This window comes from Leiobunum rupestre, chromosome 9 (assembly GCF_980474605.1).
Source record: "Leiobunum rupestre chromosome 9, qqLeiRupe1.1.hap1, whole genome shotgun sequence".
In the NCBI taxonomy this organism is placed as follows: domain Eukaryota; kingdom Metazoa; phylum Arthropoda; class Arachnida; order Opiliones; family Sclerosomatidae; genus Leiobunum; species Leiobunum rupestre.
Window position 1 is genome coordinate 34940806 of NC_143392.1, and position 69991 is coordinate 35010796.

Consider the following 69991-nt stretch of genomic DNA (forward strand, 5'->3'; position numbering starts at 1 on the left):
CTTCGTAAAAAAATTAGTTGGTGAAATGCTCGGTTGGGGAAATGCATAGGGTTTGCGAGTTGGGGGAATGGGCAACTTATTTCCCCAACTGTTCATTAAGCCAACTTCGTAAAAAAAATTGGTTGGCGAAATGCTCGGTTGGGGAAATGCATAGGGTTTGCGAGTTGAGGAAATAGGCGACTCATTTCCCCAACTGTTCATTACGCCAACTTCGTAAAAAAATTGGTTGGTGAAATGCTCGGTTGGGGAAATGCAAAGGCTCTTGCGAGTTGGGGGAATGGGCGACTCATTTCCCCAACTGCTCATTACGCCAACTTCTTGAAAAAATTGGTTGGCGAAATGCTCGGTTGGGGAAATGACCGGTTGGGGAAATGCTTAGTTGGGGAAATGAGTAGTTGGGGAAATGAAAAATTGGTGAAATGGACGGTTGTAGATATGAGAAGTTGGGGAAATGTACCCCACCCGCGTAGACAACTTTTTTTCACTGAACGGTTTTTGTAATTTCCAGTTTTGACGTCACGTTGGCAACGTTAGCTAAACGAACTCACCGATTGAAAGAGCAGGTTTCTTCGTTGTTAAACGGAATCGTGACGTCACAGCACAATGGAAGGCTAGCTGCGGACGGAACAGCAGACGATATTTTATAAAAATTACAACAATCCTAAAAAAGCGTTCAGCAAAAGTTTAAACGGAATTAACGCAAACGTAAGACCGTTAAGCTTCACTGAACATAGCCATAATAGAATTGGAGTAAAATGACGTCATAGGGCTACACTGGGTGGTTTTTTTTTCGCCTGTTCTGGTTTTTTTTGAGCAGGTTCAAAAGTGTAGCCCTATGACGTCATTTTACTCCAATTCTATCTTGACGAAAAAAACGAGTTGGAGTAAGAAGGGAGTAGTTAGAGGTTAAAGGTTATATATTTGTTTTGTTTTTAAGATGGCGACCGGTGGTGAGATCATCAATATAGGACTCATTTTTCTTATTTCTTTAATAATAATAATAATCAGCTAGGCTAATACCCAAGACACCACCTTAGGTCTAAGTCATCAACCAACTTTTAAAGTCATTAAATAGCATTTAACAATTGGATATTCGTTATTAAAAACTTGCCACATGTGAAGATGTTCAAAACCCGTTATGTTTTCGTGAAATGAAATTTAAGCGGACGAATTTTCTATATAAGCTAGATTACTCCCTCTACACCTCCTTTCGAGGAGGAGCAAAAAGTGTAACCTTTGAGCTCTGGAACAAGCGAACAAAATTCGGGACAGGGTAAATCTTACCCCGAGAACAGGCGAATAAAACGTTTTAGGGTAAAAAGGTTACACTTTTTGTCCTGGGACAGGCGAAACAAAAACCACCTATTGACGGTTTTTAAAATTAATTTTGCGTGTGAAAATACCTTTACATGTTATGGTCAAAAAAGCACGCAAAGAAGGCTGTGTGCCCAAGACATGTACCTGTAGTGTCACGCGCTAAAAAGTCTTTTCAAAATCCGTCAATTATAGGAATTATTTTATACTAATCTCGGAATATAAAGGTTTTTAATTTTCAGCGAACTTTAAGACGATATGTTTGACTTTGAGCTGGCCATCATCGCGATAGTTTCATTAGAAAATTAATGATGTTATATCATTTATATGCCAAAGTTCTCCTACTCATAATTGCCAGAAACAAAAACCTGGAGATGGAAGGAGAAGCCATTAGACCCAAGCTTTCTAAGCTTATTTTATTTCAAGGCCAGTAAATTTCAAACGTTTACAAAACTGTAATTTATGGTAATGTACATTCTTGTGAACGTAATGATTTTCATATTTGTTTAAATAATTTATATTATTTCCTTGAAATAATAAATCTGTCTTTTCTACAACTCTACAATGTCGAAAACCGTCAAAAAAAAAACCAGACGACGTTATGCCACGTGATCAAATTTAGTTTCAATTTTTTTATTAGATGGCGTGGATATGCGCCATTCCACTGTAATGGCGACTTTCTAGCTGTTACATATCCCCTCAATCCGATCGTGGTTCTAGTCTCATTTCTATTTCTATGGTTAAAACCAGAGATCCTATACAGCTAGCGTGGGCTGAAGTGGGCTTTAGCCCCCCTGCATTTCTGAGAGGGGCCACATATTTATATTAAAAGGGCCACATGTTTATAATTAAGAGGCCACATATTTGAATTTATGAATTTTCTTTATCTCTAGAAATTTGTTTTATTGCCAAGAAACGTTTTTCTGGAAAAAAATCTTTCAAAATCAATTCGTTTACTCAAAAAGATAGTAGGGAGCGGAAATTGAGAGAAAGTTGAAAAGAAAAGGGCTTAAGGGAATTTAAGGAAATATCCCGGGCATGCACGTGTCCCCTCCAGGTCGGATACAAGGTCAGTAGGGGGTCCAGAAAACGCAATGAGAGCCGCAACAATAAAACGACCTTGCTCTTCTCGCTTCCTGGAAAATCTGGGGTTTTTTCGATTTCACCATTTTTGCGAAATATGGTCAATCCAAGGTTACTGGTAAGGGCCAAAAATTCTTAGGGGCCACAAAATAATTAGCCCACCTGTGAAAAAACCTTAGCGCCGCTACTGGCTATATAGGATCAAGGTTAGTAAATTTTAGACTATAAAAGGTTGCCTCGATACGCTGTGGTTGCTAAGGGCTAAGGTTGGTAACTTCGTTGCTAACGAACATCGTGACTTCACTGAGATGAGATCCTATTGAAAATCAATGGGATCTAATCTGGGTGACGTCAGCAACAGACGAATTTTTGGAGGCAATCCAAAAATTATTTCAAACCGTTTCTCGATCGAGAGTTCGAGACGAGACCCCGTTGATCTCTGGGAGTCTGGATAGCGTTTTCCAACATCAAAGTTTACATATTTTTATATATATTCGCACGTGATCGGGTAAATTAAAATGCTCGTAAATATTTTCACAACTAATTTAACTATTAAAGTCTTTATTTCAAACCCATCGGACTTAATTTTTTTCTACCTTTATTAATTTTAATAAAACTAAATTTTGGTATTCAATAGCACGGGCCACACCTGTTTAAGTTAAAAGAGGTTTTTCCGTGGTTGGCCCAAGTTTTCCAAATTTTTCATTGGTCATTGTCAATTTCTATAGGCCTCACAGATAGGGGTCAGGGCCCCAGGGGAGCTCTAGCTCCGTGGGGAGTTCGACTAATATTCGGAGGCTATTCTCTAATTTATCTCGATCTCACTCTCGATGTCGATTCGAAGTCGATCTCGAAGGCGATCACTTCGATCGAGAAGTCATTTCTCGATAAACGCTATTCTATACTTCATCGAAATCGACTTCGAAGTGATACATCTCGACTCTCGACAAGCGAGTAGACATATTTCCGGTTGTAATCGCGCATAGGCTCTCTATTTTCCGACCAATAAGAATACACCATCACAAAAACAGTTGTTTACAAACGCACACGTTTTATAGTTTAGAGAAAGGATATTTATTTTCATTGTAATACTGCAGTATATATTTAAAGTCCAAAGGATTTATTGTTTGGTAAAAAGGTTTGGTGTAAAGAATTGGTTGTGTTTTTTTTAGTGAAATTTCTTTTATTAGCTTAGAATTATCTTCTATAAAGAAATAAATTAATCGCTGAACTAATTTTTTCAATGTCGGAGAGACAAAGTCGTGTTTCAGTTTCCCAGCAAGAGGCAATAGTGGAATTTTTGTCTCATCATGAACAATTCAAGCCGAGCTATAACAAGCGACATTGCTTTTTTCCCTAAGAAAGTAAGAAAGACGGTTTGGGTAGTGGACTAGTGGTAGCTTTTTGGCAACACGGGAGAAGGGTGGGGGGAGGGAGTTAAAAAGAACTACCAGCTCGATGATTGGTTGAAACCTCTGTCGAAAGCGATCTCGTAAGCTTCGGACACGACGAGATCGACTTCGAGAAGTCCATCGAATTCGAGTAGCATTTTTCGACCAATATTTTATAGAATAGCGTTTTTCGACATCTCGTGAGAACCGTTCGAGATCGAGAGAGATCTAGATCGAGAACTGCTTACAGAATAGGGCCCCTGAAATAGTGGCGGTCAGTATACACTATACAGATATCTCAAAGAGAAAAATAATTCTACACAACGATATAATTTGAGGGAGTCCCGTGGACTCTTTACCCCCTTCTAAAGACATTTTTTTAGGAGTCCCGGGGTTTTTGACGCGTGGACTGCCGCTATTTACAAGTCCCGGCTACCCAACGTGGGCGCATTCAGAACTTACGCTGGGAAAATTCGCGTAAAGCTTTTCTACCGCGCCAGTGACATCATTGGGTTCCAGTAACTCGAGCAGAGGGGCGAGAAAGATGGCTTATATTTATTTTAGAGCTGTCTGTCTTAAGAGATTTTATAGACCCATAATATAAATGGGTTATTTCAAGATTACATATTTTTGAACTTTAATTAATAAAATATGAGATATATATTTTTTAAACAAAATAATATAGATAAATTTTATCGATTAATTAATTTTCTTAGATGATGTAGTTTATGTAAAATATAAACATGAATCTTGGCACAATATAGTTTAAATGTCAAGTTTTATTGATACTTAGAAAAAGTAACAAACATTTAAAAAGTCAGATCTTTGAGATCATTATTGGAAAAATATAACATTTTAAATCCGAACTCTTTGCACAATTATAAATTCCTGTGTTATAATAACAAGAGAAATGAAGTTAATTATTAAAAATTTTACCATTAGTTTTGATTTTGATATCACAATATCAAATTATACATTCAAAAAGCCTTTATACATTAAAATTATAAATTCCTAATCCACTTTAACAAAAGATATATCATATTAAGTTTAATACTATTAATGTTAGGTATAATCATTACTTTGAGATAAATTTGGACTGGAATAGGTACTACGAGAAGATCTAGTATCTGAGGAACTCTAGTTTTGACAGTCGTATAAGGAGATAACACCAGAATATTCCATATCATTTGACTGCGATTGGTTGTTTAATAGAACGTTACTGTTTTCTGCATTCGTTGAGCTGGTTTTTTTGGGTGGCTTCTTTAAAGGTGAAATACTTTTTGGAGACCGCGAGGCTCGTTTATCATTAATCTTGATTTTACTTTTAAACTTAATGGAGAAGTTATCTTTGGTTTGTCACTCAATTTTTTTCTTCAAAAGGCAAATTTTCACTATTCTTAGAAGTTTTTAGCGTACTTTGGAAATGGCACTCATGTAATTTTGACATAAATGAACTTTCGTTGTCCAAGGAAGAATTTATTGTTTTCTGAATTAGAACTTCTCTAATTTGTAAGCAATTAGATTTGATTGGAGTCAAAATATTTGGGTTTTTATCACAGATTATAATTTCCTAGCATTAGAGCTGGAATTGCATTTTTTTGAACATTTTTGGTTTTAAATTTAACAGTTCGGATTTTAAATCTGAAATAAAATCATCTACTTTAAAATGGCAATAACAAATTCTTGCATTTTAAGGTTAATCTTGTTCAGCTCTGACTTTATTTTTATCTGTCATAGGCTCATAGATCGCTTTCCACAGGAAACTTATGATATGTCCTTGATTTGGTTTTCTGGACGTGGTTTATAAATCCGGAAACTGCGCTTTAGTTAATGACCTTGAGCGACTTCCGTCAGCCTGATCGGTGAACGGGGCGTAAAATGCCTCGGGAATACCGGTCCTCTAAAATTTTTTTTTATTGTGACGGGTGGGACAATACAGTCCGCTCGTCCATTTGATTAAACAGGTGCGAGATATGTGTTACGGCCACGCCAACGGGGGGATACATGGGGATAGGGTTGGGACACCCGTGGCGGAAGTATGACAACCACCCGTTGGGGGATTAGTGGTCGTCCTCACACGGCCTTCCACAAACTCTGCCTCCCGGACGCCTGGGATTACAGGAGTGAGCCACTACTCCCGGCATCCTCTAAAATTTACAGTCCGTGGTATTACAATGAAAATAAATATCCTTTCTCTAAACTATAAAACAAGGGCGTTTGTAATCAGCTGTTTTTGTGATGGTGTATTCTTATTGGTCGGAAAATAGAGAGCCTATGCGCGATTACAACCGGAAATATGTAGAACCCACGTGGTCTACTCGCTTGCCGAGAGTCGAGATGTATCACTTCGAAGTCGATTTCGATAAAGTATAGAATAGCGTTTATCGAGAAATGACTTCTCGATCGAAGTGATCGCCTTCGAGTAGACATCGAGATAAATTAGAGAATAGCCTCCCTGGCATTTTGGAGAACTAGAACAAAAATATTTAATTCAAACATGATTCCAAATATAGAGCAATATATAAAAAAAATTTATTTTGTACTTACCAAAGATAAGCCTTGCCACTTTATATCTTGGTAACGTAGTCGCGGCATGGGCCAATTATCCCATGGCCGCGGCGACTCACGGAAGACGGGAAGAGAGAAAACACGGAGTGGGGCTCATTTCGCGGAACATCTTGGCTGGAACCCAATGACGTCAAAATGAGGGGGGGGGGGGCGCTGTCTCTACCCACCATACCGAAACCCGCGGATTTACGTTTTGAAAACCGGCTCCATCAGCCAACCTCTTAGAGTATGCACGATTTACGAATCTTGAGGGCTACCGACATCTAGTTAAAACGTAAAGTTTTAGTGAAATTGCGCCGTGGTTTTTGACTTGCGATTTTCAAGATACCAGATATTTTTGCGTTATATTGTTTTAAAGCAATAATGGATCATGCCTGTAGCTCTAAAAATGTTTTTAAACGAAAGAAAACTAAAGGCGATTAATATAATCTTCAGGGGCTTAGGAACCGGGAGGGGCAGGGGGGCAATGCCCCTCCCTAGAATTTTGCTGGGAGGGGCAACTAATGTTATTGCCCCCTCCAACATTTTGGTCAGTTGAAATTTTCAAAAGGCTCAAATTATCATTTTAAAAGCATATACAGTTTAAAGAACCTCAATTGTGTTTAAATTTTAGTCTTTTCCCGCCAATTTACATAGTAGTAAACAGTACACATGCATTCGGAGAAGCTACACCCCATTAAAAATTCAAAACCATTCTCCAGACCCCTTTTCGATTCTCTTTGCCCCCTCCAACTTCTAGAACGTTCCTACGCCCCTGATAATCTTTAATCTTGGGTTATCTATTGAAATTCCTTATTTCTCACCCTGCTATGGAGCCCGATTTTTCCGACTTCCGGCGCGAACTCAGTAAAAGCCTCACGAGAAAACGGGATATCGAGAAACGCCGAGATTTCGAATCTAGGGTACGTAATTATATTATCTTTGCCCTTGCCATGATTTTTTTTTCTATTGGTCCCATTGTAAATTATTTTTTATGGAATGTGAAATGTGAAAGGTTGCTGGTAGCTTCGTAAGCCCTTCATCTCTAGTGTGACGTTTATTGTGTTAGAAAGAAAAAAATCGGAGTAGAAATTGGAAGAAAGCTTGAATTTTTAAACTGGTCCCGCCTCAATGCCCATAAAAAAGTGAATTATTAAACTGGTCCTACGGACCAGTGACCCCCAGTATTTTAATTAAAAAACTGGTCCAAGCAATTAATAAACTGGTTTTGGACCAGTGGACGTGTGTTATTTTCAAGACTGGTACGTAGTTATATCTAGGAGCAACAAACACAAGGAGAACGCAGCTAGCCTTTAAACCCGCTAACGAAGTTTTGTTTACGAATTTCATTGGACGAGCGTCATGGGCCTTTACGCTGAACGTTTTACGGGCGGGTAGCAGACAATTTCCGAATTTTCCCCTAAAGCGTCTAGCCAATGAAAAATGTACACAAGAAAATCCACGACTTTTGACGGGTTGCGTTCTCCTTGTGTGGGGTGTTGTGTTTGTTGCTCCTAGGTTATATTATCTTTGGAATGTAAGGAAAAAGGAAGATTTTTACGGCCGTGATGAAGCTCGTAGAAATGGGCGTGTCTTAAAGCGGGAAAACTCACGAGAAAATCTCTCGCACCTCGCTACCCTAATTCAACGAAAACTCGTCCTTAAGCCTAGTCATGGTTATTATATTATTAGCTTATCTGATTATCTCTTATTATTATAACCATACAAATACCCGAAATTAGGTATCACTACGCTTCTTTCGCGAAGAACGTTATAATTACTTTAAAATATTAAGTACGATAACAAATTGAGGTTTTTAAATCCATTGTTTTATAAGCCTATTTTGCGCGGGAAGAAGGGAGCTAGCGATTGACGTGCAGCGCCTCTCATGGCGAGCTCGCGCATAACTTGGTTAAAAGTTTTTCTCCGCCCCCATTGAAATCAATGTAAAGTTGGCGATAATTAAACGTTAATTAACCTACCAAATGATATCATAAATATTCCACTGACAATTTTTCCCGTTAATATGAACCTAAATGTAATATAAAATCGTCTTGAAAAATCGTTTATCGCTTTAGGCCTATAACATTCAAAAATATTTTTCCCGCGTCATGTAGATAATCGAACATCTGCTCGTCTAGGTAAAGTTTGCGTGGTCAACCCGCATATTAGAAAGCAAATGAAAGGCAGTGAATCTTGCCCAGTACTAAGCCTCGGTTAAATCTGCCGCGTATTTTCAAACGGAAAAACCCAAACGCTCCTTGTAATAAGAAACAAATAACGAAATGCGTTCTAAGTCCATTAAACGCCAAAAATCCCGCGTTTTTCGTTATTTGTTTCGTATTACAATTAGCGTTCGCCATCATTTAAAGATAGTACTCGGGTTTTTGAGTTTCAAAATACGCGGTGGATTAAACCGAGGCTTAAGGCTGGGCAAGAGTCACCGCCTTCAAATTTTCGTTTACTTTAAAGATACATTTGTGAACGAACCAATGGATGAAAAGTTATGAAACTAGCTTTTAAATAAACCTGGAAACTTATTTCAAGTCATATTTATAATTCACTGATGACAAAATTCGCGAAAAGTATTAATATCGTTCCGAATTACAACCTACTTTCTAAAATCTCATTTTGCTTTCTAATACTCGCGTTGACAGCGCAAACTTTACCTAAACGAGCAGATGTTCGATTATCTACATGGCACGTTAAAAATATTATTTTTGAACGTTATAAACATAGAAATCTCATAGGTAACTAGAATGCTGCCGTGTAACTGGCAAATGGACCAAACGCCGTGGCAGACGATAGCCAGATCTCAGCCAATCAGAGCTCAAAGAGTGGTTCTGCCAAGAATTTAATGTCACCAGAGAGAATGACGTCACCCATCTCCCACTATAGTAGCAGAATCAAGAAGGATTATTATCCTCCTTGGCGGAACCACTCTACGGCCTCTCATTGGCTGAAGGTTCAAAATGAACTGGCGTCAAGCTCGGCGGTAGGCGGCAGCATTCTAGTTACCTATGAGATTTCTATGGTTATAAAGCGATAAACGATTTTTCAAGACGATTTTAGCGGGAGATAGGTAACGTCATTCTCTCTGGTGATATTAAATTCTTGGCAGAACCACTCTTTGAGCTCTGATTGGCTGAGATCTGGGTATTGTCTGCCACGGCGTTTGGCCCATTTGCCAGTTACACGGCAGCATTCTAGTTACCTATGAGATTACATTTAAGTTCATATAAACGGAAAAAATTGTCAGTGGAATATTTCATATACCATTTGGTAGGTTAATTAACGTTTAATTATCACCAACTTTACATTAATTTCAATGGGGGCGGGGAAAAACTTTTAACCAAGTTACGCGTGATCTCACCACGAGAGGCGCTGCGTGTCATTTTCGTTTGAAACCGACAAAGACTATGACGACGCATTCTTTCGCGTCAAACCTCCAGCCAATGAATTTGAAATGTCGTGTTACGTCTTACCCTTGACGTAGTTAAGCCCCGCCTTTTTTCTTGACGCGCTTTCGTATCATCGTCCCAAAACTCCCAATGGAACCTTAGACATTCCAAGTTTATACCTCTATAGTTTCCTGATGTATATGATAATACGCATACATAAACAAAAATAAGCGCGCGCTCTCTAACTTTAACTGCAAGATGAATCTAACGTAATTACGTGACCTCTCGTATTTTATATAGAGCTTAATTCGAAATTCCAGAACTAAAATTTTCGAGTGAATATTCTGTAGAACTTAGCGAATAAGTAGAATAGTCCATTATGAAAAGGGATAAAAAAGATAAATCCTCAACAAATTTGAAAACTTACAAATAGCTCGTCCCAATCGGTCTTCCATCAAACAAAATAACGCGAAACTCGGACCAAATAGATCTTCAAGTGAAAAACTAAATTAAACGTTACATTATGTAGAACTTGACATACACGATATGAAAACGCTATTGACCAAAAACTCGAAAAGCCACATTAGGAAGTAGAACTATTTTATTCTATCGACTTTTAGTACAATTTCTATTTTAGCTAAAAGTTTTATTTTTTATAAATCCCTTGTTTGTAAGTAAATGGAACAAAAAGTTTATGCATGGAGACAGCACCAATTTTTTTTGTTTCAAGAAGGAATGTGGCTGCCACGAAATATGGAAGCGCAAAGATACAATGTATTGCACAAAATTCTTGTTTGGGAGGAAAAAAATTAACACATTTATTATTAATAAGCCTAGCGAATTATAACAAGAATTTAAAATTTTACAAATTTCACTTTCTTTCTCAAGATACAACTGACTTAAAACATTTCTTCCCAGCTTTAATTTACCAAAAAAAAAATATAATCCTAAAAATAACCAAATACCTAAAAACAAAATTTTACATCGTACAACCACTTTTATATTTACATTTTTACTCTATGTCATGCGTTAAAAAATTCTCTTATTTGGAATGGTGTCTAATGTTAAGCAGGAACAAGTGCGTGATTTTATTTTGGCTATATTTATAAAACAATGTAAAATAAAGAGCAGTATTTTTGCAAAGGGAAAATACTGGCCCTAGTAATTTGCTCAATTTTAAACATGATTATTAAAAATTGGTACATGTAAATATATTCCAGTTAAATAGCAACAATATTATTCGGAATGCTTAGAAACAAAAAAAGAAGGAACATTAATAATTGTAGCCTTTTATACACGATAAAAAAGTTGGCACAGCTTATTTTCTCAAACATTTGCTTAATTCTAACGAATTAAAAATAATTCTCAATATGTCCTCCGAAGTGTTATTCTTCCGATTTAATTGTAGGTGGGGAAAAAACAGTTTTGCATTGAAAGTGGTGAAGCAAAATGGACATGTTTACGAGCTGAAATTGATTGTCTTCTCCCTAAGTTTTTATTTCAAAATGATATAAGTAGCTGGCGGAAGACTTTACTAATAACTTAATTGAAAGCGTAGGAAAAGCGAATTTTGGCAACAAGTCGCTGGAAAATTAGTTTATATCACTAGTTTTTCACGCAAAATGAATTAATGAAATTTCTCAGGTCATAAAGAACTAGACTTTCATCATACGTCCACCACATCAGCATTTTCCATTATTTCATCCTCTTCATTGGTAGTGACAGTGGCCTTTACCGTTTGCGACTTTGTATTGGTTTCACTAGACCATGACACACCCACAGTAGTAGACGAAGACCAACGTCCACTCGCAAAGTTATCATTTGGTTTTTCCGCTACAGTAGACATGACACTACCAGCTGTTGAGGAAACTTCGCTCGCGTAGAATGTAGAGCGAATTCGCGTTGTAGTTTCTATAAAACAATAACAATTTTAAACAAAAACACCCAACTACGATGGGGGAAAAGTTAACCTTACTTAGTTAAATCCTTATACTTAGCGTGTTTATGGTAAAACATTGTAAGTTTCTAATACAGACAATATTAATTAAAATTTTTACCTTTACTATTTGCTACAGACTCGATACAATCGGTACTTTTAACTTTAGCATCGGCATCTTCAATGTTCATAGCAAATTCACCTAATATTTAAAAAGTTAGGACCAAATATTTGCTCATTTAAATGATACCCTTATTTGTACCTGAGAGTCGAGAGTCAACCATTCCAACAACGGACCTAGGACGGGGCTTAGGAGGTACCAACGGAGGGGGTTTTACTTTCATACCACCAAAGAACTTGGCCATTTCCCCTAACCGTGGAGATCCACCTAAAAAATAAATGATACTGTTGACGTTTCATATTCTCCGAATGATTAATGTTTAAACATTCCTGGAGATATATTAGATGTTGCGGGATTGCCAGATAATCGTCCAGAAACAGATGATGGTGCAATTCCAGCTGAGGCTCTGAGGGGACTGTTCCTATCACCAATAAATGTAGGACTACTATCCGAAAAATTCTGTAAACTTGAAGGAGAGTCTTTCGTAGCACCCAAGGCATAGTCGGTGGGTGATTTTAGGGCTTCGGCCAAACCAGTTGGCTTCAAACGGACTCCTTTGAGCAAATTTGTTTCACTAGAGCCTTTTGAAATCAATTATCTTTAGTTTTTGAATCGTAGTAAAGGAAATTGATAGGAAGATTACTGGATTGGGTTTTTTCTTCAGTACGTATAGTCGTTGTCGTAGTACTAGTTTGCTGCACCGTAGTTCCACCAGACCGCCTTTCTTGTCGCGCTTTCATCTCGGCTAAAACATTCTCTGGTGCAACACCAACACCAACTTTCTCCAATTTGGGAGAAGAAACTGGCGTTTTATTCCCAATGTCATCTTCTTTGACCCCTTCCAAGACTTAGTAAAGAGAGGATAAAATGTTCCAACAGTTGAACAAAATTGAAAAAATCTACAAACACTTCGGCTTATTATTTTAAAACTCCAATACCTAGATGACCATTTTGTATTTCCAAATGAGGAGCTGATAGGAACTTATCCGCAGTATTGCTGGGCAACATGTATGAAGGATAAAAAACGCTATTTCCTCGCTCTGGTTTTTGTGGTGGAAGGGAATCTGGCTCAGAAACCAAAGCGGGATCCAATGGATTTACAACTTTCACAACAGGGTCACAAGATTGAGACTTTTGAATGGCACTTTCTTCTTTGGCAGCTGAAGAAGTTCTACTAAAAAAACTCGCGATACCACGGATTATTCTGAATAACAAAAAAGAAATAATACTATTAAAATCTTTTTTTTCAAAGGCAAGTCAATTGGTAACACAAACCCTTTTCGTTCAGTAACAGTTTCTGTAACTTTTTCAATAGAACTTGAAGTATGTTTCCCTCCTAAACTTGTGATAGATAATGTATCACTTGCTGTCGTGCTGTTACTGTTTGTCCTTCCCCTAAAATAATTTCGCGATCTTTGACTAATTACTGATTAGATATCCAAACATTGAAGACTTGTAGACTGGACGCTAGAGTTTATTTCAACCAATTACCTGATTTCTTCCGAATCAGGCGAAGCCGACGTACTATTTATGGGTTGTTTCTTGAAAAATTTTTCCAAACCCTCCCCTAGTTCTTGGAGATCCTCCCTTATTTCACGGCTTTGTAAACAAGGCCTCGTGGGAGCTCTGGTTTTGGGCCTTTTCGGCCGGTCTTTACCCAAATGCTCCAATTTGTCTGATGTAGGAGATAAGCTTGGTAAACTATCTGCAAAAACATTGAAACAAGTTATCTTGAGTTATATCACATGGTACTAAAATTAAAACACTTACCTTCAGATTCTTTTGGTAATAAATCTGGTATATCATCAGCCGCAATACCCTCTATACTATCTATAATTTTTATACGATATTATGAGTGCAAACAAAAAAAATACAGGATGATGTGGCGTACCAACAACAGATTGTGGTCTAAGTTTTCTCGTATGAACGCTTCTCCTTTTATGAGCTAATTTAGGAGTAGCCTAGTAAAAACATTTTATATATTGAATGAAATGGTAGAAAAAATCTATTATGTTTGAGACTTTTCTTTAAAAAAAAAAGCTTACACACAAAAAAAAGTTAGCAAAATGAATGATTGTTTTGAGATAAGCCACTTACTAGATTTAACCAAGCCAATTGCTGCAGCATAGTTATTATAGAAAAAACAGATTTAAGCCTCCATACACAATATTTTTAGCATTTCTTAAATTATTTAATTATCAAAGCGGAGGGACAAAGCTTAAAACTGCCGCCAGAAGCCATATTTAACTTATCTTCTACTTATAATATTGAGTATAAAGAACTTACAGAAGGTGAATCGGAGCCTTCGCTGAAACTATCTCTGTCCAGCTGGGAATCTCGGCTGCGACTGTTTCTGAGACCAGAATTAGTAACCATGTCACTGCCAATATTTCCGGGAGACATAAATATACGAGATCTACCGCGAAGTACATCAGGAGTGGCACTACGCTGTTGGTTCATGCCATCAGCCTTGGTAAAAGTACAAAAACAAAATTACAACAGCTAAATCTTTTTACAAGAATACTAAACAAATATACCAATTCACGATGACTCTTGGTTAGGCAATCTATGACTTCATCTAAAATTCTATCAGAGAGATGAGCTGCCACCGACAAGTTAGTTTCACTGTTAAAAACCATCATTACAATTATTATAAGCTGGAAAATGTCTGGACTATGCAAAACTAAAACCACTAACCTAACTTTGTTCATAATATCTGCTCCTGCTCTTTCCACTAAAGCCTGCTTAACAACGTCACTAGAAAAAACTTCACGCTGTCTACATAGCTGTTCAATATCTTGTTGTAACCGCTAGAAAAAAAAAAGATTTTATTATTAAAACACTCTGAGGAAACGGTTGAGGGTAGTTCCGTACTTCATCAGACATAATAGTGGGACAGTGGTCTTTTAAACATTCGACCATACAATTTGCCGTGACCTAAAACAAAAGAGGTATAAGATAAGATAAAAAATAATACTTTTCAATTAATAGAAACTCACCTTAATATAATTGGTAATAGTCACATTCAGGTCATCGGCATAATCTTGCAATTTTAATTCTACTGGATTGAGACCAGCAACTTCTTGTTGCAAAACCACATCATGAAGACGTGTTAAAAGCTGTAAAATTAAGAAATTTCAACTAAAGTACGTAAATTAGAGCCAGTAATAACAGACCTGCTTTGAGCTATTAGCATCTTTAAGGAAAGAATCGGCTTTCTCAACTTGATTTTTCAACCGGCTTCTTTTCTCTCCTTTATCATAGCTGTCTTTTTCTCTCTCCTCATCATCATCTTCATCGATGGATGCTCGCTTTACAAGCGCCACCGTATCTTGAAGGTGAACCATTCGACGATCCACCATCTAGGAAAATGAAATTATTACATTCACGCAAGTCAATCTGGAAATGAACTAATGAGTCTCAAAACAAACCTGCTGCATAGAAGAGAAAAGGAAACCCTGTTGTAGACGAAATGCTTGTCCATTGCTGAATTTTTGTGGATTTACATTTCGACACAATAGCTCCTCAATCTATTTTTAATCAAACTGATTAATAACGGACTTATTAAATGGTAAAAACAGCGTACTTTTTTAAGGGCAGTTTCAGTTTTCTCGGGATTAACTTTCATAGCAGCAGTTGCGTCAGTTATAGGACAGGGCATGTACCTCAATGTAAAATTCCTAAATGGCAAAATCATGTCAATAACGAATTTCAATGGATCCTTGTACGAAATATATTACTTGTCTAATGCATACGCGATATCCATAAACCCTTGGACAGTTATGTTGTTTCTATCCAAATAAATGGACCGTAACTTGGTATTAATTTGTAGAGCTTTGGCTAATGTCTTAGCACCAGCAGGACCCATTAAATTGCCAGTTATGTCCAAAGAGGTTAAACTTTGATTGCTGCCCAAAGCATTCAAAACTAAACAAGTTTCCGATCGTAATTTTGATTCCGCTAATGAGAGGGTTTCTAAAGAGGAATCTTCTTCGTGTATAAGCTGAATTATGGCATCTAAAACCCTTCCAAGATGTCTTAATTAAAAATAATAAAAATTAATTCACAATTAGTAGATATCAAACGATAACAATTTCCAGAATTTACTTTGGTTTTATAGTTGCGAAATTCCTTCCAATGTACAAATGTTTCAAGGACTTATTTTTACCAACCGCCGAGATCACATTTGCCAAATCCGCATCAAAATCTAAATTTTAAAACAAAAATTATTATTAATTCCAAAAAGACATTTGAGTTTGTGAAAAAATTACTATTTTCACTGATGTCCAATGAACACAAACAACGTATTCCAGGTAAACAAGATTCTAAGACTAAAGCACCTTGAGATCTCAAATCATTACAACTCAAATCTAGAGACACATCTATGGCAATCTCATTCGAAGCCAAACCAAGTAGCATGGCTCTGTGAGTAAAAATGGGGAAAGGATTATTGTTTCAATCTGGATACTAAAAACATCTAAAAATTACTTGAGAGCTTCTAAAGGTAGCCTATTGTTGGACACGTTGAGTTTTTTCAGTGCTAATGTACTGGAGAAGAAAGCCTTAAAGGATGGAGGTACAATAATATCTTTAGCTTTTTTCAGGCTGAAGAGATTACGGGACAATACTAATGTGCTTAAATTCTGTGTACAGCCCCGTAACAGAGCACCAAATACAGTATCTAGAGCGCATTCTGTGCCAGAGAGATCTAAACTTGTAAGTGCATTGGGCTGAGCTAAAAAATTGTACAAATTCTGCAGAAAAACGAATAAAATATTACATGATTTACGTTAATCAAAATAGTAATAAAAAACATTAAGTGAAATACGTTTATATCTTCCTTGAAAATGTTTTCACTCAGGTTAAGGTGTGTTAGAGTTGATGGCATGGCTTTATTCAGTGATAAGGCATGAGCTAAAGTGTTCACTCCTTTTGCTGAAAGACCGATTCTGGACAGATTTAAATTAATCAATCCTCGCTGAAGTTTGCCAACTGTTGTGCTCAAGTGACCAGCACCTGTTTGGATATTAAAAATAACATTACAGGAAGAAGAGAACAACAAATTTTTGTATTTAGTGATTAATGAAAAAACAGAAATTCAAAAAGCAGGGTAAGCAAATATAATACATGTCAAACTAGTTAAAACCCAACGCACAAAATATTTAAGTCTTTAATATTGTACTTGATGTTAGCAAAACAGGGTACAAGCTAAGACTCAAGACGGTTTAGTACAATAAGTTCAAAAACTGGGGAATTTAACTTGCAGAGCACACAATTAGTGTCAAAAACACAAATCCAGGCGGCTGAAATATAAAGTGAACAAAAAAAATAAAGACATTCAACATGCTTGAAAAAAAGCAAGCTATGATTTTAACAATAAACACGGAAGGTTTCAGCACTAATTGACCCTAACCTTGTGTGATTTTTGCAATAATTCCATTCAAAAAATTGATTCCTGAATTGTGGGAGAAAATTAAAAATAAAAGTGTACATCTTTAATTATATCATAAACTTGCTGGTGTCGGAATCTGTTCTAAATGCTTTTGGGTGGGGCAAAAATTAAGAAATAGGAGTCAATTGAATTCTTCGCTAAAAACATGCTTTAAAAAGGTACTATTATCAAAAACGAAATAAACAAAAATAATGGATACATCTTTATTACCTTTATCTTCAATTAAGTTGTTTGATAGATCCAATGTATGAAAAGGTACATTTTGATTACTGATCAAAGCCAACGCTAGTTTATGAGCAAAGTCCCTATAATAGAAACACAATTAAATTTTTATGAAAAAGTGTAAATATATTAGTGATTGTACAGGGACTTCGACCCGGTAAGTCGGCGATCCCCGGGTTTTCAAATTTTTTGGGCAGGTTTTTTTTAGTTTTTTTTCCAAATCCAAAAAAAAATAGAAAAAATAGCTGAGCGAGCGCTTAGCTACAAGGAGAGGGCAAGCCAGCCTATTCACTCATCGACTTATCTCTATCGAAGGTACAAAGGTCACGTCACACTTGCCAGCGATCACCGGTCAGATCGCGGGCCATAGAGGAAATATTTTGTATTAATGGGAAATGGGGCCTATGCGATTGCATAGCCGGTGGGCCCTGACCCTAACTCAAATGGCATCCCATGAGATCAATAAAATATATCAATGGCAAAATGTACCATTTCACTCCAATATTGTCCAGATAAAGTTCTTCTATCGCTACAGTCTTCTTCATAACTGATAAAATTTGTTCTAAAGCTTCTGGGACCTTAAAATAATTTTTATTATTTTCAGTTCTCTATCCAAATGAAGAAACCTACCAATTTCATATTAGAAGCTCGAAACTTTGTAAACCAAGCATTATGTGAAAGAGCTGATATAATCGGAACCAAATCCCTTGAAAGGAAATAACCATTTTAAAAAATATCAAAATTTGTGACCAATTAGTGCAAAAAAATGAAAAGCAAAAACCAACCTTCCATCTAAGTGATCAAAATCAAGTAGAGATAACTCTTTACTGTCATGTGATAAATAAATCGTATCAACATCCCAAGCAACTTCCTCTCTGTACGGTAAACTGTGATAGTCGCACATGCAAGCATATTGGGTTGAAAAACCACCACAAGGACCTGGATCTTTGGATTCTAGGCTTTGATTATATTCAAACATTCCCTGAAGACGACTTGCTGGCTCCACGTCAAATTTTCTTATTACATGACTATGTGCAAAAGTAATTTATGTCAAAAAAAAATAAAGAAAAGCTTGAAAAAAATATTTTAGTTCCGATTTACTCTAAAGGCACTTGAGGAAAGATAGTTTTGAGCGCAGTTCCCAATTGGATGATCATATGATTTATATCTTCAGCTTCAGGGTTAACCGAATTAAAGTTGAAAACTTTATTTTCAATGGTCAGGCACAGCTAGAATGTGTATACATAAAGAGTAATTAAATGAAACTCATTACAGCACCAATTTTATTGCAAAAAAAAATTACCTGATGCAATTTTTTACTTTCTACAGCTTGTATATCTAAATAGTGGAATGTGTGTTCAATCTAAATAAAAAGGACGAAATATAAAATAACCCTGGATATAACAAAAATTAAGGATAATAAATATACCTTAGTTGGAACCTTGGTAGTAAATATAAACATTCGACAAGAGGAAAATGCCTAAAACGAAAACATTATGTCTTGTACAGGATGTCACTCAGACTTAATGAATCTTAAGTTTTATTATCAAAAACCTACCAAAACTCTATTTTCGTATTTCTCTGGTTTGGTTTCCATTTTAACCCAACATTTGAAAGCAATCTTAATACTTCTACCCAATGCATTTCGAATGCTATCTATAATAATGATATTGAGATATAATGGGAGTATTAAAGAGGTACTAAGATTAAATCACTGCTGTATAATAAAGTTACTCTATTTGGTACATTATAAGTGGTATCAAAATATGTAACAATGTACATGAATAATTAACTATAATTAGTTTGATTTTATCGTTTTAGACAACAGTGTATTAGAGTAGCGTAAGAAATGTAAACAAAACAAACATACCATTTAATTCTTTAGTTATGACGTTTTTAGATGCCATTTCGAGAAGGCCTAAGCTGGTTATTTACAATTAAATTTTCTTCTATTGACTAATAATAATTAAATGCAAAAAAATCTTTAAAAACTCAGGCCTATTTTTTGACAGACGTCATTTCGCGTTACAGCACATTCATCATTCTTTCAAGAGGTTGTGCAATTTCATTATTACACATAATTTTGCAAATAACTTAACTTAAAATAAACGCAAATAATATGTACTTTTTCAAATTTACACAAAATTATATTATATGGGAAACTCTCGAAAAACCTTTAAGCAATTCATATAAAATTCCATTACACCTACTCGTTTCGACCACACTGACCCGAGTACCAAAGGGTCGTTCAAAAGTTGGACTTGCAAACGCAGGTTCAAACCATACTAATAAAATACAACAAGTTTTTCTTTCTTTCAAATGGGTATTCTCTACTTCCGGCCATGCAATCTAAAGGCGAAACGGAAGTTATATGCAGTAAATTTTGGTAAATTTCAACTTTTCAAGACAGACTACAATGTAAAACGTATTTATCCATAGCTAGTTTATTAGTTTTTGGTAATTCTTTGGAAGAGTTGCGGAATCATAAGGTCAAAGGTGAAATACAAAACGAAAGAAGCCTAACAAACTGAATTACTGATAGAGTTAATTTAAAATTTTGATGTGATCTATTAATTAAGATTCAAGGAGTAAAGTAAATGATCATAGTATAAGTTTCTTTATAGACTATAATTATGGTTAATAAGTAAAACGTCTTGTTTTTTACAATTTAAGTAAGTATCCTAGACTTTTAAGCCTTGGTCGATTTACGTTAATCTTTTAAGTATTAATTAAGCCTATTTTTGAATAGATTTCTTTGATCGAGTTGCTTTTAGTGGAATATTAATTATACGAGCCAACATAGTCTTTTGATTTAGAAACCCGTGTGTTGCAATTCAATGCATTTTTTCATGTCCAAGTCTTCCTTAAACATATTATTGCGGAGATGCCATCATAAATCATTAATTAATCAAACATCATGATGAAGAAAGTTAGTTTTTCTCAACTAAAATCAAATCTGGTTGGAAGACGTAACAGCTCAGATTTAGAAAGCAATAAAAAAAGCGCAATAAATAACCAATCTTTAGATTGCTCCAAAGCTGATAGTGAAAATAGTGTGGCCAAAGAAGTTTCATTATCAGGAAGGAAGGACATTCAGAGAAGCAACAATTTGTTTAGAGTTTTGAAATGCAAATGGAAAATCAAAAGAGGACCCAAGTTTAGCTCAGACACTCAAGAAGAGAGTATAGAAGGGGCTTCTGCTTTGCCCAGTGATGGACAAGACTTGTTTGTGCCTAAAAAATTACGCTCAAAAGTTTCCAAATCCAGCATTGCCAAAAGTGTTGTCTGCCCAATACCGTCCCAAATTCAATGTATTCCTTTAAACCAAGATTCCGATGATACCTATGAAAATGCAAATGATACGGTTAGTGGAGGCACTATCAGTTCTTCAAATAAGCTAGATGATATCTCCGATGAAAATTCGCATAACGTTCCCCCAAATGAAGCACCAGAGACTGTGGGAGAAGAAAGGAGAGTGATTTTGTCTAGTCAGCAAGATTTGCCAGAAAATGAATCCGAGGGAGGTGGTGATGAAGTAGAGACTATCAATAGCCTCTCCACATCTACAAGCCAAAGAGCTGGTAGTTTGACTAAAGAGTTATTTAAGTTGTCACGTTGCGGTTGGTATTGGGGACCCATAACGCGAAGCGAAGCTGAAGAAAAACTGACTGATCAACCAGATGGAGCCTTTTTAGTAAGGGATAGTTCCGACGATCGTTATTTGCTCAGTTTAAGTTTTAGATCATGTTCTAACACACTTCACACCCGAATTGAGCATTCTAATGGATTATTTAGTTTCTACGCGGTTCAACATCAACCCCATTTTTCAAATTCTGGAGCTGGTAGCTCTTCAAATCCTTCTCAAGACAGCGAAGGACATTCTTCAATCGTCGCTCTTATTGAAGAATCAATGAACTATTCTCAGTCTGGAGTCTTTTGCTACTCCAGAGGAAGAACTCCAGACTCTCCATCTTATCCCGTAAGGCTCACTAAACCCGTCTCTCGATTTAATCAAGTTCGGACACTTCAGTATCTCTGCCGTTTTGTCATAAGACAACACACTCGCGTTGATCATATTCAAAAGCTTCCTCTTCCTTTAAAAATCAAAGGCTATCTGGAAGAAAGCCATTACTAAAATGACAAAAAAACTACTAAAATAAATACTAATGTTAGAAAATGAATTTTTACCATTTATCAGATAACTTTTTAAAAGTTGTTGTAATTGTTATTACTTGTGAAGGAAAAAGTTAAAATTTTAATTTTTAAGTAAGAAATCCCTCTTTGGAAAGAAGTAGACTAGTAGAGTTTATAAGTATAGCTATTTTATAAATTTTGATTATGTGCCATTAAAATTGAGCAAGGCCACAAAATTTAATTCTGTCCACAATTTAAAAAAGAAACCTAAAGCCTGACTTAAAAAAGATCCTTGCTAAAAAGAAATATAGTTTTTAAAACTAAAAACCTAATTGTTAAAATAAGTGTTGTTTATGGTAAAGCAATAGGATGGAGGCCTTAAATCAGAGTACAGGTAGTTAAATCTCCAGTTTTATTCAGTTTTATGTTATAATAAATAAACCCCAAGGTATATTTGGTTTATAATTTATGTATAATCCCTCTGATAACCCGTACTTAAATGAGTACTAATTTAAGCTTGTTAGAGACTAATTTTTGCTACAGAACATTATCTGATATATTTTTAGGTAATGGCTTGGTTTTCCCATTTACTGGTACATGTATCTACAATTTGATCCTACTATATAATAGTTTTATAAATTTGAGACAAAGTTTTGGTTTACATAAAATAATGTACATAAACATTTTATTTTACTAAATGTAAAGAAAAATTAACTAATAAAAAGGCTTTGAAATTTAAATTTTACAGATTAATAAATCATTATACTACGGGTGATTTAGACCCATTATATTTTGAACCTAAAATTTTAACTTTGTTAAAATCAACAATATGAGCAACTATCAAATTAGAACTTACAGTAGTAAAAACTCCAGCAAAAATTTTGTCAGCATCTTGAAACTGAACACCAATAAAAAAGGTTAAGCTATTGATAGAAATGGGCACCCACTATATGATGGAAAGTTATGTTTACCTGGTTCATACCATCCTTTAGAACATCCATTCTCGATAAAGAGCGTTCCAAAAATGTCCACGTGCTTTCATTACTTTGAGATTTATCTTGCAGGAGGTATAGTTCCGTAGACTTATAAAGGGATGATATGCCTAGCCTTCTTAAATACCACAATGTCTAAGAAAAATGGGAATATAATTAAAATATGGAAAATAGTTTGACATTTAAGAAACTAACATTTAGTTCTTTATAATTAGCGTAGAAACTTATTATATCAATCATATTTCTATGATTGCGAAGAGCCTCAGGGCAGTGTTGAGGCAACATCATCAAAGTCATAGCCTATTTTTGATAAAATAATGATGTGACAATTTTCATAACTTAGCAAGATAGTATTAAAATTTGTGAGTTATTTACTTGAGGCCATTTATTAATGTAAGGAATTATCTTTTGAAGTCTGAATTCAATGGCAGTCCTGATAACTATTCTATCATTTATTTTATCACTATTTCTAAAATAAATTTAAATTTCAGACGGGTGGATTTTTAAAAATAAAATAAAACAAATACTAACGAGATGAAGTATTTTAGCTCTCCTTCAAGTTCATCATTGGAAGAAGCCATAAAATAATGCACAAGATCAGCACCACCATATATAAATAAACCACTAGCTACTCCCGGATACCCACATTCATTTGCTCCTAATTATTTAAAGACAATTTGTAAAAAACATAGTATATGTAATATATAATAAGAGTATATTCTAAAAATAAACTTGTACCTGCAGCGAGTGAATCTCTACTCCAACCATAAGTAGGAACGTAAGCTAACGAAGCCTTTAATATTCTTCGTTTTACAGGCACGTTGTCATTAGTTTGCTCATTTAACTTGGCACCCATTTGAAGGAACCTTCCAGGTGCATTCTGCGCTATTAATAATATAATTTTATCAGAAACTTCATGAAATAAGCTTTATTTTTAACGTGTTACAAATAACAAATTTTTAATTATTTAAGTCCACTAATATTTTCTTCGAGTCTAGCGAGGACAGACTGCATTAAATCAAGGTTTGTAAGGGCTGCCAAACAAACTTCACGTTGGTTTTCTTCCGTTAATGGTGGTAAAGTCTGACCTCCTACGGACACTGAGCGTTCCATCAGGGAAGTCCAATTTTTGTTCTCAAGATTCTTCAGTTCCAATTTGTAATGGGCTTTTGACAAATCCAGACCCATTTTAATAGGTTCTACAAACTCTGATTCAATGTAGCCAAGTAAGTCCCAAATTCTGGTTTTGTTTTCCACTTTCTTGTCGGTCAGAAACAAATATCTTAGGAAATTAACAGCTGTGAGGATAGTATCGTTGTTCTCCAGAAGGTCAGTCTTCTCTTTATCAGGTAAATAAATGGCTCTCTTCAAAAAACTACGTAATGATTTTCCTCCAAATATCATTTCTTGTGACTCTATATCTATTAATTCTTGATGAAGTTCTTTCCTGTATAAATTCATAATCAGCGATTTTGCCCCAGAATGAACTTCATTTTGGAGCAAAATAGAAAGAAGATTGCATCTACATATTTTATTCAACTTCAAAATGTATTTCTTGAAGACTTCCAATGCCATTTTACGGTGCTCTTGAGTTTGGCAAAATATCATAACTTGAAAGAGGCACTTTGGAAACTTGACCACTTCTGATAAGTCTAAAAAATCGTCTTGTAGTTGGTTATTTCCTAATTTTGAAATAATTCCAGCAGATAATAGTAACCCTTTGTGAATAAGCAGATCTTCTGTTCGACTTAAGAGTGGAATGGAATATTTCAGGTGCGCAGTGAAGATGTACTGAGGGGATAGCACCATTGGGATTGAAACTGGCAAAACTTCTCCAATTAGCAAATAAGAAAGTGTGGCTGGGGATAAATCATCACCAACATTATCTGGTTTAACAACATATCTTGTAGCTAAGGAAAGCAGGTCTCCTGTCATTAATGCTAAATAACGAATTAGTTTCTCAACAGACATTCTAATTTGGCTTTCAGCTTGTCCTTGCTCATGATGAGTGTCTAAAAATGATATTGGCATGCCCATCAATGACACGATAAAAGCAGACAAAATTTGTTTTTGTAGTGTCGATTTATCAGTTGGCATAACACCGTGCCCAATTGATTTTAAGGCCACTTCCTCAATGAATGGCTTCAAAAAATCACATATACTTTTGAGAACTTCTTTCCAGTTACTGACATCAGGATCTAAATCTAGTAATTTCCTCTCTTCTCCTTCATAGTTATGCGCCTTTGGTAGCTCAATGTACTTCAGAAGTGAAGCCAAGGAAGTCAAAACCCAATTTAAGGTGGAACCTCTTTTTTCTGGAAGCAGTAGCAGCGTCTTTTGAATTGGTGATAGCAATATCAATGAGTCAACAGGGTGCGATATATGCTCTTCCAAAGCTTCTAATAGATATAAGAGAATTTCTTTAGGAGATCCATTGTGTAGAAAAAAGTTAACCAAGGAATCCAATACATCATACTGGTAATCTGAAAGATTTTCTTTCTTCACTAAAATCAAACAAATAACTGGAATAATTTCTCCAGTTCCGTCAACCAAGATTGTTTTATTTCTTTTGCAGTCAAATAGCGATTTAGCATCATCATATTTATCTTCGTTTAGAAGATTTATAACATGTTGAACTGTGTTTTCCATGACTTTATTCTAAAACAATTATACTAAGCAGCCCTTGACTTATTATTATCTAATTTTACATTCTGCAAGCTTGCTACTTACTGAATAGCTTCGAACTTCTCAATAGACTTCGGTAAGGCGTCAAAAAATTCAACATTTCCGCGTTACGATCAAGCGGCCAAAGTACACCAAAACCAGAGTCAATTCGGCAAAATCTCCAATTGTCGGAAAAATAAAATATAGAGTACAGTAGGGTACTCGATGGGGCTAATAATACTTTTAGATCAAACTAAATCCAAATTAGTTTAAAATTGTCTTTACACAATAGAAACGAAATAGAAAATCACGTTTTCAATGAGAATTACCTTAACATAATTTAAAATATCAAAAAAAAATACTTTTAGACCAAAAAAGGGCGAAAAATCAATAATTTTCAAAAAACTTAAATAGATGGCAGTGTAGTTCCAGTCGGATTAAGAAAGGCGCGAACAAAATCATTTGAATTTTTTCGAATCCTGGAGCGAGTATATCAAATCTATTTGTAAATTACGAAAATAATACAAGGTCATCATGGGGCGCGATAAACATACCGAAAACGAGTTGAACGCGGAACGAGAAGAAGTGGTAGATTTTGTTATATCTGAGGATGTGTGGAGAACAGTGTCTAATCCGAATATATACAAAGATGAGATAGACACTATTATGGCGCAAAAAAGCCCTATCTGCCAATGGTGCGTACGCAGTAAGTACTAACCCAGGGATTCCGTCAAGGGACTTATTTTCTCATGCAACTTGTACTGTCGCGTTGACGCGTGTGGTACGCAAGGGCGACTTTTAATTTATAAAGATTTGAGTGGTAAAATTGAGCATGATAGACATGCCACATCACGGGATAGTCGGAAATATCAAAATAAACCGCGAAAATCTTTGAAAGAAATTTTAGATACGGGTTCAAAGAGGGGTAAGGGACGTAAAATGGACTCCTTCCAAAAAATTGACCACAAATAGAATTGCCGGTAGGAAACTTTTTTCAGATGTTGGGGCACTTTCAGATACCGAGGAGCACGCGTCCTCGGAGGTTTCAGATTTAACGTCGGTCAATAATATAAGTAAAATTGAAAAAATAATGTCACACCGTTCCGTTTCGGTAACCGCGAAACTAAAATCCTCGCCTCTAATAAGCCTTTTAATTGCCAAATGATTGACCGTTATTTTAAACTTCTAAAAACCAACTTTTCGAACATCCAAATTTTTAAGACTTCATTTTATCGATCGAGAAGATTTAATAAATGATACACAACAAATGGTTAATACTAACACTAGGGGACAAGAAAAAACTGGCAAGGACGATATCCACACCACTTCACAACCAGGTCCAGATATAGGAATCACATTCAGTAATTTTGCGGAAGTGACGGAAGAAGAAGTATTCAATATTCTTAAAAAAAATTAAAAATAGAGCTGAAGGAAATGACGAAATACCATCAGTCATAATAAGAAATACAGTGGCCATTACAGCGGAATATATCAAGAAAATAATAAATCAAAGTTTCAGAAGAGGACACTTCCCAAAACAATGGAAGGTGGCAAAAGTGGTCCCTGCTTATAAATCTGGAGACCCCCATAATCCAAAGAGTCACCACCCATTGTCAGTACTCCCTGCAGTGAGCACAGTGTGCGAAAAAACTGCGAATAAACAAACGTATGAATTCTTGAGTGCAAATAATTGTCTTTATAAGTATCGATCAGGATTTCGCCCTGGTTATTCGACTATCTGTATGAAGATATAATCAAACGAACACAGAAAGGAGAAACCGTAATAGTGATATTCATTGACCTGTCAAAGGCATTTGATACAGTAAGACAAGATGTGGTAATAAGAGAACTAGAAAGCTGTGGCATACAAGAGACCGCATTGGACTGGTTTAAGTCGTACCTCGGAAACCGCCAACAATTTGTAAAATATAAAGAAACAAAATCAACAACAAAGAAGATAAATTACGGAGTACCCCAAGGAAGTGTACTAGGCCCTCTACTGTTTAACGTCTATACGAGAAATATACAGTAGCGGCGCTAAGGGTGGGCTGAAGTGGGCTTTAGCCCCCCTGCATTTCAGAGAGGGGCCACTTATTTATATTAAAAGGGCCACATATTTATAATTAAGAGGCCACATATTTGCATTTATGAATTTTCTTTATCTCTAGAAATTGGATTTATTGCCAAGAAACGTTTTTCTGGACAAAAATCTTTCAAAATCAATTCGTTTACTCAAGAAGATAGTAGACCATAAAGAGATAGATTCGGGAGGAAGGGAGCAGAAATAGGGACTTGGCAGCATGACGTAGATAATACGTCACAAATGCTTTTTCCAATTGGAAAAAAGGTATACCAGCATTGCGGCCATGGCCAAAGGTACGGCGTGACGTCATGCTGCCAAGGTCCTATTGAGAGAAAGTTTAATGGACAATTGAAAGAAAAGAAAATCGGAACTTAGGGGAAAACCCCAGACATGCTCGTGTCCCCTCCAGATCGGATATAAGGTCAGTAGGGGGTCAAATAAAGGTGACGAGAGCTGCTTGCTCTTCTCGCTTCCTGGAAAATTTTCGTTTTTTTCGGTTACAGCACTTTTGCGAAATATGGTTAATCCAAGGTTCCCGCTAACGGCCACAAAATACTTAGCCCACCTGTAATATACCTGGAAATATACATGAAGGTTGTGGAAAATCAAAAGCAAACGATTATGCAGATGCTGGAGCCATCACAATCTCAAACAAAAAGATATTACCATTAATAGAAGACGCAAATGAAGAAATAAGAATACTAGGGAAAAATCTCCAAAGTGGGATACTGCGTCAAACCTGGAATGTTTTCAACCCAATATTTTCGAAACCGGGCCAACAATTTGTTTACAGGCTAAATGGGTGGACGCAATTTTGAGTCATTCTTCAACTTTAATTAAACATAAGTCGCTTTAAAGATGTAAAAAAAACCGCGTTAGCGTCGAGCTAAAGTCGGCCATTTAATCTTAGGCGAAATAGAGTGTTAGTTCACCAGTGTGGCGCAGATGGCGTAACTTTCGTTGCCAGCCAAACGAAAAGCATAGGCCAAAGGCAGGGTTTTTTAAAAGTTCTAATCGAACCACGCGACAAAATTTCAAAAATCGTTCTAGTTTGTTATCCGATTTCTATGGTGCTGCGCTCCTTCTAGGAGCCGCCCTGTTTCAAAGGGGTGTACGGTGTACCTCTGTACCGCAAAATAAACCAATAAACTCTACTACAAGCCTAGTTTTGGCTTTTTGAGCAGCTCTCTCTCTCTCTTGACTAAATAAATAAATGTAGAGTCCATGACTTCTTCACCATAGAAATCTCAACCCTATATTTTCGAATCCGGGCCCACAATTTGTTTACAGGCTAAATGGGTGGTAGTAAAATATAAGTGTAAGCGCGGAATGGGAAATCTATTAACGTACATGACTAATAGGCGCTTAAATAAAACATCTTCCCAGAAATTGCCAAGAAGTAATATTTCCGACAGCCAGGACTCATGAGTTACTATGTTACTATTTATATAGTGCTTGTTGAAATATTAGAAAGCTGGAAACTTTTCTCGAACATAACATTGGTTTTTTGCTAAGCCTTAACATGCCAAAAAAGTTACCTGGTTAAAAGGAAACACTTGTTGCATACCGTACTGCAAAAGTAATACGTTTAGTTCTAAAGGAATTAGTTTTCATCTTTTTCCGAAAGATAATTTTATACGAAATTAATTAACTCTGCCTCCACGAGAAGCCTTAAAATTGCCCGGTAATATAAAAATATTCCGTATAATTTTAATTATTTATACCATAAGAGGATGATAATAATAATAATATTATCTCCTTATATTTAGTTTTAGTAAATTTATATATTTTACCTTAAAATATATTATCGAAAATTAGCATAAGTCGACGCATTTCTTATCTGACGCAAAATTATCATGAGGGCAAAAACGCGTCTCTAATTGGCTTAAATATGACTTTTTGGCTAGCCATTCTAACCGTTTAACCGACCGACCGGAAATAGTTCCTTCCCAGATGAATTTGGAGAGGGGAGTAAAAACGGAGTATCTTTTATTGAAGCGTCCATTGTCGAAATATATTTAAATCAGAAATAGAACACAAAAAATTAAATTTAGAATAGCAATGTTTTTGATAAAAATTTCACATTAAACTCAAATAATCTAATTTGTTACACGACCAAATCTTTCTAATATACATAGAGCGTGGGTAAATAAATATGTTTATTTAGTTATTCTCTGGTAAAGGTTTCTGTGCAAACACCAACAGAAGCGATATGTTTCACTGCAAACACCAACAGAAGCGAACTGCTGGTATAATCCGTCGTACTCTCCTCTTTCGCTCTCCTAAATTATTCCAAACGCTCTATAATTCCCTTATTCTCCCCCACATAGACTACTGTTCTCCGGTCTGGAAACCTCATTTACAAACTGACATTTTAGCCCTTCAAAAGGCACAGAATTCCTTCTCCAAACTTCCATATAAACAATCTAATCTCCCAGCCCCTACTCGTCTGCAAAAGCTTAACATCGATCCCGTTAAATATTCGTCATCGCCTCAATAACCTTTGTTAACTTCATGACTTCTTTTACAATGATTTACCTCTTAACTTCGCTGTTTTTTTACTATTAACTCCTCCCTTACCCGTGGCCATTCCCTTAAATTAAACAAACCACGAGTTCTCAACTCCCACCGTCTCAACTATTTTGCATATGATGTTATCCACGGCTGGAATTCGTTGCCCCCGTATCTCGTCACAATTTCTATTAAAAATACTTTTCGCAATAAAGTTGCTAGTTACCTCCGTGGTTAAAAACAAACCCTAAAATTCCACGTTCACTGTTTAAATTTTAATTTTTATTTTTATAGTTCAAAATTGTCTGTTTTATTTAAGTATGACGTGTACACCTCCTATCTATTATTCTTTTTACCTCTCCGAGGTACTATGTAACCTAGGAGGGGTTTTACAATCACCGTGTCTGTCCATCCGTCCGTCCGGCCTTGTGACGATGAAAACCTCTCTCATGGCTGAATTGAGAATCAGAGATGAAGATAGTTTGAAGCGATACCAAGATATTGAACTAAGACAGTCAGCTCCGGAGAAACTTACTACTGACCTCAAGAAGCAGATTGATAGTTTACATTCAAATTTTGACCCTGCAACCCAACTGGTCGGGAGTGAATCGTGCAGCGGATGAGAAAAAGCTCGCTGGAATAGGGGTCTTGGTGTCAAATGGTAATACCATAATAGATAGAAAATCTGTAAAGAATACGCGTGGTTTGGTCTTGCCAAGTTCCCTAATATTAGATTCTGTATAGTATACTGTGCCACAGGTAACAATATGCAGTCTGAAACGTGGAATAAAAAGCTCTATCAGTGCCTGTAGTTGGACTGTGCAGAGGCTACCCTCAAGGGCCACCATATCTGTATTCTAGGAGATTTCAACGGTCACATATCTGAACTCGCTACGGAAGAAAAAACAATGGCCTTTTGCTGAAAAACTACGTCGCTGACCATTTCCTCCACATTGGTAACTTATTACCTGTTTGCAAAGGTATTTACACTTGGCAAGCTCGCGGGCTGCAGTCTACAATAGACTACTTTCTCTGTGGTGACTCCTTTCTTGAGCATGTTCAATCTATGATGATAGATGAGAGTGGTGCCCTAAGTTTAGGCAGTGACCATAATACCATTATAGTTGATTGTCTTGTTTGTAATTCTAGTAGTACTCCCAAAGTGAACACAAGAGAGAGCCTCCCGTCTTTTCTGGGATTTCCAGGATGAGACAGCTTTGGGTCGTTTCAAGAATGAAATGGAAGCTTGAGCACAGATGAGTCTCAATAGTTATGAGAGTTTTATTGAAGCCATAGAACTTTCAATGAATGCGACCTTGAAGAAAAGGAGAGTTTCTGGCAAGAAAATTAATGGTCACAGTCCAAAGAGTTGTTGGTATTCTGAAGTCCTCAACGCCATAAAGAAAAGGAAGCTTGCTACCGAAGCCCATAGAAAGGCACTCTCAGGGGGAGCAGCCACGGAGATCACAAGAGAACTGTGGCTCGCAGTCCAGAAAGCTAAATCGCAAGCAAAGAAGTTAGTACAAACCAAAATTAGACTGGTAAACTCCAAAATGGAGAAGGATATAGAGCAAGCGAGCAAGGCTAAAGGACGAAAATTCTGGCGGTACATTAAAAAGTTGAGAAAGGGCTCTAAAGATTTGATAAGTACGACTATAACTATCAGGTCACGGAGTGGCGACTTGATAAGGAGTCCGAAAGAAATAGCGGTTCGGATTGTGGAATATGTTCAAAACTTGGAAACTGAACTTCTGGAGGGTACGAAGACTTTGGATGAACTACCCTCTACATCCACCTCGATCGGCTCTCAAGATACTACTAATCACCTTCCACAACAGGGAATCTGCGACCCTTTCAGTCAGCCAGAATTGGATGCCGTCCTACGACGGTTACACTGTGGAGAGGCGGCTGGTCCGGATGGATTATATACTGAATGTTTAAAATATTTAGGTACACCAGCTAGGGCAACTCTCTGTACCATACTAAATCAGATTCAGTCAGACAAAGCTGTGCCGGAGGAATGGCATATCGCGAGAGTCACTTTGGTATTTAAGGGTAAAGGCAAAGATGAATTGGATCTGAATTCGTATCGCCCTATAGCAATTACTTCTATCCTGTATAAAGTATACGCAATGCTCCTTAAGGCACGCACCAGTGACTTCCTGGAGGGTAACTACCTTATAAGTGAATCACAGGGCGGTTTCAGGAGAGACAAACGCATTGCTGACCACCTCTTCGTGATAACACAGTGGATTGAGCTTTCAAAACGAGAACGCCGGCCCTTAGAAATTGGGTTTCTCGATATTAAGAAGGCTTATGACAGTGTAGATCGACAGAAACTTTGGACATGGTTGGTTGACTTAGGAATACCATATCCGCTACTTGATGAAATCACCGCCCTCTACGAAGACTGTGCATATACCTATTCTTTGGGAGATGTCAAAACAGAAGCAGTGTCTAGAAGGTTAGGTTTAAGACAGGGGTGCCCTCTGTCTCCATTACTATTTGTGGCGTATATTAATAACCTGGCAGTTGAATTGGAAAACTCTGGTACTGGGGCTATACTAAGTGGTAATACATTTCCCCCCTCAGAAACCTTCAGACTAGAATGTCTCTTGTACGCCGATGACATAGTCTTATTCTCCAACTCAAGGGAGAATATGCAGAAACAATTAGACATTTGCTCCAATTTCGCTAGGCGAATGGGTTTATCCTTCAGCATGGAAAAATCTCAATCCATGTCCTTTGGACGTCAGGTTTCAACACCATATACGTTACAGAATGAAACGGTGGAAGCCGTATTGGAGTATACTTATTTAGGAGTCAGGATAAATTCTGAGGGTAACTTCCTTGATCGAATGGAGACATCAGTTAAAGCCAAATGCAATAAATTGAGATGGGGAGTCCAGAATCTTGCGAAACACTCTTATAATCAATATTCTGTTGGCAGAACCTTATGGAAATCAGTGGCAGTCCCTGCCCTGACCTATGCTAATGGGAAAATTCGCCTTAATTCCCGGTCCATTTGCCGCAGATGTTGCTGTTCAAGGGGAAATGGGTTGGTCCCGAATGAGTACCCGAGAGGCTAGGAGTAAAATTAAGTACTTGGGCCGTCTGAAATTCCTACACCCAGATGGGATCGCCAAAAGGTTATTCCTCTTTATCCGAGCCAATGGATACAATACGTCATGGACAGATAGAGTCACTCAGCTTGACAGAAAGTACAGTGTCGGTACACAAAGGGGCACAGCTACCACTTACAAGGCCTGGGTTTTAGCTATAAGTACAAAGCAAGTTGTGATTTTCGGATTCATATTTTTCGAAAGGTAAATACAGCATTTCTTTGTTATTTTACGAGATGATAGATTATCTTTTCAATAATTGTTGTAACTTATCTTTATTAGTAAAAAAATAGTTTACGGTATTAAGGGCTAGTTAGGCTTAGCCTTTGCTACCTAATTCTGTCACTCTTGTAAGCTAATGTTATGCAATTATATGTTACCTAGCTAGCTCATATCCAAAAGTTAAATTTTTCTTCTCTGTTTGTTTGGGAATTTTACCTTGGTCGCATAGGCCTAACTATTTATAATACTTAGTTTATAGTAGGTTTTCAGTTAGCTTCTGTTGAAATTAGATGTACTTTTGTTTAGAGAAACTGTCTTTGCTAAAGCATTATATAAGGTATTAACCAAGTATATTCTTGCTGGCTCTGAGGTCTACATTTAGCGTTGAAGTAATACACAATGTATATACTAATTTAAAGTATTAAATATAATTTATTATACGTTTGATTCGCTCGCGTTCTACATGTCGAACAGTCTAACCGGTGTCGTGTTTTCTTTTCAAAGCATTGATACTGATCTTGTGAATTTATCCCTTACGGCAGTAAATATGAACTTAAATTGAAGTGACCCATTATTCCGACTTTCCCATCATTTTATCTCACACAACCTTCACAATAGCTTCATATTCAAGAGATTTATTGCATAAATAACAAGAGTTAGCTGGGTGCTAAATTTTAAACGTGGTTACACGAAGAGCAGTGGGAGAGTTTTAAGTCAACGAAGGCGCCAAATTGCAAGACGCGTTTCGGGTACAACGTTAAAACCGCGAATACGACACAACTATTTTATGTTACGATTGCTCGTATGTAAAATGTTCATAGAACATTTTTTGTAGGAAATAGCTCTGCACTAATGTTCGTAATTGGGTTTATAGCCGTACATACAATACTAACGTAGATATTCGCGATAAACAATTACTGTGCACCGGTTTCCCTCATAATCATTGCGGGTAAAACAACTATTTCTAACAGTAACCTGTGAAAAGATATGTTTTGTTTGAGTAATTACTCCTAAAATATTTAATTACGCAATTTTGAACCATTCTTCATTTTATATTTAAAAAAAACTAGCTTTCTATGATTTGAAAGAAACTCGTTTTCTAGTGCGTTGTTAGCGGTTGGAAATTATGGTAAAAAGAAAACTATTTCTAACGCTAACCTGTGAAAAGATGTTTTCTTTTGTGTATTTACTCTTACATGATTTAATTACGCAATTTTGAGCCATTCTTCAACTTTAATTAAACATAAGTCGCTTTAAAGATGTAAAAAAAACCGCGTTAGCGTCGAGCTAAAGTCGGTCATTTAATCTTAGGCGAAATAGAGTGTTATTTCACCAGTGCGGCGCAGGGTTTTTTAAAAGTTCTAATCGGACCACGCGACAAAATTTCAAAAATCGTTCTAGTTTGTTATCCGATTTCTATGGTGCTGCGCTCCTTCTAGGAGCCGCCCTGTTTCAAAGGGGTGTACTCCTGTACGGCAAAACAAACCTATAAACTCTACTACAGGCCTAGTTTTGGCTTTTTGAGCAGCTCTCTCTTGACTAAATAAATAAATGTAGAGTCCATGACTTCTACGCCATAGAAATCTCATAGATACAAGGTACCTAGAATGCTGCTATCTATGGCGGGGCCTGTCGCCTGTTCATCAGGGGCCGTTCAGCCAATGAGAGGCGATAGAGTGACTACGCTACGCCCGACGCGTCATCTCTCGGCGGATAAGTATGAAAGCTGCAGACGATGCTTTCGATCATGAGCCCCGCTCGGGAAATTACCATAGTATTATGCTGGGTTTTTTCGATTTTGAGATCGTTTTGGAAAGATAACGTAATTACAACGGTAAATATACCAAGTGTGTGTGTGTATATGTATAAATAAGGAACGTTTTTTCACACAAATATGTAAATTTTTATAAAAGAAATAAAGCAAAATATGCAAATCTTTGGATTATTGTATTGTTATTGTTATGGACTACATTCTGGCAATTTTTGATTGTGCCTAATCTCCGTTCGCGGCAAAGAGCTGTTGTTCTGGATTCATCCTTGCCTCCAATCCTACGTTCTCAATCTGCGATTTCTCAGGATCCATCATTAGTCAAGCAACTTTCTACCACCTCCTCAAAAATTTCTAAGACCTCTACTGGAGCGGCTGATGTTTTGAAGACATCAACTCGCTGTATCTGTATACCTTGTGGTGCTCCCATTGATGTCGAAGAATGTGGTCTATTGTTCCATATTTCGTGTATCGACGTATCTAATGTCTTCTACGAATTTCTAGTCTGTGATGAACGATTCCATTGGTTCTGTTCTGCCTGTAAATCTCTGGCGGCGTCTCGTCTTCACGACTCTTTCGAAATTAAGCTGTTTACTGATAAGATATCTGATGTTGTGAATGATACTCGGAAACAGGAGACCAGATTTGGGGACTTTTGTTTGTCTAATAAAGCAAAAGTGGATGACCTTAATGCTAAATGGAACTTGGCATATCTTGAGGATCATTCTTGTCTTACTTCTCTTAAGGTGAAATGCTCGGAGCTGGAGAACAGCTATCTTTGTCCCATGAGTCATTATATCGTGCTCACGATAATCTTCTTAGAGCTGTCTCTGGCCACACGGAATCCACTCTCAAATCTATGGATTATCTCGCCAGTAAGCTGAGCACTATTCCAGTATTAGAAAATTAAAGTGGAAAGGACATGGAGACGTCCTTACTGAATTCTATTGGCACTAAATTGGACGGTAATCGCTCTGAGCTTTTGCCCGATGGCTCTATTTTGGCCACTAAAGACGATCTTTCCCAAAATAATAGACGTTTCAATGTTATTCTCTTTGGCCTATCCGAGGATCTTTCCCAGGAGCAGGAATCTGATTTTCTGACTGAGTTGTTGAGGGCTAGTAATGCTCCAAGGTCGACGATTTATTTTCGTCTTGGTCGTCCACCACCGCCAAACGCTCGACCACGCCCTATCAAGATTATTTTCCACACGATTGCTCAGAAGAAATGTTTTCTTTCATTGATCAAGCAGCGCCGTCAAGATCCGGATTTTACCCTATCAGCTCGAATAGATTTAACTCCTAAGCAGCTTGTGGAACATCGCAAAACCAAGGGTGTAAATAGCCGTTCCACAAACTACGATCATTTCTCTACGTTTGCGGATTGCGATTCGACGGTCTCCTTTCGGGCTCGTCACAATAACAATGACTCTCTACCATTGGGTTCACCACGTCCACCTTATCCTTCCTCTACTATACTGGAACCTCGTGCTTTTCAGTGCCCCCGCCAGCAGTAGGCACAAGTAGGCACGTGCCTATGTTCAAAAATTTTAGGCCTATTTTAGGGGCCTCTAAAAGTTTAAAAAAATTGCCTCTGGGGCCTCCAAATGTGATTTTTAAATTTTATTTATTTTTAAAAATTGGTCATCTAGCCCCCTAAAAAAAGAACTCCCATTCAATTCCAATTTCCAAGAGTCCTAAATGGCCCTAACAAAACGTTCCCTTTTGAACCACCTATACTCGAAATCAATATTACTTGAGTACACAACAAAGGCAGCGAACTCTGTGGTTTCTGCTTTTGGTAGTGTGCTCTGTTAACATTGATATAGAGTATATGACAAAAGACTGGCCCGGGACGGGGAAGTCCGTCGTGCAAGGAAAGCAGCAATTTAGCAAAAAATAACCACCTGTTCGCCTCAGTGATAACTTAACTCCAACCAATAAACATAAGCTTAGTTTCTAGGAATTCTACAAAAGGGGGCATAAAGTGAGAAACTGGATTTCTTTAATACGACTTAAACCGTTGCAACGCTTAAACGAAGGGAAATCCCAGCGGAGTTGAAGTCGAAGCGTAAAGCATCGTACCAGTCACTACTTTGAATAGAGAGCGTCCTGGGGATTAGGGTTTTTTCTTTTTTACTCCCTTTTGCGAAATCACGTGATATCAGTGACCACTGATCGTAGAGAAAGGACCTAGACCTTCGGTGGTCGGACTTGTCCCAGATAACGCGCGTTTCTTCATTTCGTTTTCTGCTCCTGAACAAACAGGTAGTTCTCAATTTCGATTCTCTCCCAGTCAAATTTTTTCTAAGTCTCTTCCGAGACTAACTTTGCCAATACAGCCTTTTTAAAGGCTATTTAGCTGTTTTAAGCTAATTTTTAAACAGGCTTTTTCAAGGCTAATTAGCTATTCTAGCTAAATTATTCAAAAAGCCCTTTTCAAGGCTAATTAGCTATTCTAGCTAAATTATTCAAAAAGCCTTTTTCAAGGCTAATTAGCTATTCTAGCTAAATTATTCAAAAAGCCTTTTTCAAGGCTAATTAGCTATTCTAGAAAAAATATTCAAACCGCTTTTTTTCAGGGCTTTGATATAGCTGGTATTATTAAAAAGTCTGTTTGAAGACTACATAGCTTTAACTAAGCTTTATTTTCTTAAACCTTTTTAAGGTTATTTCGCTATTAGTATATAATAGTAGCATTTTCAAATATGAATACCAGAAATTTTTTATCTGGGTCCCAAAAATGAGAAAAATGGAAAAGGGAAGATAGTTTCGTTAGTAATCAGAAAGGAGCAATGGCACGTTTTTTGAAATCGTCAGCGCAAAGCCATAACTATAGTTCTGAGAAAAACCTAGTCAAAGAATTGGGAAAGGGTTTAGAATCCTTGGAGACTGATAACAGTCACTGTTTTAGTAATACTGCTGAAGTTCTTCCAAACGTCAGTACTGATATGGAAATGGAACTGACTCATGAAGGATAAATTGCAGAAGTAATTGCAAACCCCAACTCTAACCATGCACAAAATACATCAAACAACGTGTCCAATTCAAAATAAATGGGCTTACACGCGTTGAATAACTTGGATATTAGTCTAGATAAAGATTGCCTTCCAGTTCAGCCTAAACTAAATCCTTTTCCTAAAAGATTAATTGGCGGTAAAAATCGAGGTTTCAATTCTTCTTGGTATGACAAATATCAAATGATTGAATATTCAGTTGCAAAGGATGCAGTGTATTGTTTTTGTTGCCGTCATTTTTTAGGCATTTCTAAAGGGATTTTCGGATTGGAAAAACATGGGGACACAATTCGAAGAACACTTCACTTCCAACAAACCTTCTCACCAACTAGCCTACAAAATGTACTTAGACTACATGGAATCCAAATCCCGTGGATAAATAGTTTGCCAGGTTAACGACCACCATAGACTAGACGTTATTAGAAACAGAGAGGTCCTATCTACACACGTGGAAGTGATTATTTTATGTGCCCAACAAGATTTAGCACTTCAGGGGAACACTTACACATCCGCCGACAATATTGGGAATAGGGGAAACTTTATTGCAATATTAGATATTTAAAAAAAAAGCAAGTTTAGTGAGAAAAATTATTGTTCAAGAGGTCAACTACTATAGGGTAGTTTGGGCGCTTGCCCAACGTGTTTAGCTCCGGGGGTCCGAATTAAAACGTAATAATTAGATTACTTTGAAATTTAAAATTGTCAAAATTATTTTAAGCACTAAACAAGAGGCTGTTTTACACATCAATATTAATTTAATAAGTTAAAACACAACAATAAAACAGTTCAGCTTGAAATAGCGCGAAACTAGACAATGGCCACTGTAGTCTTCCCCCTTAACAATGGGGGAGACAAGCCTAAATAAGTAGTTGATGAATTTGGGTAAAGAGGTAATCGTAGGGTGGAATTCTTCGATTAAAAGTAAAGTTGGTAATATTTATTTGTAAATAATATACTTAATAATAAAAAATTTATTAATTTAATAATAATAAAACTTTTATTAATTAATAATAATAACATTTTTATTAATTTAATAATGATAAAATTTTTATTAATTTAATAATAATAACATTTTTATTAATTTAATAATGATAAAATTTTTATTAAAGGGAATATAACCTCAGGTTTTTTGGTGTGGAACATCAACACTTCGTTCAATTCCCGCTCCCTCCTAAGGCTTCAGATATTTTTGGCGCTGGTTAGTGATTTCCCGCCAAAATTGTTAACCTAAAAAACCTTAAAAAAGACTTGAGGTTATATTCCCTTTAATTTAATAATAATAAAATTTTTATTAATTTAATAATAATAAAAATTTTATTGATTTAATAATAATAAAATTTTTAAATAATTATATACAATTTGGCTAGTTAAAGAACAACAAAAATTACAAAGGAGTTTTTTATGGGGGCCTCTTAATCACGCAGTGCCTACTCGCGAAAAAATCCTGGCGGGGCTACTGGTGCTTTTCCTTCCTTTCCTTTTCCTCCTAGTGGAATTTATCGTCCAAAAAACTTTTTGCCCCCGCGTCTTGGCTGTCAACCGTTACGCGGCCCAACTTTTTAATTTTGACGGTCAATACCCCACCAATGATCAACCTTTCGCCAATGATTATCCTCCCGCCAACGATCATCATCCCGCCAACGATCACCATTCCGCCAACGATCACCATCCCGCCTACGATCACCATCCCGCCTACGATCACCATCCCGCCTACGATCACCATCCCGCCAACGATCACCACCCCGCCAACGATCACCACCACGCCTATGCTTTACTCTCCGCTATTGACTGATGCTTCTTCTCGTCTGCTACCACGCGGTTTGGTAATAGCTCACTTGAACATTCGTTCTCTTCGTGCTCATTTCCTTTCTCTTCATCAAGTCTTGCTTGACTATGATATCGATGTTCATGGAATCACCAAAACTTGGTTGGATGACTCTATCCCCAATTTTGTGGTTAATATTCCTGGCTACTCTCTCTTTCGTCGCGATCGTCAAGGTAGACCAGGCGGAGGAGTTGCTATCTATTATAAGGATTTTCTACATATTTCATCTGTTAATGAGCACGCCACTAACCTTGAGATACTTACTTGTAATCTATTCCGAAAGCATACTCATTCGATCACTATCTCTATAGTGTATATACCTCCTGATGCCTCGGTAAATTACTTTGAAGAACTTGGTGTCGCTGTTGATAGAGCTATCTCTAGCCTGGATGGTGACCTTATTTTATTGGGGGACTTTAACTTAGATGTTTTGCAGCATCTTAAGCGAAAAGGAAGACTCCTTAAGTCTGCCACGTCGGGACTTCAGCAACTTATCAAATCTCCGACCCACATAACATTGACCAGTGCCTCACTTATCGATCATATTTACGTCAGCCGCCCAGACAAAATTTTTCACAGCGCCGTTGTTCGCCTCGGCTTATCGGATCATGCTTTAATTTTATGTATTCGACGGGCTTTAAAACCTGTGAGGATTCCCAAAATAATTCAAATTCGGTCCTATCGTAATTTCGACGCTGATTCATTTGCCCATGCTCTTACTGACTCATTATCATTATCCACTATACCCGACGGTTCGGTGGATGATTTGTGGGTGTCTATTCTAAATTCCTTGACTAATACTTTGAATCATTTTGCGCCACCTATTTCTCGACGGTGTACTCTGAACAACCCTCCGTGGTTCAACTCAGAAATTCGCAAATTGTCGCATCACCGCGATCTTCACAGATCTCGACGCTCTGGCCCGAATGCTGTTTTTCACGAAGCTCAATATCGTTTTTATAGAAATGCGGTTAACGCTCAACTACGGTCATCCAAGAGTTCTTATATCAAGCGCGAAGTCGAGCAATCTCAGGGTAATTCTCGTCTTCTGTGGAAATCTATTAAAAAACACCTCACTACTCCTCAGCCTTCTATTACTCAATTAAAAGTTGCGGATTCCGTTCTTGACGACCCTTTCGAAATCGCGTGTGCGCTTAATGAGTATTTTACTTCCATCAAACCCTGGCCGAGTGTTCTACCTTTATTGGATTCCAATCGAGACCTTTCTTTCAACTTTGAACCTGTATCGGTTCAGGAAGTATTTGAATTGTTAAAAAAGATTTATCCCAATAAAGCGACTGGATCGGATGGAATCCCGTCTATACTAATTAAAGGGGCGGCGATTATCTTGGTGGATCCTTTAACTAAATTGATCAATCTGAGTTTCTCTACCGGGTGTTTTCCCACTGACTGGAAGATTGCTCGTATCTGCCCCTTGTACAAGGGTAAAGGTGATAAATTGGACCCCAACATGTATCGGCTGCTCGCTATTTTATCGGCCGTCTCGAAAGTTCCAGAACGCCTAGCCCAATCTCAAGTCGTGCAATACTTGACGGACAATAATTTACTGTATGCCCTCAATCGGGGTTCCGTCCAAAACATTCTACAATAACTTGTGTCTTTAATCTTGTCGAAGATATTTTAAATGCTTTATCGAATGACCTTTTTGTTGGTATCGTCTTCCTTGATGTTGCTAAGGCCTTCGATTCTGTGGACCATAAAATATTACTAAACAAATTGGAGCATCTCGGCTTTTCCCCTCTCTCACTTGCATGGTTCGAATACTATCTAACTGGCAGGAAGCAATTTGTTTCTGTTGACGGGCAGTCTTCTGATCAAGCGGATTCTACTGTAGGGGTTCCGCAGGGCAGTGTACTTGGCCCCTTGCTGTTTTCGCTACATATTAATGATATAGTGCAGGAGCTGGATCATAGTGTAGCGCATCTCTTTGCTGATGACGACGCTACTCTTTCTATATACAATTATAATTAGTAGAATACAACGCAAAATCACAATAAAACAGGTAAGAAATAATTTTGTTTTAAACAATTGTTATAAATACAATTTTTCTTAATATCACATCCAACAAATTTGTATAACCTGCGATACAGTGCCGTTTATGAGACAATTTGGGGCAACGTTGCTTATTATAGCCACACTACGTTTTACATAGAGGAAGTTCCTTATTATGTATTTATGGTTTAACAATTCCCATCTGCTTGCCAGGGACACAGCCATAAATTTCAATACAATCAAATTCCCAAGACATTTATGGAATCTACAAGGGGCTAACCACTCTTAGAAAATCTGTACACCGGATTACGCTTAGATTACCACTGCCAATGGCAGGGACTTCAAAGATTACGCGTAATCCCATTAGTACAGTCAAAGGTACGGCTCTGTACACCGATTACGCGGAGTGATCAGCCCCGCTGGAATCTATTCCAGTTGGGTTTACTGAGTCTTCTCTCCAACGCAACAAAATCACAACGATTATAAAGATAATTTTCCTTTCTGCAATACCAGCATTGGGCATATATTTCTTAATTAAATTAAACAATTTATAAATCGTTCTGAGTCACTTAAATTGAACTCCGTATAAATAGCCCGCTGTTTTGATAACCCTTGAAATTAAGTTATAAACAAACATTTCAAATCGCCCGCCGTTTCCAACCCGAGGGTAAAGCCTGGTTTTCACTTGGCGGTTTTTGGGCGAAAAAGCCCGGCGTCGACGGAAAATGGGCGAAAATTTCCGTCGACGCCGGGCGGAAATTCCGTCGGTTTTCGGTTTTGTGTGGCGATTTTCATTTCTATTTTTTTCGCTCAGTTGGGCGATATCGCTCTTTTTCAACCAATCAAAAACCATTTTCGAAAGGTGACTGTGACGTCAGGGGGATGGTTAATTTCCTGCTTCTTGCATCCGGAACTCGGCCACGTGCTTTTCTGTGAATTTTGGAACGTGTTTTTTTTATACCCTTGTTGCCTTCTTTTCCAGTATGTTTCTTTCACACAAACCGATCTTTCATAACTCATATTTCTTTGAACACGATAGATCATGTAAAATAACATTAACTTTAAAATGCTTACATGAGCTTTAATCAATAGTTCACTATTATGATCAGATAAATCATCCATTTTTAGGCCTAGGCTTAAATCTCCACTATCAGACGAAAACCGACGAACTCGCTGCCTGAAAGAAATCGCTTTATTTCCGCCCTAAAAAACGCCAAGTGAAAATGCTAAAACGCCGACAGTGAGCGAAACGTCGAAAACCATATCGCCGACGTCAAACTTTCTGTCGGTGATTTTCCGCCAAGTGAAAACCAGACTTTATAGACTCTTAAACGCGCCTTCCCAATTGGGGGATCTTAAAATTCATTTTGCGCGTGAAAATACGCCGCCATTTTAGGGTATAAAAGCAGGTAAATAAGCCTGCTATACCTCATAATGTAAAGGTACTGTCACGCGCAAAAACGTAATTTTGAAATCGGGCAAAAGACCGCCATTACGTTACAGTCTACGGGGAGGGTGATGAAAAAACCGGTTTTGGGGGGATGAAATTTCTGCGGTAGAGGGCTTGCTCGTTGGTTGTCTGTACGATAATGGCGGCGCCCAGTAAACGTTTCTTAAAATAGTGTATACCACTATATTATGATATTACCAGGAAACTATAGGGTTATACACTTGGAATGTCTAAGGTTCCATTGGGACAGTGATATGAAAGCGCGTCGAGAAAAAGGCGGGGCTTAACTACGTCAAGTGTAAGACGTAACCCGACATTTCAAATTCATTGGCTCGAGGTTTGACGCGAAAAGAATGCGTCGTCATGGTAACAAATAGGCGATCTTCCCGCGCAAAAAAGGCTTATAAAACAATGGATTTAAAAACCTCAATTTGTTATCGTACTTAATATTTTGAAGTAATTATAACGTTCTTCGCGAAAGAAGTGTAGTGAGTAGAGGGAAAGTAAGGGCGAGACATCGATCCCGGGTTCGGGTTTGGGTTCGGGATCGAAATCCGGGATTTAAGGGATGAAATGGGGGTAAAATCATCGAAAAGTCAATGTATTTATGGTATTTCTCGCGACGATTTGTTTTTTCGTATATCAACATATTGTGTCCAGGCCAACTTGTTCATTTATCTACGCTTATCTCGAAAGATACTTGAACGTATATCTTATCAAGTTTTATCGTACGTAATAAGATAAAATGATGTAAAAATTGATAACCTAGGCGACGCGTACGCAGATTCCCCGGGGGACGCGGTTAATTTGAATTTAAGATTGTTTTGACGTCATGGAATATTCGTTGTTAAAGTAGAATGGAAATATTTTTAAACTTCATTTTAATATCATTGTAGTACGCTTGGCACTTGAACCAATCTCACGAGTATTTCTTAAAACGAATATCTCGATCGCGTTTTATCGTACGAAATAAGTGGAAATTATGTAAGTTGTATGATTAATAACCTAGGCAGGAAGATAGCGCGCGCGTGCGCGGATTACCTGGGAGGCGCGGATTGCCCGGGCGCGCGGTTAATTTGAATTTAAAACATGGATTTCGTCTCCGAAATAATTCATGTACCCAAAATTGGACCGCAAGTTTTTTTTTCTTTTTAGGGGAATCTCTATGGGAGTTTAACATTACAATAAAGCTAATAGGTCCAGTTTGGGGTACTTTTGGTCCGAAATGGGGTACATAGGGCCGAAAATGGTGACTTTGGTCGTTTTAAGGGTACTTTTGGTCTAATTTGGTCCATTTTTGGGTACATCAGAAAAGCAGTTGGAAAAACGAAGAGCCTTTTTTTTCCCACCCATCTCCAAACTCCAAAATTTTATTGCTTTAATTTATTTATCGCTTCCGTAGGTATAAAATAAGATAAAAACCACTTACCTATATTTTAATTACGGTAAATTAAAAATACTTAATTAGTGTACTAAGTTACGTTTAAAAGAACCTTTTATAACAATTCCAATATGTAAATATAGGTAAAAGGATTGAAAAAATACTTAAAGTGGTTTTACTGATAAACTCTAAAGGAATTTAACTTTGAAGGGTATCTTAGATTATTGTTTTTAATTTTATTCAAGTTGAAAACGTATTAAGAGTCCTTCAAAGTACTATAAAAGGATTTTATTTACGAACTAAATTCATATTTTCTTCAAACTTTCAATTCGCTTTTATTACTATTTAAATACGGTAAAATATAATTCTTATACACAAATATAGCCAGAAAGATACTATCAAACATTAAAATTAAAATTAAATTAAATTTGTGTGGATAAGATTTGTAAATATCATTTTGAAACTAATAACTTTCATGTGAGCTCTGTTATTGAGATTGTTATTCCAATAAAGCAATTCTTTGGGTAGTGGGGAGGTTTTCCGGGAATTTTCCCGCATACGAGTGCGTTTACCGCGTATATTTCCGTATAAGGGCGTTTTCCGCGTAGTTTTTCCGCGAATGAGCACGTTTTTCAACACACCAGCGCGTTTTCCGCGTAGTTTTCCGAATTGGGGATCTTGTTTCTTGGTATGTTGATGAAAACTGAGAAAAATTTGGGATATACTGATAAAATATTACTCTTATTGACGGGAATTCTCATCACTGCTTATCGAATGTATAACACCTTTTAAGGAAAATAAATTTTTGAGACAAGGCTGCCATCTATAGAAGCGTTTTACAGTTCATTGAAAAATCTATTTTTTTTTAAATCATCATCTCGTTCGTAATTGCCTTTCTATCTCTTCAATTTTAAAAGTATATCCTAATTAATTCTATATTTTTAACATTAACAAGTCTCCAAATTATACCAACTTTTAACCAATTTTCCCCAATTGTACTAATTTTTAACAGAATTTCCTAAATTATTCTAATTTTTACCATAAGCCAACTTAATTTCAAAACTATTGTCAATTTATGAAAATTGAGTTTTGTACGTATTTGGAATCGTTTAATTTTTTTTATCCCTAAAATGGGTGATTTGTAGGAAATTTATATTATTTTTATTGGCTTTACGATATTTCAAGTTAATTTATAAAATTTATAAATGAGTTTAATTAAATTAATAATTAAGTTTCGTTCGTATATTGAATCGGTATTTATTTATAATAATTTTTTCACCTAGATTAATTTTTTATCACCCACACTCTCGATCCAGCTCCCTACTATACGTGCCCATTTATAAAATCAAAATTGAACCGTCATGAATAATCCATATAAACGTAAAAGACGCGGGCGTCTTGAAGTCCAAGTTTCGTTTCCACTGAAATAGAAACAACAAGAGGAAAGGGTCTTTCTGGTGACCTAACTTTTAACATTGCTGGACGTTTTATATTTATTGTGTTCTGTTACTTATAGTCATATGGATTTCCATTCATTCGAGGAAGTTAGTTAAATAGTGGAAGAGTATAATAGGACGTGGTTAGATATGCAGGAAATAAAAGAGCATTTGGACGAAATGGAAAAGCATTTAAAAAAGTGGGAATTGAAGTTAGAAGAAGCTTGTCAAAGGGAAATTGTACTGAGAAATAAAGTTAAAGATATAAAACCAAATACAATTGGATTGAAAATATTGCAAGATAGTTGGAAGGGAGCAGAGAAGTAAAGGTAATAATATTGTATGTCATTGATTGGCTTAAGACCTGTTATATAAAATATAAAATAAATTATGAAATAAAATAAAATATAAAATAAAATAGGAAATAAAATAAAATATAACATAAAATGAAATAAAATAAAAAATATAAAAATATTAAAATTACTAATTTTTAACAGAATTTCCAAAATTAAAACTTTGCTCAACGAAAAACTAAATAACGATAACTAATGTACAATTAATTTATTAAATAACGAGAAAATGTCTTAAGGTAATATAAAAATAAAACAAGCGATTATTTTTTTTTAATAAGTTAATAATCATTAATTTTAGTTTGTCTAGTAAGAGAATATGGACGATGAAAAGAAATTTGACGAGACGATGCTGCCATCTAGAGAAGCGTTTTTTTTTCTTCAGTTCATTGAAAAATCAAAATTTGGTATCAGCGACCAATGTACCTGTCAATACACTCGTTATCGTCAATAACACTCTAAGACATTCGTATCATTCAATTTGATATTCATCAGTTTTCAACAGATTATAGGCCTTATAAAATATGTAGTAGGATTTTAAGAGAAAAAAAATTAATACGGAAAATCAATTATTTTATTTATTTAGGTCTTGATTTGTTATCTCCCACCAAACAATTGTGACGTTCTCTATAAAGTCCAGCTCATCTGGAGCGTCCCAAAAATAATGCTTTTTTTTTAAAAATTGAGCATTGTTTATAGCTCCCTTCTTTGTTCTTTTGGATACTGCCAGAAAGAAAAAGAGATAAATCCTTAGCATTTAGGTCTATGTAATAAAATATAGTCGTTTATTTTTTAAATTATATATTATTTTAAAAATATTTCGAATAAAGTATGGAAAATGGAGAAATTCAAGCATACGAAAAAGATAAACTTATTAATAAGTTTTTATGCTAATGAAGAATAACTATTTTACCTTCTAACCCAAAAATATATATTTGAGTCATACCCTTCGGGTACTCTGGTCCAACTAAAAAAAGAAGAAAAAAGTATTAAATCTTACTCTACTTCGATGTAAAATTCAAGAGATTATTAATAAAATTCAATTCTCACCTAGTAAAAAGATTTTCCGATGACATTTTTTTTTTCTGGTGATACTTGTTGTTAAGAATCGTATTGTTAATTATCCTTTTTTCATTTCAGGGGTATTTATATATAAACACCATACAGCCTCGATAGTTAAGAAACAGTTTTGAATAAAAGATAATTGTAGATAATCAATCTTCGAAATAGGAGTCCTCCAAAGTTTAGAAATGATTGTTTGATTTATAGTTCTGCATTAACAACAAAATTTCTATTATCATTTATTTCTCATAGATAATAAATTTTCCAAGCCATTTTAATAAATAAAATAACTGTGATAAACAGTAAAACCCACTTATTTTTGTATAAATACATTTCAGATACACAAATTAATTAAATAAAAGTATTTAAATAAGAATTGCTTCACTAAATTATGCGTTTGTACTTTAAACAATACCTGAATTTGAAATTTTATTAGAATAAAGAGTAAAACATTTGTTCAGAGTCGGCTTGATTAATAAAGTAAATAACACAGACGTATTCAATAAAGTGAAATATAATTTTATTACGCTGTTTACAAAATACTTTAAAAACAATATTTCTAAATTTCTAAAATTGCAGATTTTGAGGTACTAATGCTCGTTCCACCTAAAGGGAGTTATGTTTAAATTAAGATACACTGAACTAGGTCGTACCTAGGTATCCATATTTCACCCATTTAATCATAGACTAAAAACAGTTTTTTCTTAGTAATTTTTAAAATTGCAAAGTTTTTAGTCTAAGATTAAATCAATCTTTCGGTTATATAGTCAAGGAAATGTATAAATATACGTGTATCTAAGATACCCTTCAAAGTTAAATTCCTTTAGAGTTTATCAGTAAAACCACTTTAAGTATTTTTTCAATCCTTTTACCTATATTTACATATTGGAATTGTTATAAAAGGTTCTTTTAAACGTAACTTAGTACACTAATTAAGTATTTTTAATTTACCGTAATTAAAATATAGGTAAGTGGTTTTTATCTTATTTTATACCTACGGAAGCGATAAATAAATTAAAGCAATAAAATTTTGGAGTTTGGAGATGGGTGGGAAAAAAAGGCTCTTCGTTTTTCCAACTGCTTTTCTGATGTACCCAAAAATGGACCAAATTAGACCAAAAGTACCCTTAAAACGACCAAAGTCACCATTTTCGGCCCTATGTACCCCATTTCGGACCAAAAGTACCCCAAACTGGACCTATTAGCTTTATTGTAATGTTAAACTCCCATAGAGATTCCCCTAAAAAGAAAAAACTTGCGGTCCAATTTTGGGTACATGAAGTATTTCGGAGAGAGAACCATCACTAGGAAAAGAATACCGGGGAATCCAGCGGTTCAAATTAAAATCTAATTTGCATATTAAAATTATGTTTATTTCTTAATTCCTAATTTACACGGTCTTCTTACGGTAGAACGCGTACAATAGTATTGGAGAAACGTACGCGTTTCATATCGGTGGTGAAAAAGCGGGGATTGTCAATCAGGATTAAAACACTTCTTTCTGCGGGTGGGGACCTTCTATCAATAATACAGAGAAAGGCTGCTACCATCTATAAACCTTTCATTTTAGCGGGGTACAGTCTTAACGTTTTCTTATGCAACACTCCCTATAGCGTTACACGTTCACCACCTAAGTATTTACCCTTCATCATCACCCCTACCTTTGGCTGTATGTTTTTGTATCGTGCGGAGCCGTGTGGTGGCCTTCCACTGTATTGTTTAGTATCGTGCGGAGGCCTTCCACTGTATGTTTTGGTATCGTGCGGAGGCCTTCCACTGTACTTAGCTTGGTATCGTGCGGAGGCCTTCCACTGTATACTCCCTGGTGGAGTGGGAGGAAGCCTTCCACTGTGCTTGGCTTGCTATCGTGCGGAGTCGTGTGGAGGCCTTCCACTGTATTGTTTAGTATCGTGCGGAGGGAGTCCACTGTATACTCCCTGGTGGAGTGGGTGGAGCGGGTGGAGCGGGAGGAATGGGAGGAGGCCTTCCACTGTGCTTGGCTTGGTATCCCCCTGAAGACCCTACTAACCTTTTTCCGAACAATCGTTTCAACCTTATTTATAACAAAAATAGGCTCAAAGTTATCGTTTTTTTAATAAATATCCAAAAGTGTTGGGTTTTGGGTATTTTTAAAATTTTTGAGATACTTTAATAATAATCAGATACTTCTGATCATATAAATCGGAGAAATAACGGCTATACATTATGGCTTAGCGGAATTTAGCAGGCTCTCTAAGTTTGTTCCTGAAGAGTTAAGCATTTTTTACTTTGAATAGTTGATTTTATAAAATGTCTTTACGCTTGCCCAACTTGTTGAAATGTTGCCCTGGAATAGTTCAGCCAATGCCTAAGAATGAGTTCATAAACTCTTTAGTGGGAGAGAAAACGGATCCACAGCTGAAGCGGGGAGGCAACATTTCAACAAGATGGCCAAGGTTATTTTATAAAAAGAACTATTGGGAAGACTTGGAGCTTGCCCATCAAGCCCCTGTTTGGGAAAGTGGAATAAAATATTTTGAGCCAGTGTGAGAAATAAGGCACTATCACAGGCCAATAGCCAGTTTAGAAATTAGCTGGGCCAGTTTAAAAATTAGCTGGGCCAGTTTAAAAATTAAATGCTTGTGGGGAAATTTTGACCAGCGTCTGCTATCGTACGCAAGTTGAACCATTGAACACGCCAGTCTATTTAGCGAAGCGTATATTTAGTCTTTGGCTCTTTGCTGGGTGTTCTGAGTCTGTCTACTCTACACTCTACACACAGTTTAGAAGAAGCGAAATAGCGAATTTAGCAGTTATCAAAAATAAATATAAACAGTCTCTCTCTCTCAGTAGGCTTGTTCGGGTCGGGTCTATTGAAACGTGATAAGAGGAAATACAAAGGACGACAGGACGTCCAGCTAGAATTTCTCCCCTCTTCGGGCACACCCCTTTTATACCTCACCGAAAATCAGCGGGTGACAAACATTTCTGCATTTTACCGGGAAACCTCTTTTTATCTCACACAACCTTCACAATAGCTTCATTTTCAAGCGATTTTTTGCAGAAATAACAAGAGTTAGCTGGGTGGTAAATTTTAAACGCGGTTACATGAAGAGCGGCGGACGCGTTTTAAGTCAACGAAGGTGCAAAATTGTAAGACGCGTTTATGGGTACAACGTTAAAACCGCGAATACGACACAACTATTTTATGTTACGATTGCTCGTATGTAAAATGTTCATAGAACATTTTTTGTAGGAAATAGCTGGGCACTAATGTTCGTAATTGGGTTTATAGCCGTACATACAATACTAACGTAGATATTCGCGATAAACAATTACTGTGCACCGGTTTCCCTCATAATCATTGCGGGTAAAACAACTATTTCTAACAGTAACCTGTGAAAAGATATGTTTTGTTTGAGTAATTACTCCTAAAATATTTAATTACGCAATTTTGAACCATTCTTCATTTTATATTTAAAAAAAACTAGCTTTCTATGATTTGAAAGAAACTCGTTTTCTAGTGCGTTGTTAGCGGTTGGAAATTATGGTAAAAAGAAAACTATTTCTAACGCTAACCTGTTTTTTGCCCCGAAGAAAACGGGACCAGGCAGCAGCTTTAAATTTTCGACTCCGGGACAAACGAAGGTCAGGCCTAGGAGCAGAAGGGGGCTTACGCAATGGGACAAAGGAGGTGATACCTGTGTTCAGTACAGCGAGAAACGCATCCCAGGACTCAGAGATGCTGGCGGAACACAGAACCAGTGACCAATCGATAGAGGATAAAAAGGCACTGAACGACTCATAGTCCCCTTTGAACAAATTTGGCCTAGGAATAAAATTGGGACGTGACCCACACTAAGAGACTGAAATAATACAACACCGTGGTCACTACGGCCGAGGTCCGGCAGCACCTCCGAGTCCAAGGTTAGCGAAGAATTCGAAGAAAACACCGAGTCGAGAACATTGTCCCGACAGAATGGACCACCATTCCTTGTGGGGACCTCAATAATTTGGGGTAATGATAAATGAAGTAAACAATCAAGGACGGCTTTGGTAAACCGACAAGCGCTAGGAAGGAGAGACGACCAGTCAATATGGGGGTAATTAAAGTCACCGACAATTAAAAGGGACAGGCGACGTCGCACACAATACTCATTCATAGCCTTTAGAGAAATACCGAGCAAACCATGGTTAACATATTTACAGTTATTAGATCGATATAAAACAGCAATTATAGTAACCTTCGGGGGAGGGGCATGGTGCGTAACGGAAACAATTAAGATATCAAGTCCTTCTACGTTGGGAGTTAAATTCTCAAGGGCAATATCACCAAAAGTAAGAGTACGTGCTGTAAGAGAACTTTCAATATAAAGAGCAACACCGCCATAAGTGGTCAAGCCACGGTCTTGTCGGAAAAGAGAATACCCTGTAAAAGTATGTTCAGCATCAGTGTGTTCTGAGGACCAGTGAGTTTCGGTTATGGCCGAGAAAGCAACCCTGTGCTGTCGAAGGAGTAGAGCAAGTTCAGTGTGTTTATAAACCGATGTAAGTCATTGAGCATTGGTGAGAATGGCGGTAGTCACAGCCGTTAGTGAACTAGTAGATCAGAACACACCTGAGGCGCATGGGACAAAAGGGACGGTAGACAGCCCACGTACGTGCTAAAAAAATACAGTATCCTTGGTCCTTTAAGGCGGATTTGGATCTCTATTAATTCTACCTTATTGTTCCCAACTCAATGGGGGAAACCGAAGAGCTAATTCTAGCCTGTGAAAATATATATTTTGGTTTGAGATAATACTCTTACAAGATTTAATAACAGCGACATTTTTGAACCATTGGCGTTATCGGGTTTCAATAAAATGCTTCTAGCGACGAGCTTGATACTTTGCGGCGCTTTCGACTGGGGGCTACCATTTTTATTATTTTCCCCGTTACGATCCCCCCAAAGTCACCTTCACTATGGGTAACCCCCCCCCCATATCACTTTTAGTAGGATCTTTCAGTAGGATGAAAAAATAATATTTCTTCCCAGGGGAATTCATGGATTTACAATAACTCACAGGGATAGATTCTTTTACGGAGAATATTCGTGGGGGAATCCATAGGTTTACTACATGGGGAGGGGACCCGTTAGAGGAAATAAAATCAATAGTCGAGGCAGAGGTAGTACGGCGGTGGGAGATTGTAAAGGGGGGGTCGATACGCTCGTAAATTAGTAAATATTTCTTTTCGAAAATAAGTTTGATTCAAATTTCAAACGTATTTTTGGCGTACGCGAAATGCGTTGTCTCATGCGATTCCCTAGTGGGAGAGGTGGGGGTGGAAGTTTAGTCTGAAAAGTTTCAGCGGGTTCGTCTGCTTTGGTATCTAGACCTCGTTCGGGCCTCGGGCTAAAAATGGATCACGCTTATTGTCAAAAGAAACAACCCAAATCTAAAAGGTCGAATGGTTAGTATTACAATTTTAATTATCATCGATGTAGTCATATATTGTTTGTTTTAAATATAATTTCAGGGGTAAACTTTAAAAAACGCTTCAAGATTATTTTTGCCCAATGAAGAGATTGAATCTCCTGATTTACCTATTGTAAAAATTCATTTGCAGCGTGACGTCACAACGTTAAGGAAAGTAATGGCGATTAACCGATTGCGCGAGTACAGAAAAGCGTTCAGTAGCTCTTGACGTAACGCTGCAAACGATATGCAACGGTTCAGAACCGCTGCAGTTGGTCCGATTACTCTCACTGAACGCAGCCCGGGATTGAATCAGAAGCCCTAGGTTTTGGAAACTTCCGGCGACGAAAAATCAAAATGTTGTCTGCTATTTTTAGTGAAAGCTGAACACGCGTGGAGTGAATGACAGCAGGCAAACTTCAAACTTCTGTTAATGGGATATATTTCACTAACAAATTATATACTTTTAAAGCGTATCAAGTTATAAAATGACTTCCAAACCTGTAAAAATATCAAAATACCTATTAGAAATGAAGGTAAGAAGCTAAAGGTTTTAAATAACTAAATGGTACTGGAAGTATATAAACATCTGATTATACTTACGCAATAATTTTTTAATAAAGTTTATGAAAAGAACTAAAGAAAAAGAAGAATTAAGAGCTGAACAAGAAGCGGAAAACCATGCTTTTAGAAACAAAGAAATATCCAGTTTAATGAAGGAAGGGTAAATGATTTTCTGCCTTTGGGGGTCACTTTTCCTAACATTCTGAAGCCACGGTGGAATTTTACTCCTGGGCGCTGACTAAAAGTGGATGGAAAGGAGTGGTCAATCATGGACTAATTAATTAGTCCATGGGTCACTCTCTCACCTTTTTTTCTTTTTAGAAATCGTATTGTTATTGAACCTAGATTTGGTCCCTGTGAAATGCTAAAACAGGGAAGAATGTCTTTCAAAGGAATGAATCCAGAGATAGAGAAGCTTATGACAGAAGAAAGAGACCTAAATAACCCCAGTCCCTCGGAAGGAATAAGTCCTAAAGAAATGGCAAACAGGTAAGAAAATGCTAAAAAACTTCAATGGTGCAGAATGTTAATGACTTTTATCTTTAGGTATTCTTCGCTTGTCGATACTATGGCCAAGAAATTCAGTAGAAAAAGAGCTCGTAGTGATGGTTCTAAATTTGATAAAAGTAAAAAATTTAAAAAGCCTAGAGATGATTAAACACACGTTTTTGTATAAAAAAATTTATTTTTATTTAAATGCTTTAAGGCTGGACTCTTCTGTAAATAATTGTATTAGTTTGCTTTATAAATAGTAATTTAACCAAAACAAGGCAGTTTTTAAAGTTTCTTAAACCTAACACTAGTTTCTTTAGGAATTAGGTCCAAGTGCGTACATTGTACATGTATTGCATTATCTCTACTCTATATATTACTACTCTATACAATAACTTATTATCATAGTATTTTTTCATATCTATATTTTTTAACGTGTTTGGTTGCTGACAACATGTATTAGTATGTATCATAGTTAAAATATATCTCTACACCTACAAATAATCTATTATCTAGTAGCTTTCTTTTTTGATATCTAAGACCTTTGGCCAGCACCAAAAGTTTGTTGTCAAAAAAAGTAGATTTCTTTAAATATCTTACATTTGTATGCCATGAGTTTATCACTCATATCACAGATAGCAAAAATATAAAATAATACTCAAGTAAAAAATTAAATATTTTCTTAGTAATATTGAAATTGGTCAGTGATAAGCTGAGAATATTTCCATTTTGAACGCTTATATATAAGCACTTTTACAAAGTACATCTGTATATTTAATTTGCTAATACTTTTTTTCAGTTATGGCACTTTTGAATAGCTTTTAAAAAAAATGTTAAGTTGTATATAGCATTTTTTAAAGCTAAAATTTTTACATTTTATATGGTTGTTAAAAATTTATTTTCCTAATTTAGTGCGTAAGGCAAATTACTAAAAAGGCACATTTTTAATAAGTTAATGGAAAATATATTTTATGGCATTATAACTTATGTTTTGTTGTGGTTTATATACTTGTTAATACGTAAATTGAGTAATATACATGTAAGTAGTATTGTATTCATTTAAGTTTTGTGTTTGGATTTTTAAAAATTTTGTAGACTAACTTGTTTTAACTGGCAATAGCCACCTTAAAAAGGTTCCGCTGAGGCGAAAATATGACCTGAGATGAGCTCTTAACAAGTGGGCCCTTATTTCCATTGATAGAGGTTGATATTTTACATAAATTAATTGAGTTTCGTCGTTCTTTGTTATTATCTACATCAGTCAAATTATTATCGTCATTTACGAATGTACTTGGCTTTTTGGCAACTCTTCTGCTCAACTCTTTTTTAGCCTTTCGGACAATACAAGCCATAAGAGTAACGCTTCCAAGAATCTAATAAAGAAATTGATGTTACATTTCTAAGGATCCATAATTGGGGGTCTTCAAGCTTCATACCTGGAAAACCAAGACTGCGTAACCAGTAACTGCAGTTGTTTCGTCTGTTAAAAATTCTTCCATTGAGCGAAGAGTAGTTCCAAGGTAGATGTTAATCAGTTGGGTTGGTAGTAGCCCCAAAATTGAAGCAATCAGATACGAAGGAAGGCCAATACAACTAACCTATTTATAACAACAGTAATTAACTCTTACTAGAGCTAGGCTATATAGGTTGTCCACTTAAAGGGAATATAACATCAGGTATTTGGTGTGGAACACCACGTTTGCAGCTCTGGCCGCTCTTGCCTTTGGCTTTAGAAATGTTTGGCGCCACTATACAGCGTAATTTGAAAAATTGAAGGGGTCTTCCATAAAGATTGCTTTGCAGGTTATATTCCCTTTAAATAATAATACAGGTCTAATAATTCAATATCGGATAAATTTTCAGGTCACAAATCCTGAGATTTGAAAATTTTAACAAATTGGATAACAAGCAGGAAGTAACATAAGAAATTACCAGTAATTACTTTGGCTATAATTCGGCCTAATTAAAAAAAATTGAAAGCTAGAAAAATAACTGTTGAAATTAACAAGGTTATTAAAGGAATAATTTCCAATAGGACAAATTGAAAAGCTAAGAAACAATTTTCCTGAAACCCTCCTTATTTAGAGAAGGCTTTCAAAGACTTCTTACTTTCAATTAGAAAGTTTCTTAGTCTCTTTTTAAGTCAAAAATGGGTCTTAATTATAATGGCAAACAACTTTCTAATTGAAACGAAGAATGTAAACACATTTCTAATTGCAAATTGGAACCAAGTCACTCAAATTGAGATAATCTCTGAATGGTTCAAGGTCATGAACAAAAACTGATTTTGAATTATTAGCCCTCAGTCATTAGTGGATGCTACGAAAAATCCAATACTCACAGCAAAAGCCGCATTTTGTAAACCAAACGGAATAGGGGAAAGTCTTGAAACTATGATGACTTTGAATGCCTGACTACTTTTCATAACTTCAATCAATGATCTTATTACATTAACTTTTGATAAGTGCGAACGAATGGGTCGGCTACAACACGCTTTCATAGAAATGTGAGCTATAGCTAAGCCAATGCTAACAGCAAAAGCTGTCACAATTAAACCACGGACAAAACCAAAATGATAGCCACAACCTATATTAAGTAATATATAACCCCAAGTTATCGGAAAAGAAACTGCAACGTACAACAGCGTGAACACTAGGAAGACTAGCCATTGCTCTTGACCATCTAGCCATATCACGCATTGCTTCACGTAACTTTTTCCCAAGATAAAGAGCGATATGACTATAAAAACTGGGATTAGCAAACTTAAACAAGAAAACAGAAACTGGCTGACTGATTCTGTGAGCTTTGATATGGCTGAGGAACTATTGTCAACTCCATCATCAACAGTTTTAGTTTCTTCCGAATAAGGCTGTGTAGGTGTTGGAATACTAACCCACGTGAAATCTGTTAATACCGAGTCACTTCTACATTTATGCAGTGGATGGTTGGTAATGGAAGAAGAATCCGGACTTAAGGGGAATGCCGAATTCAATTCGCGTTCGATAGATTTATTAATAGTAGCGTGATTGTTGAACTGCTCACTAACCATCACAATACGTATACACTGCAAAACTAAGGGCCGATGTTTTCGACAGACAGAGGTTTAAAGCACAAAGTGAAGTTTTCAAGTTCCGTTATGTTCGATAAAACCATAATTTTTAACTTTGAGATAAATTAAATAAAACTACCTAATAAAAATGTTCCGAAATCGGCAACGCCTAATTTGCTTGCGCTAACCACCATAGCCAACCCCAAAAATCAATATTGTAACACGACCGGTAGCAAATAAATGTCAATGGCATGGCTTGACCGCTACTGTAAGAAAGTTAACGTAGGCGGCAGCGGCTAGACGATGGGCGCGCGTACTCTTTATTACCTTGGATTAAGTTATTTGCAGATACCTAATACTTGCCTAAAGCTTGTCTGTCTTTTTAAAGCAGCGGCGGCGATCGAAAAAACTTGCTGTGGGGGCCCGGGACATTATTTTTAATCAAAGAAAATGTACAGCTCTAAATTTATATTACTATATTTTTTTAAAAGAATACATTGATCCGTATCGAAAGAAACCATTGCATTTTGTGTTAACCTCTCACTTCCGCCGTAAACTTTGATGTACATGTAGTAAGTAGGATGGATAGAAAAAAGGTACTTGCGTTGACTTTAGGGTTTTTGGAAGAAGAAAATGAATGTGTTACTAGAGGCTTGCGCCGCCGCTAAACGCCGCCGCTGCCGATAATTTTGAACGCGCCGTACGCGCCGCCGCCGATTGTTCGAAAATCGATGCAAGCCGCCGCCGCCGCCGATACAAAGAACGGCGCGCCGCCGTTTCTTTTTTCCTTTGTACACTTTTTTTGGTATATTAAGCTTGGTTTTCATTTACGCGAAAATAACTATATTTGAACACGACGTTGAACGTCAAATTTTGGTTTTCGGATTTCGGTTGACGCAGAGTAATAGCATTTTCACTTAGCGTCAATAGATTCCAGCATTGTTATCTTGGCTATAGAGAGAGTCACTAATATAACCAAGGCTTATCCACATTTTAATTATCTTTAAATTTAAATGTTGCTTGGCTTATCGATATGTTTTCTAAAATTGCATTATAATAATCAGTGGCGGACTGGGTCTAATATTTTTTGGTTGCTAGGAGACTTAGGGTCCCATTTTTAACAACTATAACGCTACCATGTTTACGGAGACCCACTTCATGAACGGTCCATGGGATCCACGCCATCGGGCAGGTTACCTCTATGGCCAATCCGAGATTGATAATAATTTTTTACTTTAAATTCAATAAATGAAGCATTTGATATACTGCATTTTAGACGTCCAATACGTTTATAAAATCACATCATAATACCTTAAATTATTTTTAAATTGAACATAACATATCAAAATAGCAATGATGCGATGATAACCAAAAATGATATTTTTCGTTACTCGGATATATTTCTGATTGGAAGGCTCAGAGCGTCAGTGGCGTAGCCAGAATTTCGTCAAAGGGGGTCCAAGAATGTTAATTTTAAGAGGGGTGCCGAGAAGGGGGTGTCAAATTAGTAAAGGCAAGGTAGGCCCAGGGCGTTGACTTTGAACCCTCCTTGTCTACGCCACTGCAGAGCGTTATCGTGGAGCACGACCAAAAAAATTAAAAGCCAATATCGAGCCTTAAACCGAATTTCAACCCGGCATAACTGCGAATAATTTTGGTTGTCGTTTGACGTCAGGCCAGTGGCCTACCTCGGAAGGACCATGAACTAATTAATGTACTTCGCACATTAAAACATTAAAACAAACGTTTTACAAATTCAGCCAGTCCCACTTGTTTTCCAGCTGCTGAGCTATATTTGTATTTTCCCTCCCCTCACCCCTTTTCCTTCTTCCCCGGTTATCATTAGTTAGTTAGTTCCTAATTCCGCCACCAGAGCGCACATTTAACAATCGCCCGAAGCAAATGGGTACGTTCAGTAACAGTCAACGGAAAAAAACCCGATGGATTTATATTTTCCACCGATGAGCTTTTTCGTCATAATGACGTTGGAAGTTGCTGATCGCTTTTATTCAGTCATCGGTGTTTTTTAAAATGCCGTAGCTTTTATAGTAGTTGTACGTCAGTAATGACGTCAGTCATCGGAAAAACCGACTCTTCCAGCCGATGACTTCGGTGAGTAACCGATGACTATCGTGACGTCAAAACCGGAAACGCGAAAAAGCGTACAGTAGGAAACCGATGTCAGCGATTAGTAATCGGTGAGTCCGATGAGCGCTGCTGAACGTACCCAATATTCGGGAACGGGGCGTCCCTGTGCGAAGTACATTAATTAGTCCATGGAAGGACTAGTACGAGTTGGTATTTGCCCTTGCCCTTCTGGTCGCGTGTTTTTTAAACTGACGCTACAAGAAATAGCTCTAAAATTTATACAAACGCCGGCGTACGCCGCCGCCGCCGGTCATTTTGGCCACGCCGAAGACGCCGCCGCCGTAGGCCTAAACGCCGGCGTAAGCCACCGCCGCCTGTATATTTTGGGTCATACGCCGCCGCCGACCCATATCAGATCGGCGCCGGCCTCTATGTGTTACTAATCGGAAAAGGAAAACAAGTCGGCCCAGGCCGTCTTATTAGTTCCACATCAGTGTATTCGAGTGGCCAAACCCATACACCCTTAGTAGACACAGGTAGGCAAACTAATAAAAAACTGTTGAGGCTACGTGATTTCCTATCTTTTGATATATAATTTACCATCCTATGTTAAAGAGTGGCCACCGCCCACCCTCAGGATACCCGGGTGGGCAAACCAATACAAAAGCTGTTGAGGCCATATGATTTCCAGCGTTTGATATATAATTTACCATCCTATGATAAAGAGTGGCCACCGCCCACCCTCGGGATACCCGGGAGGGCAAACCAATACAAAGGCTGTTCAGGCCATGTGATTTTATATTATCTCGGTGATTAAATTAGTATTTTCTTAGAGCAGATATTTAATATGGATTATTAACAACTGCATAAATCATATTATTATTTATGTACTAAGAATATGGCAAGACGCAGATTCTGTCCCCATGGTTGCATACTTTTCAGCTTAAGGGCCTGTTGCCAAAGCCCTAGCCCATTGAATTTAACATGTTTGATTCTAGCAAAGCAGACTTTTGCAACACGCCCTAAGTTCGACTGCTTTGGATTTTTTGGTCTCACTCTTTCAAGTAGACGCGAGCGTAGACGATTCCAATCTTTTACTTTTATTGTTCTATGAGACCAAATTGTTTTTTTCGATCACTCTCCCTTTAAGGGGGTTGTTAGGAGGGGGCGGAAATTAACGGCACTCCGTGCGCGTCAAAGAGTTCTATCGAATGAGACCAAATCGCTGGACCAACTATACAAACTATACAAGTTCGCCAAGAAGGCGATAATATTATTTTGTGCCACACATAAACGACTTCGATAAGAAAGTGCCACACTTATTTATTACTTCTGACCATACACGGTTTCGATAAGAAAGTCCCACACTTCTTTATTACTTCTGACCATACACGGTTTCGATAAGGGGGTCGAAATTGTGCCCCCTGTTTACCTGACAGACCTGAAACTGGCCATCGGGAAACGTTGTGTAGCCCCACACTGTAATTCAAACTTCCCGCCACGCCCATGTCACACCTCGTTAAATTCCACTGGGTTGGGGGCGGAGGGGAGGCGAAGTTTGAGGTTAACTTGACCCTAAAACGCCGTAAATATACGTAAAATAACGCTGAAAAACGAACGAGAATTGCGACAACTTAACTAGACAAATCCCCCCGCGTTGCAAAGAAAGACTAGAAGTTCCGAGTAAAATTTGTACAGAGCGTCGTGGCTCGGTTGGTAAGGGCATCAGTAATAGAGATATCGCGGCCAGCGGCTATCGGGGTTCGATTCCCGGCGCCGCCAATATAAGAATTTATATGATTTATTTTTCGCAGCTCCATCTACCGTGTCGTTGCTTTTCCACGACAAACAAACACTTAACGACAATCCATCCATAGCAATAGTCCCACTTCGATATATATATATATATATATATATATATATATATATATATATATATATATATATATATATATATATATATATATATATATATCTCGATGTGGAACTAAAAAGAGCAATGTGGGAAAAGGTTGGATTTCAAAAAGATCAAAATTTGGAATTTTTCATGCGTTGATGGCCGAATTAAAAGTATCCGACCGACAAAACTATAAAAAGTGGAAAAGGATGGCCGCGGAAACCTATGAAATTTTGGTGGATTTAGATTCTCCACTTATTTATAAAGAAAACACAGTAATGAGAGAGTCGATTACTGTTGCTGAACGCCTGGCAGTGACCCTCAGATATTTACAGGGCCGGCGCTAGTAGCTTCGGGCCCCAGGTAACCGTTCTCAGACCCCAGCCAACCCCCCCCCCCCCCCAAATTGTTTTTTACACCAAAATTTGTTTTTTTTTGGAAATAGTTAGAAAATTTTAGTTAGGCACCCGGGCCGGCGGGCCCCTTTTGCCCCGGATACCCCCCCCCCCCTAACGCCGGCCCTGATATTTAGCTTCCGGTATGTAAAGTAATATTTGCACAATAAGTGAAATAGTCCCAGAGACATACAGGGTCTTATTCGAAGTGTTGTAGGATGACCATTTACACGTTCCTAGTACGGAAAGATGGCAATTTCCAAATTGCATAGGTGCTTTGGATGGAAAGCACGTGGTATTTGTTCCACCGAGGGGTAGTGGGTCATACTTCCAAATTTATAAAGGAACAAAAATCATCATCTTAATGGCACAACGTATGGTTGTATGTACAATTTTTTTATTTTTTGGTTTACTTTTTTTCATTGTGCGCCCTCCCCGAAACCAAATCAAGGTTACGCTACTGGGCACTTGTGGATGCAAATTACAGGTAACTACAGTAAATGTTTGAAAAAATATTAATTTCTCGGATGACAAATTGGAATATCTTGGTAAAACTTCGTTTAGACTAAGTGGCGTAGCCATAAACTAGTCATGGGGGGTCGAAGTATGTGAATGTTCAGAGGGAGGTCGAAAGGGGGTGAAAATTTAATACAGTCAAAGGTAGGCTCAAGAGGGGGTATATTGACACGGAACCCACCCCCCCTTGTCTACGCCACTGTATAGACTCTATAACGCGCTGTATTATTTGGGGCTGCCACAGCTTTGAGCCATATGGGGAGGGATCCGGTTTGTGGAAATTACATTTCAACCGTTTAAAGACCAACTACATGTGAGATTTCGGTCTACTCAAACTTTAACATAGCACCTAGGAGCAACAAACACAACACCCCACACAAGGAGAACGCAACCCGTCAAAAGTCATGGATTTTCTGTGTAAATTTTTCATTGGCTAGACGCTTTAGCGCCTGCTGCCGTCGGAAGGGGAAAATTCGGAAAATGTCTTCCCCCCGCCCGTAAAACGTTCAGCCACTGATCAGCATAAAGGCTCGTGACCGTGACGCTCGTCCAATGAAATTCGTACACAACCCTTCGTTAGCGTGTTTAAACGCTAACTGCGTTCTCCTTGTGTTTGTTGTTCCTAGATAGCACATAAGCCTTGCAGCTAATTGCCTACTTCCAGTCAAAGGCCGAGTTAACCGAAAATTCACGTAGTCGGCCTTTAATTTCAATAATTAACCAATACAGGCAACTTGTTTATAAATATATTTAATGAAAAGAAGTATAAACCAAAACATGATTATTTTTGAAAATCTTTTGATTTTAAAAATGAAAATAAATTTATCCTTAATAGGTTTGTCTATATTGATGTTGGTACAAATGGAAGAGTAAGTGACGGGGGTGTTTGGAACAAAACCAACTGTAAAAAGAGGTTGTGTTCCAACACCCTCGGCGGTTCTAAGCCAAAAACTCTTCCGGGATGAAGCTTTTGGGCTTATGGCATATTTATTAAAGCCATACTGGACGATTCAAAACGAATTTTTAATTACCGGTAAGTGTTTGTATATGATATTCTATAATATTTAACTGTTCCTGATTTTTCAAAGTCCCATCAAACTGGAAAGAAATGTTCGAATATGGCAAAATTCTACCGCGACGAATTTAGAAAATACTTTAACTCAATTGGGCAAGTGCCATTTCCGTGGAAAAAAAATTACGAATAAAGTTTTGTTTGGCGTTTGAATTTTTATTCATGAAGAGTTTAAGTAGACAAAACGAATAATCAGCCCTGTTATTCATATGTTTAAATGAAACTATTTTCAAATTAATTCAAATGTGAATCAACAAAAATAAACAAAAACTGGATACATGTATTGATTTAACTATTTAGCCTGGTATTGTGGTCGTTGAATGTTATTTGAACATGGGGCGAATGGTTTTTTGTTACGCGCATTGTAATTATATCTAATTACATTATCCGCATCTGTGTAAATAATTCTATGTTGAGTATATATTTGACTAATTGCAATTGGACTATTTTGCATTGAACTATTGGCAATTGGTCTATTTTGCATTGAACTATTGGGAATTGGTCTATTTGGGAATTGAACTATTGGCCCTAATGTTTTTGTTTTGCGCATAGTAATTATATCTAATGTAACACTTCCAGTTAATTTTCCCCCGCATTCTTACATTTTTTTTATTTTTTGTGGTATTTACTTTTGTTGTTACATTTTCCCCTCCACTCTTGACCATCTATAGTAATTGTTAAGTATTCGTAAAGCCCCATATGTCAAATTTCTTAGAATTCAAAGACCTATTTAATAAAAACTAATTCCAGTGTTAAATATAATTAAAATTAATGTTCAACTAAAAAACCTAAATAACTTTTGAACGTTATATACAAATTAAATATAGTTTATAAATCTTATAGGACTTAATCAACTCCCTCTTTAAAATATAAAATTAAGATAATTAATTAAACAGTGTACCTAATATAAATTATAAACTAAATCACTGCCTCCAGCAATGTTAAAATTAAGAGCCTCGAATTATGGAGATAATTGGCGTATTTTTTCTCGTTTTATTACCATGGTACAATACTTTCCGAGCCGACCCCACCCAAGTTTTTATCAGAAATTTTCCGAACTAAACCAGTAAGGTCCCCTCAACTCACAGCGATCCCATAGAACCACTGTCATGTGAGCGGGTCTTTAGCCCACTACCAGATAACCCGGATCCACCAAAAAGCGCACGTTTTCCAAGGCCAGGTCACAGGTTGAAAGTGTGCCTGGACATTTTCGCCTGACAAAAAAATAAAGATAACCTCGTGATTCCCTGGCACCTTCTCCCCCACAAACACTGAGACCCCCGCAATCACGTGGAACCGACCCTAAGGGACCTTTCGTAAGTCAGACAACGCCATACGTCCCATGAGTCCATGACAGAACACGAGTCTTGGGTGCACCAATGACCCAAATAAAATGGGAGGTTACCAAGTACTTTTCATTTTCAACTCCGCCCTAAAATCTCCGGAAGCTCCCATAATCCGGAATCCCGTTAATCGAAGAGCAGCCACGAAGAGAATCAAGTGATAAGTAGAAGTTTATCATACCACCCCCCCCCCCCCCCCCCCCCCCCCCCCACCGTGTGTAGAGTACCCAGGGTCGAAATACGAAATAACCAGTGAAAACGTAGAATTATTTTTGGAAAGAAGGGAGAAACCTCGTTATTGTCCGAGAAAGAGGTTATAAGTAGGTCCCCACGAGCTAGCTGAGAGTTCATTCCGTATATCAATATCGTTAGGATTATTGTAATTTTTGGTTTGTATTACCCTCGCCAATATTATTTGAGTTAGTTGCTTTATTTCAGAGTTTAATTGTAGTGTTTATTATTTAGTGTTTGGTGTGTATTTGTTTTTGCCCCGCTTCCGTAGAGCCATAGAATGCCAGAATTTACAAACGTTGGAACTGATCCCATAGAAAACCGTTAAGAGATAAAAATTTAATGAATATATGGTCAAAGAGTGTATATTTTAATGTTTAAATTCCCCCTCGTATTTTCAAAAGTTAAAAGAACCATAGTGGAGATGGCCTAACCATCACTATTGTCAAGTAGAATTATTCCCTCAATCCCCCTCATTATTTTCATTTTGTATTTTAGTGTTTTATAAAATTAAGTGTTAAATCTAAGACTATTTACACCTGGACTACAATGCCAACGTTATAACTCCCATTTCAGAGTGTCCGGTACGAAAATCCGCGATAGTAATCCACAAACATGCAGCAAGCCCCAGCAACCCCCCCCCCCTTTTTTTGTTCCCCCTTCTTTAGGAGGCAAACTGTTTTTCTCTTGACGCCGCACACTGGAGTATTTCGTCAAAATTTCTGGTCAAAATTCAAAATTTTAAAAATTGTCCAAATCGAATAGTTGTTTTTCCCTTAAGTAGTTGATATACGAGACTACCACTTGACACAGTTATCTTTTTTCAAACACGAACTTTAGTCTGCTAGTAGCAGACGAAATTTCATGAAGCAAGATTTTTAAAACTTGTACTTCTCGGATTTCAAAAAAAAGCTTTCAACCTTGGTTTTTGGTTTTTCACTTCAACAAATATTTTTCAACTGTTTCATTGTGGAAGATGTCGAACAAGTTAAAAACTTCATTTTCATGTATTTTTGGGGTTTCTAGAACTTTTCAATGTGCACTTATGTTAGTGCACAAGTTAGGTTTTGTTTTGTTTGTTTTTGTTTGCTATATTTCACGAATATCCACTTGAAAATGTTAAACTTCCAAAGGCTTCCAATCTTATTTTGTTTTACCAATATGATAAGTAGGGCTTCTAGTTTGCAGCTAAATGATAATTGACTGCGCTTTTTTGCGCCTTTGATTTATTTTAATATTTTTCTCTAGCACTGCCAAACAGTTATTTTGACTCTATTTTTCCAGAGTCAGGCAGTGCAGCTCGTTTGCCCCTGCGAGTATACCGTGTGGGTTCAGTATCATAAGATCGACTCTCATAAGGTCGACTGAACCTGCCCATAAGGTCGACTGTCGACCTTATGAACACTATGGGCAGTCCATAAGGTCGATTCTCCTACCCTAACCATAAGATCGACTTCCATAAGATCGACTGTTGATGTTCATAAGATCGACTGCTCACAAGGTCGACTTTTTGAAGTCAAATCAAAGTCACCTGATAGTTAAGCCATAGAAAATAGAAGGGCTTATTAGCCTTTGACAACTGTACTAGGTAAGTCTTATATTTAATATAGTCGATCTTATGAACATGCCATAAGATCGACTGTCGATCTAATGAACCACCATGTTGTTCATAAGATCGACTGAACTTGCTCATAAGATCGAGTGCTCATAAGATCGACTGCTCATAAGGTCGACTCTCATTTCCTTCTTAAGATACTATAAATAGAGTAATAATTCTGCAATAGAGTTTTCTGAGATCCTACTGTTGCAAACACGAAATTTATTTGACTTGTTATTAGATAATTTTTAATTTTCATCGAAATGTGTGTATGTTTTTTTAAATTGGTAATTAACTTCTTATTTAAACCAAAAGAGTGTGATTTCCAAAATTTTTAAACTTGAGTTAAATTATTCGGAAAGCATCCAAATTATATATTTGCTTTCAACCAGACGGCGACACGGCATAGGTTTCGTTTGCAATAAAGAGTATATGTTTTTTTAACTAGTTTTAGCTTTGGTTTTAGTTAGATCATGAATTTATTCATTTTAAAATGAATAAATTCATGGTTAGATTCATAATTATTTAAAATTATTTATGTTAAACCAGCATTAATAATGCCGGTTTAAATGGTTTTATTTAAATAGTTTGAGACTTAAGTTAATTAGAAAAGTTCAAGATAAAGACTTGGATTAAACTTTCAACTTGAACAACTTCCACTGTATGGTAAGAAACAATTTAAAATTCAATTTTTATTAGACTTTATTGTCACTTAATACTTATAAATAGCTGATTAGTTTGATTAATTGATTATTAAGAAAGACTCCTTGAGTACTTGACTTATTGTTCAAATATAAATGAGTTCTAAAGTTCTAAAGTTTATTGAAACTAGCAAAAGGCAATGCCCATCACGCTAGTATGAAAGAGATACAGAATAAAATGTGTAATAATGAACACATACAAGAATATATACAGTATATACAATCAATTAAGCAATAATAAAAAATTACTACTCTAGTTCGAGATGTCGCTTCAATTCCCGCAGAAATTTCGAGCGAAGAGGAATGCAATGGAGGTTAAGTTATTTTACTAATTTAAACTTGTTGTAGGCCTCAGACATTGTCCCAGTGACCAAACCCTATTGACATTGAACATTTAAACAATGACTGATGACCGTAATGAGACGCATTTTTAAAATAGTCAGAGACTTTTTCAAAATTGGAAGCCCTTGGTATTCCATCGCGGTCCTACCTCCTCAAATATCAATATAAAAATAAATTGTCCCTTAATTTTTTGGCTTAATTTCAATAATTAAATAATATGCATATTTGGTTTGAAAATTATTAGACACTTTGAGAACCAAATGAACAAATTATTTGATATAGTATTAAATATTTGGATGGTATACAGTATTTGATCAAATATTATTTGACATGGTCCCTGTAAAAAAAAGTATTTGCACATCCCTATTTAAAGGAAATTTGTTTATATCGATAACAGAAAATCAAATGATTGAGTAAATTGCAAAAAGATAATTTATTAAAAATGTGAAATATGAAATTCATATATTTACATTGACTAGTTATTAAAACAATTTTTAAAAAGGTTTTAGGAATGAACATAATATTGAAAATGTTATAATAGCACTAGATTTTTTAAAAACAATATTTAAAATAAAACAATTATCCATATTTAAAAATTATTTGTCTATAAAAAAAATCCATCCAAAAGAAAGCTATTTTCATAATACTGGAACATGAATTGGTTGAGGCGGATTCATCTGAAATATTTGACATTAATTACAAAAAATGTCCGATATGCAAGAAAAATGCGTTAAATTCGATAACCAACCTTAGGTAAAAACAATTTGAAATTCTTCCATGATTTGACCGCAGACTGGACAACGAAGAGATAGAGGATCTTCTCGTCGCGCAGCTTGATCCGCAAGTTCCTCGGCGCATTCTTGACAACAGCAGAAATGACGGCATGGCATGGCCATGCGACTTCGTGGGACAGGTCAAAACTTGAAGATTGGCTGCGCCTTCTACTTGAACCTCTTGAACGGGAGCATAATTCAAAGGAGGGAGGATCGGTGCCGGAAAATATTGTCCATAATCATCTGCGGGAATTTGAAAATCTTCTTCGTCGTCGTCGTCCTGGATGTTTGCGGCTTGAGGGTCTGCGGTGAGAGCTGGTCCAGCTAGAATCTGAACGGGAACCGGCGCTGGAAGCACGAAGAAAATATTTGGCGCTGCATCATCTAGAAATAATTCAAACTATTTATTATCGGCCAAATACTGTTGGTATACAAAGTTCGTTTCCTGTATATTATACTAGATGGCGCTATAAGCTAATATCTACTAGATGGCGCCACTGACTGATATAGTCTTAAACTAAACTTCACCTATTTTTGTTTTTTTTTCTTGTTGTTATAATTAAATATATACATTTAAGTATATCTGCGTACCATTTTCTTGAGGTATGTCTGGGTCGGGAATCACAAAATGTTGCCCAGGCTCTATCCTGTGTTTGACTCTATCCATAAAATCTCCGATAGTTAAATTTCCATTACCATAACATTCAGATAATCTCATAATTGCTCTAAAAAACAAAATAACAATTGAATTAGCAGAAAGAAATTACTTAAAAATATAGATGAAAGCAACTAACTTGTTGTTATGGAGATATTTTTTGTTACGCCCACAACGAATGACTTGGTCCTGTTCTACCCCCAAAGGATAGTCCCTTTGTTCCCTATCTTCTACCATTCTCAGTTTGTCTAAAAAGAACTTTAATAATTATAAAAAGAGAGAAAAAAGGGTAAAAAATCGCTTCTCTACTTACCAAGGTACAGGTAAATATTTGGATGTTTGGTTGGCAGACTTCGATTAAACTGAGAGTTAAACGACTCTGTGTCGTTGTTCGTTCTTTTGGTGCGACCGTAGACAGAGACTCTATCGGCACCAACTACGTCCAACCAATATTGCTGAATATAATCAGCTAAAGCGTTCAAACTTCCAGTTTCGACGTTTGAATACTGCGATAAATAAAAACTTTGTTTATTAAAGACGAAAAAAGATGTAAAATATTTAAACTATATTAAATTTACTAACCTGAAGCAATGGAAGTTCAGCAATTTTACCCCTTATGTGAGCAAGCCCGTGGGACATGTCGTCAGCTTTAAGAAGTGGTAATATCATGATGAGTTTCATGATACCGCGAGCATCTTGACGATCCTGATCTCTTTCTTCATACATTGCCAAAAGTGTTGGTCTCTTCTGCATTTTGCGGTATATAGCCTATTTGTATCAAAACGGAAATTATCAGACGACGATTTAATTTAGAACTTAAATAATGAATTTATTTAAATTCATGCTAAAATAAACACTGCAACGCGCCTGGAAAGCCTAATGGATTCTAAAGGCTGGTGGTGATCAAAGATCGTTACTTATTGGCGAAAAATTTAAATATATAATCTTTATCTTCGGCGGTATGGTAAATTCAGAAAATATTTTACAATCATCTTCAACAATTATATCGTCATAAGTTATAGCTAGAAATAAATTATTCAAATACCTGCGCAAAATGGAACCAGCATCCAGATATACGAGCTTGTGGGAAATGATTGGACAAGCTCTCTTGTAGTCCCATCTCGAAATCCGTCATAACTTCCTCCGGCTGCAGTTGTGGAAATTCCAGACAAATCCAGTTGAACAGTTCATCATAGGCAGCTTTGGTTTTCCTGGTGAGAAGGGCAAAGACAAATGGGAACGCATATTCGCCGGCTTGAAAGTGAACGGTAACCAGTTGCTTGAAAAGAGCTGGCACAGAAAACGTTCCGTCAACGAAAATGGACTTCATGGCGTTCACCTT

The 69991-nt window shown here is 36.7% G+C and overlaps 7 protein-coding genes and 2 long non-coding RNA genes across 12 annotated transcripts in view; 3 read left to right on the plus strand and 6 right to left on the minus strand.

The window, feature by feature from the left end:
- Nucleotides 1-10337: 10337 nt before the first annotated feature.
- LRR (capping protein regulator and myosin 1 linker 1 leucine rich repeat protein) lies at nt 10338-19788 on the minus strand. Of its 3 annotated transcripts, none has more exons than XM_090158853.1 (33): nt 19338-19788; nt 19026-19123; nt 18897-18947; nt 18771-18830; nt 18569-18696; nt 18253-18495; nt 18098-18173; nt 17957-18045; nt 17456-17550; nt 17207-17248; nt 16622-16809; nt 16282-16547; nt 16065-16216; nt 15901-16000; nt 15534-15830; nt 15380-15473; nt 15225-15323; nt 14970-15155; nt 14793-14912; nt 14668-14730; nt 14491-14603; nt 14331-14418; nt 14080-14262; nt 13685-13754; nt 13564-13623; nt 13285-13498; nt 13069-13212; nt 12732-12997; nt 12437-12640; nt 12122-12374; nt 11935-12059; nt 11794-11874; nt 10338-11647 (listed from the first exon to the last, which is right to left on the minus strand). In XM_090158853.1, the coding sequence occupies exons 1-33, from the start codon at nt 19372-19374 to the stop codon at nt 11403-11405; spliced, it is 4530 nt and encodes a 1509-aa protein (XP_090014979.1). In that variant the 5' UTR covers nt 19375-19788; the 3' UTR covers nt 10338-11402. The 3 variants fall into 3 exon arrangements, with proteins under 3 accessions (XP_090014979.1, XP_090014981.1, XP_090014980.1); XM_090158855.1 differs by having other exon boundaries at nt 19026-19119; nt 19338-19353; XM_090158854.1 differs by lacking the exon at nt 17207-17248 and having other exon boundaries at nt 10339-11647; nt 19338-19786.
- A 90-nt stretch (nt 19789-19878) lies between these two features.
- LOC149927254 (uncharacterized) lies at nt 19879-22046 on the plus strand. The gene is made up of 3 exons (XM_090158857.1): nt 19879-20060; nt 20092-20139; nt 20217-22046. Exon 3 carries the CDS (start codon nt 20385-20387, stop codon nt 21600-21602), a length of 1218 nt encoding a protein of 405 aa, XP_090014983.1. The 5' UTR covers nt 19879-20060; nt 20092-20139; nt 20217-20384; the 3' UTR covers nt 21603-22046.
- Nucleotides 21985-25405, minus strand: Coq9 (ubiquinone biosynthesis protein COQ9, mitochondrial). Of its 2 annotated transcripts, none has more exons than XM_090158858.1 (8): nt 25324-25405; nt 23332-23478; nt 23125-23251; nt 22969-23062; nt 22789-22893; nt 22573-22728; nt 22458-22499; nt 21985-22399 (listed from the first exon to the last, which is right to left on the minus strand). In XM_090158858.1, exons 1-8 carry the CDS (start codon nt 25376-25378, stop codon nt 22367-22369), a joined length of 759 nt encoding a protein of 252 aa, XP_090014984.1. In that variant the 5' UTR covers nt 25379-25405; the 3' UTR covers nt 21985-22366. The 2 variants fall into 2 exon arrangements, with proteins under 2 accessions (XP_090014984.1, XP_090014985.1); XM_090158859.1 differs by having other exon boundaries at nt 23332-23473; nt 25324-25394.
- On the minus strand, nt 23507-25313 carry LOC149927256 (glomulin). Its single transcript, XM_090158856.1, has one exon. It carries the CDS (start codon nt 25240-25242, stop codon nt 23557-23559), a length of 1686 nt encoding a protein of 561 aa, XP_090014982.1. The 5' UTR covers nt 25243-25313; the 3' UTR covers nt 23507-23556.
- Nucleotides 25406-46999: 21594 nt separating the features above from the next.
- Nucleotides 47000-47545, minus strand: LOC149927257 (uncharacterized). Its single transcript, XR_016473579.1, has 3 exons — nt 47485-47545; nt 47348-47401; nt 47000-47157 (listed from the first exon to the last, which is right to left on the minus strand). It is a non-coding gene; the product is annotated as an uncharacterized LOC149927257 (long non-coding RNA).
- A 5790-nt stretch (nt 47546-53335) lies between these two features.
- Mpp6 (M-phase phosphoprotein 6) lies at nt 53336-54246 on the plus strand. The gene is made up of 4 exons (XM_090158898.1): nt 53336-53470; nt 53558-53658; nt 53820-53987; nt 54045-54246. Exons 1-4 carry the CDS (start codon nt 53423-53425, stop codon nt 54154-54156), a joined length of 429 nt encoding a protein of 142 aa, XP_090015024.1. The 5' UTR covers nt 53336-53422; the 3' UTR covers nt 54157-54246.
- On the minus strand, nt 54181-57313 carry LOC149927259 (transmembrane protein 64). Its single transcript, XM_090158897.1, has 3 exons — nt 56332-57313; nt 55427-55588; nt 54181-55363 (listed from the first exon to the last, which is right to left on the minus strand). The coding sequence occupies exons 1-3, from the start codon at nt 57037-57039 to the stop codon at nt 55097-55099; spliced, it is 1137 nt and encodes a 378-aa protein (XP_090015023.1). The 5' UTR covers nt 57040-57313; the 3' UTR covers nt 54181-55096.
- A 9458-nt stretch (nt 57314-66771) lies between these two features.
- Nucleotides 66772-68577, plus strand: LOC149927260 (uncharacterized). The gene is made up of 3 exons (XR_016473754.1): nt 66772-66844; nt 67137-67193; nt 68014-68577. It is a non-coding gene; the product is annotated as an uncharacterized LOC149927260 (long non-coding RNA).
- LOC149927261 (uncharacterized) overlaps nt 67702-69991 on the minus strand; it is a 3916-nt gene continuing 1626 nt past the window's right edge. The window contains exons 2-8 of the mRNA XM_090158308.1: nt 69695-69991; nt 69232-69417; nt 68963-69155; nt 68789-68897; nt 68586-68719; nt 67970-68378; nt 67702-67898 (exon numbers count right to left, since the gene is read on the minus strand). The exon at nt 69695-69991 is cut by the window's right edge and continues 398 nt beyond it. Of these exons, the coding sequence (XP_090014434.1) occupies nt 67895-67898; nt 67970-68378; nt 68586-68719; nt 68789-68897; nt 68963-69155; nt 69232-69417; nt 69695-69991 (1332 nt within the window). The 3' untranslated portion in view covers nt 67702-67894. The remainder of the gene's footprint in view (nt 67899-67969; nt 68379-68585; nt 68720-68788; nt 68898-68962; nt 69156-69231; nt 69418-69694) is intronic.

Excerpts from the sequence above, each read along its gene's own strand:
- LRR (XM_090158853.1), bottom strand. The coding sequence starts at position 19,374 with ATGGCATCTAAAAACGTCATAACTAAAGAATTAAATG. Across the intron at positions 16,001-16,064 it reads ATTGGACATCAGTGAAAATA|ATTTTGATGCGGATTTGGCA; the intron begins GTAATTTTTTCA and ends TTTAAAATTTAG. Across the intron at positions 12,998-13,068 it reads ACTGTTACTGAACGAAAAGG|AATAATCCGTGGTATCGCGA; the intron begins GTTTGTGTTACC and ends TTTGTTATTCAG.
- LOC149927254 (XM_090158857.1), top strand. The coding sequence starts at position 20,385 with ATGATGAAGAAAGTTAGTTTTTCTCAACTAAAATCAAATCTGGTTGGA.
- LOC149927256 (XM_090158856.1), bottom strand. The coding sequence starts at position 25,242 with ATGGAAAACACAGTTCAACATGTTATAAATCTTCTAAACGAAGATAAA.
- Coq9 (XM_090158858.1), bottom strand. The coding sequence starts at position 25,378 with ATGTTGAATTTTTTGACGCCTTACCGAAGTCTATTGAGAAGTTCGAAG. Across the intron at positions 23,063-23,124 it reads GAGCTAAAATACTTCATCTC|AAATAGTGATAAAATAAATG; the intron begins GTTAGTATTTGT and ends AATTTATTTTAG. Across the intron at positions 22,729-22,788 it reads CTAATTATAAAGAACTAAAT|ACATTGTGGTATTTAAGAAG; the intron begins GTTAGTTTCTTA and ends CATTTTTCTTAG.
- Mpp6 (XM_090158898.1), top strand. The coding sequence starts at position 53,423 with ATGACTTCCAAACCTGTAAAAATATCAAAATACCTATTAGAAATGAAG. Across the intron at positions 53,659-53,819 it reads TCCAGTTTAATGAAGGAAGG|AAATCGTATTGTTATTGAAC; the intron begins GTAAATGATTTT and ends TTTTCTTTTTAG. Across the intron at positions 53,988-54,044 it reads CCTAAAGAAATGGCAAACAG|GTATTCTTCGCTTGTCGATA; the intron begins GTAAGAAAATGC and ends TTTTATCTTTAG.
- LOC149927259 (XM_090158897.1), bottom strand. The coding sequence starts at position 57,039 with ATGGTTAGTGAGCAGTTCAACAATCACGCTACTATTAATAAATCTATC. Across the intron at positions 55,589-56,331 it reads TACAAAATGCGGCTTTTGCT|GTTAGTTGTATTGGCCTTCC; the intron begins GTGAGTATTGGA and ends TGTTATAAATAG. Across the intron at positions 55,364-55,426 it reads ACGCAGTCTTGGTTTTCCAG|ATTCTTGGAAGCGTTACTCT; the intron begins GTATGAAGCTTG and ends TTTCTTTATTAG.